The 72,089-nt window shown below is 37.4% G+C and overlaps 1 protein-coding gene across 1 annotated transcript; it reads right to left on the bottom strand.

The window, feature by feature from the left end:
• Positions 1 to 20,987: 20,987 nt before the first annotated feature.
• LOC117082149 (pro-neuregulin-3, membrane-bound isoform-like) lies at positions 20,988 to 57,806 on the bottom strand. The gene is made up of 5 exons (XM_033208728.1): positions 57,067 to 57,806; positions 49,545 to 49,671; positions 34,111 to 34,238; positions 28,879 to 29,049; positions 20,988 to 22,892 (listed from the first exon to the last, which is right to left on the bottom strand). Exons 1-5 carry the CDS (start codon positions 57,096 to 57,098, stop codon positions 22,385 to 22,387), a joined length of 966 nt encoding a protein of 321 aa, XP_033064619.1. The 5' UTR covers positions 57,099 to 57,806; the 3' UTR covers positions 20,988 to 22,384.
• Between the last annotated feature and the right edge of the window lie 14,283 nt (positions 57,807 to 72,089).

Below are 72,089 nucleotides of genomic sequence, written 5' to 3'. Positions count from 1 at the left end.
TGACCTTAATCTTTATAAATATACAGTTATTATATGACATTTACAAATAGTTCAATTTTAAGAATAAAGTAGTGTATTTTGACTTTTTCCTGACCTGAGGAAAATTTTTTTAAAGTAGCACATCTTCATTTCTTAGGGTATTTTTTTATTTTAAAATTTTTTTTGTCTAAGGTTGGAATTATTTACATGTAACTCTATACTCACCATGTGTTATGAATTATCAAATCCATTTTTACATTACAACTTCCTGACTTTTTGTTTTTTAACTTCTTTGTTTAAAAGTTTCATTGAATATCATATGACCAACAGTACCAATCTGCCTGGGACTGAGCAGCTTCTTGGAACATGAGACTTTATTTCTAAAACTGAGGCAGTCATGAGCAAATCAGGAATCTTGATTGCCGGGACAGTGTTGTGATGGTTAATATTGAATGCCAGCTTGATTGGATTGAAGGATGCAAAGTATTGCAGGAGACAATCGATGCTATCTGTGTAATTCTCATACTGTTATTGCTCTTTTCATTTCCCCTTTAGTTTATCAAAAGGCTCCTAATTTTTCTTCCTTCTCTGGCCACTCGTGGGTGTGCAAAGAATCTGGATAACCCATATTCTTAACATCAACTCTTCTGTAGTCGAGCCCTTCTGTCCTAATTATCAGAGGAAATCCAAACCCTGGATACATTTTCCAATCTATCTTCTCCCTTTCTACTGCCCAGAGATTCAGATTGATAACCACTCCATGTCCAAGGTTTCTAAACTCAGCTTGGTCACAAGAAAGACTTTAAATCCATTTATTTGATTAGTTTCCCCCATCATTTCTATCAATTTCTATGTGATATGATTACCACATTCCTTCAGGCTTCTACCAAGCTAGTTTTCTTTCTTTCTTTTCTTCTTTTTTCTTTTTCTTTTCTTTTCTTTTCTTTTCCTCTCTCTCTCTCTCTCTCTCTCTCTTTCTTTCTTTCTTTCTCTCTCTCTCTCTCTTTCTAGATGGACTCTCGCTCTTGTTGCCCAGGCTGGAGTGCAATGCTCAGCTCACTACAACCTCCACCTGCCAGGTTCAGCGATTCTCCTGCCTCAGCCTCCCGAGTAGCTGGGATTACAGATGGCTGCCACTACACCAGGCTAATTTTTGTATTTTTAGTAGAGACAGGGTTTCACCATGTTGGCCAGGCTGCTCTCAAACTCCTGACCTCAGGTGATCCTCCCACCTTGGCCTCCCAAAGTGTTGGGATTACAGGCATGAGCCACTGTGCCCAGTCTAGTTATCTTATTTTCAACAAACCAACGCATTTAGATTCCCTGCAAGCATAATTTTAGCACCACATCATATTCATATATCTGCAGTCACATCTACTCTCTTCTTTTCATCAGCCATGTGGAATGATGTGCCCATTGTCCCACTGCAGGCTACGATTCCACTCTTCCCAGTGAGCCTGGTTTTTCTCACTTTTTCTAGAACTTTACTGTAACGGCCTTCATCTTTATTTTCTTTATCTTCAATCTTCTCTCATCTCATAGGCTCCTGTCAGCCTTTATAATCTTATTCAACTAGTAAAAATGTTTAGATAATTCTTTTTTTTTTTTTTTTTTGAGACGGAGTCTCGCTCTGTCGCCCAGGCTGGAGTGCAGTGGCCGGATCTCAGCTCACTGCAAGCTCCGCCTCCCGGGTTTACGCCATTCTCCTGCCTCAGCCTCCCGAGTAGCTGGGACCATAGGCGCCCGCCACCTCGCCCGGCTAGTTTTTTTTTTGTATTTTTTTAGTAGAGACGGGGTTTCACCGTTTTAGCCAGGATGGTCTCGATCTCCTGACCTCGTGATCCGCCCGTCTCGGCCTCCCAAAGTGGATAATTCTTATAAAACCACAGGAACTAAATTAGTTAGGATACTTTTGACTTCCACAGTATAATACCCAAATAAAAAAGGTTCAACCAATAAGAACTGTTTCTTTTTAATTTCACAGATTAAGAAGCATGAAGATAGGATTCTCACCCTAACGATGGAGAAGAGATTTCTAAGGCATCTAATTTCTGATATAATTTTAAAGCCTCCATAACAGCCCTGACCTAGACAATGTTTAGTGGTGGTGTGGATGCATCGTTCCCATTTCTGGTTTTTTGGGGTTTTTTTGAGACGGAGTCTCACACTGTTGTCTGTGCTGGAGTGCAGTGGCGTGATTTCGGCTCACTGCAACCTCTGCCTCCCAGGTTCAAGTGTTTCTCCTGCCTCAGCCTCCTGAGTAGCTGGGATTGCATATGCCCGCTACCATGCCTAGCTAATTTTTTGTTATTTAATAGAGCTGGGGTTTCACTACCTTTGCCAGTCTGGTCTCTAACGCCTGACCTGGTGATCCACCCGCCTTGGCCTCCCAAAGTGCTGGAATTACAGGCATGAGCCACTGCGCCCCGCCCCCTATTTCTAACACCTACATGCAATTCCTTACGGGTACACGAATGCAAATGGAGAGCTCCCTAAGATAGTGATTTCTGATAGTGTGTCTGTTCCACTGAGCCAGTGGATGCTCTGAAGTTAGCTGAGATAATCTCAGAGCCAAAAGACCAATGTTGGGAACTTGTCTATATGATCAGAGACGAATTAACAAAATTAAGAGCATCTCAACAGACACAAACAGTAATAGAGAGTAATCATTTTGAGCAAATAATTGTCATTGTCCACATCCCGATGTTTTCATCAATGAAAATAGTAGCTCAAAATGGACTGAGATTAAGTTTTCACACACCATTGGAATACTGGCTCCGACTAAAAATTAAGATCAACATTTGCTAAGGCAGAAATATTCATACGGGAAACTTTTGAGAATATTTCAGTTTTGTATTGAAATTCATATCCACTATTTCTTAAAATGGAAATCCCACTCTTCTCTTTAAACATTTAAATACTTTCTTGTTGCTTTGGAACATAGTTCCGATCCCAGATACGGGCAGTGCAGGTGGTGTCACTAAGAGTTCAGCATTTATTCTCTGAGTTCAGATTGTGGCCCATTATTAACATATCTGTATCCTAACCTCTCTAAAAAAGATGTTACTTACCTATTCTAAATTCAGTGTTCTCATAAAGTCAGAATGAAAAGAATCTCAGAGCATTATGAGGTTAAATGAGATAATCCAACTGAAGTGTGGCAGATAGACATAATTTGGGGGGTCCACTAAACACTTCAGCTCTCCCAAGAATATAATTGGATTGCCCTTCATCATCCTCTTGTTATTAGGTGTGGCCCTATGGCTGACATGGGCCAATAAGATGGAAGTCATATGTGTTAACTTCTTGTCAAAAGCTTTAGGAACTAGAGTGTAATTTGCCATGCCTTCTTTTCTTTTTCCACAATGAATGGCAATGTCCCAAATGGTGTCTGCCCAGTCTTCAGGGGTCTCAGAGGCAGGCCAGTATGGAACAGAACACTCAATTAATCAAAAACACACATTAAGCCTGAGTGAGAACCATACCAGGATTGTTGTAAACCACTAAAATTTTGGACACTTTGTTACTATTGTGCAACCTAGCCCACGTAACTAGTGCAAAATAGTTGAAAACATTAGCTACTGTTGTCTTAGTACTCATCCTCATCTTCATCGGCCTCCTCCTCCTTCTCTTTCTCATTAAGCCCTTTTTCTGCCGTCCTTCTCTAACCTCATTCTACTTTTTAGTCTGTTGCCTCCTCTCCCTGTTTTAGTCATAGCAGTCGTCATCCATTTTCTTAACCAGTGCTGCTTTTACATTTAAGATTCTAATGCTGGATTTTAAACTTTTATTTTATTTTTAACTCTCTGGTTGGAAACCCCTTTTACCCTCTTTAGCTAACACCAACAGGATATTGACTTTGTCTTAATGGTCTTTAAGCATTTCCTGACACTTGGGAATTATTGGTCCAAAGTCATTTATTTACAATCAAGTTGATTTTTCTCAACAAACCTTTACTTGCAGGCATCTTTTTCTGTAAAGTGACATCTTCATCTACCATTACTAAAGTCAGTAACCTAGGAGTTATCCATTTTTCTTTTCTTTCCCTTACCTCATATCAGTCTAAAATCATGTCTTATAAAGTCTGTCTCCAAAATGTAACTTTAATTTGTCAACTTCCCCCATGTGTTTCCTTTCTAATATAAATCAAGCAGCCATCATCTCTCCTCTAACCATGAAATAATCTCTTTATTGGGCTACACCTTTGCAATTCTTGTCTTTCTCGACCTTATTCTTCGTATGCAGCCAGAGTAATAGTCTGAATGAATAAATAAGTAAATAAAGGTGATCACTGTGTTTCTCCCCTTAGGCTCTCCAGTGTCTTTCCCATGCCCTTGAACTAAAATCCAAAACCCTTACCATCAAAGTAGAGCCGGACTATGATCTAACTTCTGCCTGTTCTTCAGGGTCACTAGTCTTTTTGTTTAGGCCCCCACTGGCCTTCTTTCCCATCTCTGAACTACTAAGGTCCTTTCCTAACTAGAAAATTCCAGGTATGAAGTTTCTACTAGCTGGAATGCTGTCCCCCATCTTCTTCACATGCATGAAGCATGAGTGGTCTTGATTATGTCCTCCTGCAAGAGGTCCTTCTTAACTCTTAAAACGTGGATGCCGTATCATCCTCTCTATATCACTGTGGCCTATCCATGTTATTCATGATGCTTATCAACACACACATGCACTCACAAACACACCCACGCTTGTTTTTGTTGTTGTTGTCGTTCATTTTGTGGTCTTAGAAACACTGTAAGCAGTGCAGGTTGGGACCATTTCTATTTTATTAACCAATATGTTACCAAGTTGTTGAATGAATAAGGGTTGGTCACAATTTCAAAGATCATCATAGAATTTTTGCAAAGCATGAATCGTTTGGAACAGTAAGGGAGGAGTTCTTAAATTCTGCTCCCCAATATTACCTTGTTTAGCCATATCACAACGCATCAGCTATTGTACATGTATCATCATCACTTCCTGACTGAGAAGTCACTCGTGTAGTCCAGCTCCACAGACTATAGAACTGAAAGCACAAATTGAACTATAAGGATCAAATTTTAATCTAAAAATTGATGTGTAGCATCTGAAACAGTAAAAATATGCAATATGATTCAAGAAATTATCTAAAATTCAAAATTTGAAAACAGCATTTTTAAGTGAATATATACTGGGATAGATACGGATGGTGCAAGGATCCTATTGAATATGTTACAATGATTGTGGAGAAAGAAAAAGTTATTGTTGAGTCCACCTAATGTCCTAAGGGACTAACAGCCAGATTTTTAGAAGGGACCTTAAAAATAATTTGAGATAAAGCATGAGAAACTCCATTGCAAACGTAAAAGGCTAAAGAAGTTACTTTTTCTTTAACTGTGTGTAATTGCTTGTGTGCAACCCAGTCCAATGAACCATCATTTCTCACCTGTGTTACTCCATCAGCTCCTCCTTCCTTCACTCTTATCACCCTGAAGCCATTTTCTGCACAGAAGCTAGAGTCACTTTTTAGAAGAAAATCTGACTAGATCCCCTCTTTCTTTAAAAACTCTCCAATGACACTTCATTGCACTTAAAATCAAAGTTCCATGCTATGTCTAAGGCCCATATGACCCAACTTGTGCCAGCCAGCCATACATTGCCATCTCTCTCAACTCATCCTAATTAACTCTACCACATGGCACTCTAGCCTATTGCCCCCATTCCAACATGGCAACCTTCCTCCTACATCAGTGACTCACATGTGCCATTCTTTCTGCCTGGGTTGTCCTTGCCCAAGTTTTTGACTGGGTGACTCCTTCAATTATTCAGTCCCATTTTGACATGTATGGAATCTCCACAGAGATCTAAAATGTCTCCCCAAACTTCCATTCCTACCCAAATACTTACTCTTAGCCTAGGTTTTTTTTTTAATCACAAGCTGAAATTTTTATTCGTTTGTTCATCCATTGTCTGCCTTCTCCACAGTATTCTAGCCCCTTGAATGTAAGGACTTTGTCTGTTTTGTTTGCTACTGTGTCTGCAGTTTCTAGACCTTGATCCCACGTGCAGTAAGCACTCAATAAATATTAATACTTATGGAAGGGAGGATGGGAGAAAACACATGGACTTGTTACATAGGGGGACATATGTGTGAAGAATTATTTCACCCATTCTATCTACCCAATCACTCTGGACAGGAAACAGCTGGCCATTATGGGTTTTAAGAGAGAGGCCAGCAAGCTCACAAAGGGAGGCCAGAGCCCTTTCTCACCACACTGGAAACACCATGTTTGGTCAGTAGCATAGTATTATTTCTCTCTTGTTACATGGGCTCTGATACTTGACATCTGGCCCCCTGATTCTCTGTCCTCTCCATCCTCAGACTTCACGTTGTCAAAGAGCATGAATATACATTTCAGTTGGGCTTCAAGGAGTAGTAATAATTAATCTCATTTTATTAAGGGCAAATATAATTCTATGAACCAGATCAGTACCCCATATGACATTTTTTGACATTTTAAGACATTTTTTGAAACTCCTCAAGTCCATTCTTGACTTCAGCTTAACAGAGGCCAAAAGTTTTCGTGGATGGTTTGAGTCTGGGAACTATCTGCAAAGTCTTAAGTAATAGACAAAAGATGCGTCAGGTTTCAGAGTTGGAAAACAGCTGAGAAGAAAATTGTCATTTGCCTCTGGGTGTAAGCAAAATGACAGGGAAATTGTTACAGCAACTTAGTGCTGTTGAGACAATATTTCTAATCTCTGGAAAATGGAAGGCCTTGTGGGGAGAATGCTAGAACATTGTCCTGCCTCTTGTCACCTTCTCCACAATAAACAGCTGCAATGCAGAGGAGTGGAAAAGAAGCCTCGGTTAATCAAACCAAAGAGGCTTGCCAAAGACTAAAAGGCACATCCCTTAGAAAATAAAAGTAAGAAAACACCATAATCCAATGTACTAATTAGGATTGTAAAGATAGGAAACAAAGTGGTTATTTGTCAAGGAGTATTGAAATGGTTTCCCTAAATTGAACTGTTAAAAATTATATATAACATACATTCTGAATATAAAAGTAAAATATGACCATTATAAAAATACAGCATGTTGAAAACTGTATAAAATTCTCAACATCTTACCATACAGAAATAATCAGTTTATATTTGCATGTTTTCTTCCAATACCTTGAGAACATTTTCTAATGCATGAGATTTAATAATTTCATACTATTACATCCTACTGTTGTATCATAATTTAGTTAGGCATTTATCTATAGCTGCATTTGTAAGTATTTGTCATTTGCTTTTATTAGGTTTGCTTTGCCCACAAGTGTAAATACATCTAAAGAACAGATGAGAAGGAATATGATATGTAATACTTACATTATAAAATTATAATTCAGTTTTATTCTACATCCTTAATTTGGTGTAATACTGGGAACAACATCTAAGAATATTTCAACTTTATAGGGGGTTAATATGTTTTCATCATTATTTAAAATATGATTTATTTAAATATTTTATTTTTTCTATGAAAAATAAGCTATAGTAAATATATTTATACAGAAATCATTATGTAACTTTTATATATAACTTCTGTTATGAAATATTTCAAATAAAAGATAAAATCCATAGATACACACTGCAATTTGTTCTCTCATGTCACGTGGTCTCTGATACTTGATGACTGGCCCTGTGACCCTCTGTCCTCTGTGTGTATGTATCAGATCACTTTTCTGTTTCTGCCATGAACCCATATTTCTGTTAATATATAGTCTGGGCACTGAGGCATCAAACTTTATCATTCTGTTCATTGCTATATCCTCAGCTTCTAGAACAGTACTCAGCAATACTAGGTATGCAATTGTTTGTTAAAATAATAAATTAATTAATTGATATTTGAGTGTTTATTGTTTTCTTAATTTTAAGAGCTCTTTAGGATAGTAAACTTTTGTTGTGTTGTAAATATTATTCTAATTTCATCATATTCTTTTGATTTTTGCAGATATTATTTTTAAATTGCATTCCCATAAAACCAATTCATTTTTGGTTTTTCTATTAGCTTCATTCCTATAAATTCCTTGCCCAATTTCTTGCACTTTTCTGGAGTTGTTGAGGAGCCTCTACCTGGAGAATCTGTTAGTGTATCTCACCTAATATAGCTGACACCCCTGCAGCAGGTACCTCCTCCAGCATCCTATATTTCATTTAGGTCTTTTGTACTTTTATTTGTTCTTGTATGATTTCATTTCACTCTTTAGACCATTGTATTTTATGATAATATATGGTATGTGGTAGGGGTGTATATTTCCTGTTTTAAGGTCATCAATACTCTAATAACATTTTTGAATAAAGTGAACTTAATTTGATTTAGAATACCCTTAATTTCTATTTTTTTTTAATTCATCTGTATGTTTCTGGGTTGTTGCTTACATTTCACTTCTTGCAACACCACAATAAGTGTAATTGTTGTAACATAAGATTATCTTTGATTATATACTAAATTGTCCCTCATTCTCTCCATATAGTTTAATTTTTCAAAATGATTTTGAGTATTTTCATCTATATGTTCTCCAAAACACTCTCAGTGTGTCTTGTCTTCAAGGGTGTTTTATTTATGAATGAAATTGAAGACTCTTGGCAAGTTTATCATATGAAGTTTTTCCATTAAGAGAAAATTATATTATCATTTATTTAAATCTTCACTAATGTTTTCTTTTTTCAGTAGTTTAACTAGTTTTATTTCAAAGGGATGTATATTTATGTTAAAATTGCAAATTGGATTTTATTTGTCCTATATTTTCTAGTCATTTACCCTCTTTGGTTTATAGACTTATAACTGAAATCATAATATCATTCTGTTGACTTTTGAATTTTCGTTTGGATCATTGTGACTCCACCTTTGCCACATTTATATCTATTTTCTTTTCTTATTCCTTTCTTATTGCCAGATCTTGCTCGTCTATGTTAACTTAGTTAACAGTAGTAATAGTAGAAAAGTGGCCTTGTTCTTTATTCTAATGGAAATGAATGCAATGTCTAACTGCTACGACTAATGTTGACCGTTGAGTTTGTGCTGTTAGATATGCACCCCCTTCAAGTAACTAAATGATTTTTTCAGAAATAGAAGTTGAATCATATCCGATTTTTGCTATCACTGGAGATAAATCATATTACAAAAAGCACTAATACCAAGATGTCTTCAAATAATTAAAATAAATCTTATGCTGTCACAGTGATTTCCTCTTTATTACATGACTGTAATCCATTTGCAAGTATTTTATTTAGGTTGTATGCATATATATTTATAAATAACATTGGACAATAGCAATTTTCCAAAAGAAGATTCTGTCAAACATTAATATAATGAAATACCAAATGTTCTTAGGAAGACAAAAAGAGTTTGTGATCCAAGTGTTTATGGGAAATGATCTGGAAGTCTAAAAGGGGAGACTATTTGACTTCCCTCAACCTTGTTTCTCTTCTTTCACACTTGCTGGCCATGGTAGCTGCCCCTACAGTTAGACCCACGTGAGGAATTAAGAATAAAATGGAGACTAGGCACAGTGGCTCACGCCTGTAATCCCAGCACTTTAGGAGGCCAAGGTGGGTGGACCACTTGAGGTCAGGAATTCAAGACCAGCCTGATCAACAGGGTAAAACTCCGTCTCTACTAAAAATACAAAAATTAGCCAGGTGTGGTGGCGTGTGCCTGTAGTCCCAGTCACTCAGGAGGCTGAGACAGGAGAATTGCTTGAACCCGGGATGTGGAGGTTGCAGTAAGCCGAGAATGCACCACTGCATTTCAGCCTGGCGATGGATCGAGACTTTGTCTCAAAATGAATAATAAATAAATAAATAAATAAATACTAAAATGGTCAGGCATAGATTCCATGCTTTTAATAAGGCAGTTGAACAAATACTTGAGCTTTTTCTTGTGGAGCACTTTTTTGGAGTTGGTGAGGAGGCTCTACCTGGAGAAAGCTATGAGTGCCTCTCATCTGACATAGCTAACACCCATGCAGCAGGTAGCTCCTTCAGCATCCTGGTAGTCACGTTGCTCCTCCGGGTAGTCTTTCTTGCCTCAGGTACTCATGGAGGTAGGGGGTTATACATCCTTACCCGAGACAAACACATAGGTCCCCACTCCTTATGTCTTGGTCTCTTCAATCTACTAAGTTTCAGTTTCAGGCAAGCTCAGCCATAATGTTTGGTCTTTCATTTTCCCCAGGATCTCTTCAAGAGAACAGATACCGTGGGACCTACCAAAGGTCCTCTGAATGCCACAGCACTTGGCGTGATGAGAGACAAAAACATTTTTTCTTCAACTGAAAAGCAGAACAACATCGGGCTGGGCAGGGTGGCTCATGCCTGTAACCCAGCACTTTGGGAAGCCCAGGTGGGCAGATCACTTGAGGTCAAGAGTTTGAGACCAGCCGGGTCAACATGGTGAAACTCTGTCTCTATGAAAAATACAACAATTAACTGGGTGTGGTGGCATGCACCTGTAGTTTCAGCTACTTGGGAGGCTGAGACAGGGGAATCGCTGGAACCAGGAAGGCCGAGGTTGCAGTGAGCTGAGATCGCGCCACTGCCCGCTCCAGCCTAGGCAATACGAGACTCCATCTCAAAAAAAAGAAAAACAAAAAGAAAAAACAGGACAACACTGAGTTTTGAGAATTCTCTCAAAAGTAACTAGCTCCCCTTTCAAAGCTGACATTTTTATAGTGTGTAAATGCTAACGCTGGCAGAAATAGTTTTAACAACATTCAGCATCTCTCTCTGAGGATACTTAAAGCTTGCTCTAGGAAGTGGAAGCGCAAAGTGCCGACTATTTTTCCCAACCTTTGGGCCTAAGTCAAAATTTGGAGAGAAAGAATATAATTTGTTAAGTCCTATGTATGTATGTGTATATTTAAGTGTGTGTATATATATTAATTATATATTATATTGTGTTATAATTATGTTATATATAATGCATATATAAAACATATATTATTAATCATATATTATATACTTAACATATTGATATACAGTCCCTGATATACATTGCTTCAGTGTAGCATTTCACGACTTTATAATGGTGTGAAAGCAATATGAACTCAGTAGAAATCATACTTTTAGTACCCATATGGCTATCCTGTTTTTCACTTTCCATACAGTATGTAATAAATTACATGAGACACTCAACACTTCATTATAAAATAGGACTTGTGCTGCACGATTTTGCCCTACCATGGGCTAATGTAAGTGTTCTGAGCACATTTAAGGTAGGCAAGGCTAGATGGTATTCAGCCTCTGAGGGGAGAGTTGTCCTTTTTGATAGCACTATTGATGGTATCTTCTAGAAGTACCAAAGTCTATCTCCCCAGCCCTTTCCTGCCTAAATGTTGAATTCTGAGGTTTCTTCATCCTTGCTTTCCTTACTCCATTCCCTCAGAACCATGGTGCCTTAGAGCCCAGAATAATTCAGCCCCGTATTCCCATATTCGATTTTCCGTCCAATTGTTTAAGACTCTGAGAATTCCACTGAGTATCACTTCGGCTGGTTTTAAACATTTTTTGTCTTCCTTTTTATTTTCCAAATTTCCTTTAACTGAAACTTTTATTTCCCCTTTGACATTTGTTATTTAGTAGAGTTGAATTATTTTTGTTTGTTGTTTTAACATTTTTAAGTTATTTTTTATTATTTAAAAATTTTGAGACAAATATTGTAAATCAACAATAGGGAAGAAGAGTCGAAAATTAGACAGCTTCCTGATTCTTAACTTCCATTCTACTGGGGCATGGTATTCTATTGAAAATTTTCCTTTTTACTAATTCTGTCAAATTTCATTTCTGCTTTGTTTCTTTTTTAAAAATGTATTAACTTTATTCCTTATATAATATGTTCTCTTTTTTACTGTCAGCCACTGACCTTAGCCTTTTGTCTCATTTTTGAGTACGTACTTTCTTATATTTTAGTGGAAGAGGAGATAATTTCTAAGGTGCAACACTAGAGCAAATCTCATTTTGAAAGGAGTCATGACCTCTTTATATTGAAAGTGATACGTTTGGCCTTGTTTATGCCTACGAATGGCTTCACAGTTTCCCGCTGAGATATTTTATGATCTCCCTGCCTTGCCTGTGCAGATATTTCTCCAGGGCTTGTGTCTCAAAATGGTGGTTGTGGAAGAGGTCAAATGAATTTTCTTTATTTCTTCTATTGACCATATTCTTGCACACAAATTCCTTTTTTTCTGATCATAGGTTTGAGGGATGACTAGTATAAATTTATAACAGTATTTCAGTGACTTGGCACCTTGAAGTGAATGAGCAGGGAAGTGGAACCACCCATGGTATTGGTTCTGAGAGGGCTGAAGCAGGAGACCTGAGCACTGCCATTTTATATTTATTCTTCCCATGATGGGAGCAATGGGTATAGTGACTGCCATGGATATGGCTCTTCTGGCTTTCTTTCTGGCACTGCTGCCTGTCACATTTGGGACAAGAAATAGCAATGTTGCTAAATTTCTGATCGCTCTGTTCTGTATGTCAGAACTTCCAGTAAGTCACATAATTGGGTGCATCCGGTTCCATCTATTATTTATGTGGTCTGCCCTCATTCTAGCCAATCTATGGAATTGTTGAACTAGGGTCAGAATCATCCTTGCTTAACCCTGAGGATTCTAACCTGTCTTGAACATTTAAAGGATCACTATCAGAAATTTACAAGAAAAAAATAATAATGATGAGAAAATATAAAGGAAGGCTACAGGGATTCTGGGTGTAAATGCAGTCCCTTACAATTTTTTTATCTGTATAAGCTTAGGCATGTTTTTTAAAGCCTCTGTACTTCAGTTTTCTTATCTTTAAATGGGGATAAAGTGAATGCATACTTTATAGAGTTATGATGACTAAGTTAATGTATGTAAAACATCTAGTGCCATGCGTATTCACAGTTCTTTCAAATGCTTTTCCTGTATAATAATGTCACTTCTTCCTTATTCCAAGATAGATGGCATTTAAAAAACCTTCTTCTTCCCCTCTTCTTCCCCTCTCCTCTTCCTTCTTCTTACAGTCTGAATTAGGAGGTATAAATTTAGTCAGCGGTGCAGTGGCTTCTCTAGGGATTTTTTAAAAATACAGCTGTCTGTCTATCTTAGCAAAATATTACAAAATTGGTGACCTAAATCCATCAAGGAAGATGCTTAAAAACAAAATTAATACTGTGGGAGAACCAAATATCTTTGTCTATCTATGTTTATGTCCAGAAAAGATTAATGTATATGTGTGTAAATAGATTATTAAATACTGACATAAGTCAAAGGTAGTAAATGTTTAAAATCAGTTTAATAATATATTATAGGATCAATGTTAAGAAAACACTTTGAAATATGAATGTGCTTATGCATATAATGTATGCATATAATGACTTGCATAGCCATTAAGTGTATGTATAAAGATACTTTACCAGTGAAGAAAATTATCATGGACTATATGTAAAGTTAATAAAGTGGGATAAAATATTTTAAATACTAGATGACTGCAATTTTATAAGAGACACACAGTAAGTATATATTCAATAAAAAATATTGGAAGGGAATGTGCTCAGATATTAATGGTGATTATAGTTTGGTCATTCTAAAACGTTTCTTATATATTTTATATGTAAACATGTAATATTTTTAATTAAAAATAAAATTAAGCTTTATTAAGGTAATGCATTTCTGACTATTCCAAATCAATTACATTTTAACCACAACACATTATATTGTTAAGCAAAGTAAATACAAAATAAACAAAAGGCTCAACGAATGTTAAAACGGTATATATTAGCCACTTCCAGAACACAATTGAGTAGTATCTAAAACGATTTTCAAAAATGGTCATACTTTTTGACCCAGCTGTACCACTTCTTGCAAAGTATGACTAGGAAATTACTTAAAGAAAATGCTCTTAACCATTGAGATTCACCTATTTTTTAAAAGCTTGTTGTAATTTTTTGTTATAGACCTTTCCACTTCACAAAAAAGAAGAAAATGCATTCATTAACCTATACACAAGAATTACAATTTCAGGTCTTTACAGATCTTATGAAATGTGTTTATAGATCTGCAGTTTCTTTCCAGAAAAAAAAGTAATGTGTGTTGTAATATTAATTGTGGGGTTAGTTATGGTAGTAAATAAATTGGGTGAATTTGTATCAAATAATAATAGAATGTCTACATAAGTCATAATATAAAAGCAAACTGGAATTTATGCAGTCTTCAATAAAATGTTTATAAAGACAATGTATTGCCATAGGACAATATGACATATAATTTTTTAATTTATAATACAACACAGTAGGAAAGTAATTTTGTAAAAGCATGCCCATATGTGGAAAATGAGAAAAAATATACAAAGATACAAGTTACTATGATTTTAGCATGATGAATTAATGGTTGACTTTTTTCACACTCTCAGTGACAATTTTTAAATAAGATTTTAAAAGTATGAAAAGAAAATCATTGATTCACTTTATATATTATGGAAATGTTTATACAATCACATTCCTGTCTGTTTTTGCCTGGAGAAAGGGCTCACAGTAGTGCTTATTCATTTCATTTTTTTTTTTAAGCTGAAATCTGCTAGATAAGCTTTTTTTTTTTTTTTTTTTTTGACAAAAGGATGCCCCATTTCTCAAACTTTGTTGCGTGCTTTTCAGCTATTAGGTCATTTGGACCCAAGAAAAATTGCAACTCTTTGTGTCTGTGCTACACATTTTAATTTTCAAAATATATTTACATCTGCCCTTATATTTGATTCAGATCTTCTCCTATGTTTAGCTTAAAAGATGGGAGCCTTCAGTGAAAGTTGTCAGTGAGAAAATAAGGACAGGATTAAAGTTAATGATTTCTTTTTACAGATTTGTAATATTTTCCAACTTAAACTCAGATTTTCATAAATATTGTGTTAAATTTGAAGGTATGAAAAACTGGACACTTAGTATATTTAAATGTTAGAGCTCAACAGGCATACTTAATGCCCAGTAGATAATTCTTTAAAAAATAAAATATCAGTATAGAAAAAAGAGTGTAGTTACATGGAGGAGATATTTTTAAAAACCGACTTTATTGTGCAGAACATTTGCCTCACATTTCCTTACAATATTTTTAGCCTTAGACTATATTTAATTTTTAATAATTTTAATTTGAAGCCCTTACACACATTGTTATTGGTTTATTTTTTATTCATTGTTTAAATAATTATTATGTGGTTTTTGTTTATTTATTTATTTATTTTTACGCAAATGGATGATTTTGTCTTTCTCTTATAAAATGGAAAATATTGCTGTAAGAAACAATTCTAAGAAGATTACAAAGTCTGTTAACAACATAAGGAAAATTAAAGGGCCCTAGGTTTATGTCTGTATATGAGAAGATAGTGGCTAAAGTCACGAACCTTATTATCATCTACATTTGAAATGTTCCTAATTTATCCCTCTACTAACACAACTCAAATGAACAAAGCTATCTTTCTCTACAAAATCACATTAGCTTCTTGTTTTAGCCCAAAGTTCCCTGTTTAATAAAGAGGAAATGACATAAGAGGTGAATGCAGTAAGAATACAACCTAAGCTGAGCATCCAGCTTTGGCAAAGACTACTGAGAAGATAAGATTGGGAAACGGTGGCCAAGGAGTCCCTCCACAGATAAAATCTTACTTGACAAAGTCAAGATGCAAATTGATGATTACATTCACATCTAACTTTTAATAAGCAGTATGAGATATCTCCCTAAAAAACAAAATGCAGCCATAGTAAAAGTAAACTCTACAAAGTTGTTGAGGGCCATACATTCAATATATTTTCCATAGCCTTCATATCCTCTCAGTGCAGGAGATACCATTTTGAAATGGTTCTTTGAAGAAAATAGAGCTACATGTACACTGTTTTAAACAAATTTGTTATCAGAGGCATGAGATACTGTTTCCCAGAAATTGTTTTTAAAATGACAATTGAAAATATTCTGGTTACCATTTTTCATGTATTCTGTGTGTGATTTACATTCTTTATTTAAAACCTGGCCAAATGGATTAATAAAGTCTGTTAATGATTAAGAACTAGGGAACTCATTTTGATTTAGAGGGTACAATTGTATGATTAGAAAAAAAGTAGGGCCGGGCGCGGTGGCTCAAGCCTGTAATCCCAGCACTTTGGGAGGTCGAGACGGGCGGATCATGAGGTCAGGAGATCGAGACCATCCTGGCTAACACCGTGAAACCCCGTCTCTACTAAAAAATACAAAAAAACTAGCCGGGCGAGGTGGCGGGCGCCTGTAGTCCCAGCTACCCGGCTGAGGCAGGAGAATGGCGTAAACCCGGGAGGCGGAGCTTGCAGTGAGCCGAGATGGCGCCACTGCACTCCAGCCTGGGAGACAGAGCGAGACTCCGTCTCAAAAAAAAAAAAAAAAAAAAAACAGAGAGAGAGAGAGAGACACGGCATTTCTCTCTAGCTATATTTAAAATACACACAGTGGCCACCGGCAAGTGTGTAGTAATGTTTAAGGTGAGTTGTCATGTTCTATTTGTATCAGTTTCAATAAATGTGTTATCTATTCTCCAGACTTTTATTGATAAAGAGAAGAATCAAAAGCAGGCTGTGAAGAATAAACTTTAAACAGTAACCACTATACTTTCTCGCTCCATGCATAGACTTTCCATGAAAAATATCTGAATCCAAGGTCATCTATGTCATCGAGTTTCAACACACCATGTGTGCTGTGTGCCCTGTGTGTGTGTGATTTGCAGAGCCCTTAAATTTAAATTTATTTCAGAAAGGAAAGCATCCGTGTGGTATATAACAAAGTTGTATGAAGGGTTCATCAGACCTCTAAATACATCAAAAACAAGTAAAAACTGCATATTTTTCTAAATCAACTTGGTAAACTACTACATTGACTTCTTATAATTTTAAAAAAATTAACTTAAATTTACTGTCTTTGAGTCAAGTATTTTAACATTTCATATTGTTTTATTGAAGACTAAGGAATTCAGACTTTGGGTTCTTGACCAAGACACATTATATATAGAATAATTAGTGCTAGTTGGGATGCTGTTGAAAGAGCATATAAATATTAATTTACCAAAAACAGCAATTACAATCAAAATTAAATATGCAAGTAAACCCTGCATTGTTTTTGTCTATCCTGCTCCCAAGGATTATTTTAAACCATGATGTGAAAATATTTCCAGATAATTTATTCACTATTGGTAGGAGAGTTTATATTAAGTTTGATATGCAAATAATTGAGAATATTAATAAGTATCTTGTATTTGTGAATTGTTTCCACTGCCTCTGTAAGAGAAGGACATCTTCAAGGTCTTGTGCCTTCTCTAGAGAGCCCCTTGTTCTGTTTTTGATAATTCATCACATTTTCTTAAAAAAAAAAAAAAAACTGGGGCAAATTTTGGCCTTTGTTTTCAAGCTTTAGAATTGGGTATTTTCTTGTCCATCCCTTTTTTTTTATTACCTGTCTGAGGTAAATTTACATTAACAACAACCACAAAAACAATCCTGTGTATTTTTCCATGGAAATTCAATGTGATATTATAAATGTAAATATTATCCATTGATAGATATACAGGTTCTAACTATTTTTGAGCCTTACTGGGACAGACTTACAGCCATTAATTTTTTAAAGAGTTGTGTTCAAGTGCAAGGATGACAGGTGACCAGATAAAGTCTGGGTTAGAAGGATTGGATAACAAGCCATCAATTTGGAAGGGAAATCAGAGATAAATGGTCATCCACGTTATTTGACAGATGAGGTCATGAAACTAATCTTATGTGTAGATAAGGTATAAGTTTTCACAAAGACAACTTTCAATAGAAAATATTTTCTAATTCATTTCGAACAATAAGAGATTGTTTGCTATCACACAATTAATTCTTTCATAGTCAACAGTATACGTGCAATCAATACAGGTATTCATGACAAAAAATTATGAAAGTACTAGAAACCTGTTCTCTATTTTATCAGGATTACATCTGGTTACCCCTGCTATTATCTTCACTGGAGTATGCAGCATTACCCCTCAGCATCCCCTTTCCTCCAACACACACACTGTCCTTATTGAAGTTTAGTGGGTACCAGAAGTAAAGGCACCTATTTAGGCACCTCTGGGAGAAGTTATGCTTAAATTTATAAAAAAATATATTTGAGAACATTATACACTACAAGGACAACAATCATTTACACTCATTTTTCATGTTCATTTCTAAGAGATAATCTAGCAGAGATGTTATTCTAGGATCTTGTGAATTTTCTAACCCAAGATTATTTCTGCTTGCCTAAGAAAGAGAAGGAACTGAAAAATGCCTGTATGATCAAAATGTTGCCAAGTTGGCTTGTCTTTAAATGCTTTGATTTCATTGGCATTCCATGAGGCAATCACTTTGATGTTTGTCAAATTAAACAAAATAAAACTACTAAGGTATTCGACTCACGGATTGAATATACATTTATATGTGTATGTGTGTGCGCGCATGTATGTGTGGTTACAGTAGGAAACAGATTACAAGAGAATGTTGTGGTTCTAAAGGAGTGAATTTTGTCTTTTACCCTCACTATTTCTTTAAAAGGGAAAGAAATAATAAACTAGGATGAGATAAAGCTTATTTAAAGGCTTCATTTCCCAGGGCATATTGGGATGCATTTAAAACTGAGAACAGCCTGGAAACCTTGTGCTGGTTTTGCCTAGATGAGGATTGAATTTCTGAAGATAAGAGTACAAACACAGTATAGACATGCTATCCATTGAAAACACCAAATCTATACATTTGAATAATAATAAAAAAGTATTCTTTACATATAAAATGTCTCCCAGGTACCAAAAGATCAAATAAAAATCCCACCCCTCTTACTGCGTTCCTAGGTTGGTTACATACTTATTTGAGAGATGTTTCATAGCACTTGTTTCAGTGCAGTATTTTTCTGGTTTGTGGGGCTGGAATCAAAGGGATCACTATTCCCTGTGCCCCAACACACACACTTAGGAAGTCAGTGCTCCCTATAGCACCATACTGCATGATAGATGTGCATGACTGCGGCATCCATCAGACATATTCTGGTAGAGATCTGGTTACTGATAGCCTTAGCCATGGGCAGCCGAGGCCCCACTCAAATTATAGCTGTCATTCAATCCAGAAGCCAATGGGCATTCTCTTGAAGTCTGCTTGCCTCTTCTGTTCTCTTTTTTGGTAGGTCTGATTTGTTACTATGATCAATACAGGTTAACTTGTGAAGTCCTATACAACACTCTTCCTCCTACCTTGCTATTACCTTGCTATTGCTACTTACAAATGTTAATCATTGGAGGTGTGATAAATTTACAAATATTTAGGTTTTAACCCATAGCAAGGCAGATATTGGGCTAGAGTGTAAAACACAGAGCATTTAATATACATACGAAATTTAGGAAAAAAAATTTTGATGCTAATTTTCCAAAGTCATTTCTACTATTTCTCATCATTATAAGATTACTCACATATTTTGAATTGCATCCCACAGTAGTCACAGGCAAATGAGAATAACATATGCTTTACAAAACAAAAGGGATATCAGAAAATGAGTCAAAGTAAAACAATAACAGGTACCATCCATTCTCCAGCAAATAATAAATATGTAGTGTATTTAATTACAAATTTCCAAATATATATTCACATAATAAAGACAAGGAAAATGAAGCAAAATCAAATGTATTTTGTTGAAATAAGCGCACGAGCTTGAAGGATCAAGTACTGATGGCTCCAGGTGTTTTCCATGTTAGATTCACTTTGAAAGTACTGATGCCATCAGCACTGGTCAGCTGGCGCCCAAGGATGTAAATTTTGAGCTTGGATACTTTTCACAGGAAAGCCTCATATTCCTAAAGGAGACAAATGACCACTAAAAAGTAACCATTAATACAGATTATTTATGGAGGATTTTATCTTGACTACTAATTAAGGGAGTAATTGTATCTCTGAACTTTGTATCAGACATCCAGTAGATTTGCCAGATTATTAATGCTTTTTTAGAATATATGGGGGTGGGGTTATAGTCACATAACACAGTTTTTCATATTTTTAAAAAAGGGGTTGGACCAAGACATAAGTTTCATTGACAATCTTACTGTTTTCAGTGTAAACAATATGTTAGAATAACTGCAGTGAGTCGCACAGCATATAACTTCTTAATGGTAAATTCAGAACCAATCTTCCAGATAAGCAAGTACAACATTTTAGTTAGAAACAAAAGCAAAACAAACAAAACAAGAACAAGGTTGACTTCAACAAAGTTGTGAGGCCTTCCAGTTGTTTGATAATTGTGATAAATTTCAACACGATGACATATTGGATGCCCAACTTATCGGGTTTTTATAGACCTGTTAGTTTTTAAGACCATTTTCTAAAATGTTCCCATAGATATATTTTTAAATGAGAACTTAGATGATCTAGACATTACGAATTTACTTAGATGATCTAGACATTACGAATTTATAATAATCTTTTGAAATTCTACCAATATTACCTCCATATTCAAAACAATGGAACTATAACAGAACAAATAATACATATCACACAACCTTTTGTTAAATGTAAAGTGCATTTTTACCAAAGTGTTTCAACATCTGAGACTTTGAATTTCTATTAAGTGGTTCTGATAAATACATGACAATATGTCTACTAATAACGGATGTTCCGAAAGAGCAATTTGCAACGTATTTTCAACAGAAACAACTTAACCTGAAATAAGAACTGTATATATTTACTGCTTGACTCAGAAATAGTTATATTCCTTTTCCATGGAATGTGTCTTCCACCAAGAGATTTTAACCAAGGTTTTCCCAAACTGCAGTAAAAGAAATCTTTTATGCTTTCAAATACGGTGCCTTTTTATTTAAAACAGTGTAAACATAACAACTCAACACCACCAATAATTGAAAAAAGACTGGGTATGTGAACACTAATTTCCTCATATGTCCCATGAAAGTGAGGGTAAATAAACAGACAAATCTTCAGGAGAGATTTCAGTTCACCTTAGCAGTGGTAAAAATATTGCTTTATTCCAAATGAACATACAACACAATTTACTGTTCTTTTGGGGGGCTTCTTGTGAACTGAATAGTCTGGGTTTTATTATTTCAACAATTTATTCTTCCCATACTAACCACAGAAGCCAAAGCCTTGGTCCATATGTAGTAGACTTGCTATAAAATAAATAGCAATGAGGATGATGAGAAAGCAAATGATAACTGTCAATTTGTTAATTGTCTTGTGTTAATAATTTAAGTAGGCATGATTCAAAATAAACATACACCCTCAATTAACTCACCTTATGATACTGATATCATTAATGAGCCAATAGTTGATCCTCTCAAAAGTATTCACATCAGAAAATGGTCTAGACAGTGTCAAGAGTTTTATACGACCCCACCATGCAAGTGACCTTGATTTAAGAACTAACTGAACTTTATACTTAATGGAAAAATTTAAAGTGAACAGATCTAAGAGGGAAATACTTTTTCTGAATATTAGATTCCCTGATGTTTCAGAACAAATTTTAGCAAGCGTAATACGCGCACACATGCACACACATACGCACAATGAACACATGTGCTTACAGCACATGTGTCCGCGTGAGCAAGTCCACATACACACACGCTCGCACACACATGTGCACACAGGCACACAAAAACTGAGAAACGCTCCTCCAGAGCCTCTAAACAATCTCAAGGAAAAACATTTCTATTAGCATGATTTTAGTGACACGACATAGTGACTTGTTTGTCTCTTTTTCTGTAATAATTTCATACCTCCAGCTGAGATCTGTGCATTCAAATCTCAGAGGAAGGTGGCACACAAGAGTAGTTAAGATTGCCTCCGGTTTCTCCTTCTATCTCCTGTCCTCCTTTCCATTGCAGAGTCTTTTGTGGCATTCTCCAAAAATCAAATAGAAAACACTACATTTCTCGACATGACATAATCTGTGATGAGGCTATTGGGTGAATAGAAATTTCAGGCTTGGGACTGGCAAGCCAAATGGCAAGGGCCACCTGCTCACTGGCGCATCCACCTGTAGGATGCAGCTCTCCTCTTTTGCAACCAGTGTGTTTTAATGAGACACTGGCACTTGTGGGGCCAAGGGTCTGAATTGCCCACATCTTCTAAGAGCCTAAGAGGACAGTGTTGGGACTAACTCAAATTGGATTCAGAATTCTACCCCAAAGCTTTAATGGTAAGCTTTATCCCTCCTGAAACATTTCTTTCCCTTAAAAAAATATTTGTTAAAAAACACTATGATATGAGGGCGATAGACTATTTGGTTTCTTCTAAGTAGATGCTCTTAAATTAATGCATATAAATAATTTGTATTTGATTTCCTCTCTTTCCTGTTGAGCAAAGCATAGAATGCACAGATTCCTACATCTCCAGTCACTTGGTCAATGCAGAGTCTCTTTGTATTTCATTTCTTAAGACAAATTGTGCCTCTCGTTCTGATTTGGCCGTGGGACTCAGGGGGAGAAAGGCTGTGTTTTCGCTTGCACTGTCCTCGGTTTCTACGCTGGCCAGTTCGTAGTCTTCTGACCGTCTGGCATCAGTCAGAATTCGGATCTGCTCCTGGACAGTTTCTAGCAATATTTTCACTTCTTGTTGTTCTGCTATAAGACAATCGCTGACTGGAATACTCACATTGACAACGTCAGCTGAATAGGAGTTTTTGCACCATTTGATGCTTTTGACTTCAGAAATCCCTGGCATTTGCAGGCAGGTTTCCTCTAAACCCACTGAAGGGATGATGGGCACAGAACTGGCCCTTGTGGATGAATAGCCCACCAGGTCCTTTTGCTCCAAGCTATTAAAATAGGGGTTTGTCTCTCTTGAAGGCAGTTGCATATTTATTGATGTATTTCGTTGAGTTTTTAAACCATTGGATGAATACCTGAAAAAGAAACACAGTGTTACTCCTTCTGCCTTCTGCTGGGCTTTGTTAGAGCAATACTCAATCCACAAAGCACTTTTCACATGCACCATCTCACTGAATTCTCACAGCAACCCCATGAGACGGATAATAGATTCCCAGTTAAACAGAGAAGTAAACTGAAGCTCAGATAGGTGAAGTGACTTGCCCAAGGTCACACAGAAAATAAGTGACAGACTGAGACTCAAACCCAGATCTTCTTACTTTAAGTCCAGGGGTCTTTCAACACACCACAGCTGTATAGGCAGGTGGGATATAGTCTTCCTGACCTCTATCCTAGAATACAAAGTAAATGGGGATTGAGCAGGTAAGTGTGGCCTTTCCATTGTGACAAACAGGACACCCATAATGGCATTAGTCCACTCCATCAACTCGTCCACCCTCTCAGCCCTGGGTTAGTCCAGTAGACTTGTTGTGGCCACCCTAGTTGAAGCCAATCAAGAAGCCCAATATTAAGCATCCAGGTACTACAATCACAAGTTTTTCTGCTTCACACTGATTTTAGGGGATCCAAATCCAATTTCCACTGGCACTGTGCTCTATAGGAACCACCTCACTGCCAGATTGCCGAGCCAGCGGATGGGAATGGGAGGATAACGATTCCTCTACCTGCCTGGGGCTGAATATGAAGTGGGTTCCATAGGGCTTCTACGCATCTAGCATCTTTCCTTACAACCAAGTAACCAAGAAACCAAGTAAGGTAGTTCTTTGGTCCATGGCAAGGACTTGTCAAGAATGCCAATATGCCATTGCAAGTCATTTGAATATAGCAGAATCTTCTAACTTCCCTTCTTGCCTGTTCAGGGCTAGTAAATCTTTCTCCTCTGTACTGTTCAGTGACAGAAAATGGGACAGGTATATAGCAGATTTATAGAAATGGGGTTTTGGAACTTGAACAGTAGTGTTTTATTCTATTTCTTAGTTATTTGTCCCTAATTTAAATGTTAAACATTCAAATTTTGACACAATTTAAACATATCAACCTTCCATACAATAAATCTCATTTCCTTGACTTCCATTATTATGTAAATGAAAATCATGTTTATACATGTAGATAATAATTGCAATGCAGTGTGTTGCATACTAAATACAAATCTTTATTGTGAGGACATGATTGGGAGCAAATTAGAGGTCTTTCCACCAGACAGTGAACACAGACAGGGAAGAGATTTAGGCCTCTGTAGTCCCATCCTCTCTTACTGTGCCTAATACAGAGTTGGTAATCAATACACTTTAACTGAGTGAATACATGAATACATAAACAAGTCTTCAAGGTAAACTCCCCCTTTATATCCTACTTAATGTCTGTTTTCAAACTTAATAACAACAGCTAATATCTGTACAGTGCTTGTAAAAATCACTTTCACCTCCAATTAACTTGTTTTATTTTTTAAAAACCTTGTAGTTTATTTATTATTACATTTAATGGATGAGTAAAATAGACTAAGATGATTTTCCCAAAGTTATATCTTCAGTAAGAGTCACACAGAGAATTTAAACCCAAGTTGTCTTATTCTAATTATTATTGTCAATGTTAGAGGTTGTTAATGAATGAATATATCCTAAGGTGAACCAGAATACCTTTTTGGGGATATGTAATCTTTATTCATACAAACTGCACAGTTAAATATTTGGAAATTCTTGGGGAATATTACTCCATTCTCATTAGTGTTATATAACTAAAAATACGAGCCTAAAACTTCAAATCAATAAATCACTTTCAACAAGAAGTAAGGAAACAAATTTCAGGCTTTTGTTTTGCTCTCAGCACCATCCTGTTAGCATGATTTGTACGTATGAAAATATAGAAAGTCTGCCTGTCAGGTTCACCAGTGAAACAGGGACAAGAAGTGTAGCCAGGATAGCATTTCACATAAATATCATCAGGGTATACCAGTAGGTAGAATCTGGTAAGTTGATACGCGATGGTGATAGGTAAAAATTCTTACAGTTGGATCTAAACAGTTGGATAAAGGTGCAAATATCTTAGAGAATGCTTTTAAATTGTAAATTCAACAAGTCAACTAGGTGGCATGACTAAGACACAATCAAAGGCAATTCACGCCAAACTTTGAGCATTCTTCTCATTTGCCAGAGGTCCGACTAAAGGATTTAGATGAGAAAGAGGAATTGCAGTGGACTATTATGTGTCATTTCCCAAGTCAGGCTTTGAACACATGCCTGGCAACAACCGAAATTTAAAATGTTACCATGACATGAAGATGAGCTGTAAACAACGAGAACTTTCCTAACTGTGATTTTGTTTTGAATTAGACATGATTTCAAGTTCCAAAATTACTATATGCTCTGGAATCTCAGGTAAATGGCAGCCTCACTTTAATTTTGCCATCAATTAAAACAATCAGGTAGTAACACTAACTTGATTGCTCAGAGGGAAGGGGAATTTTTCTGAGGACTAATTGAAATAATGTCTCTGCCCTGTTCTACTAGAGACACAGTGGCAAGCCTCACGCCCCCCCAGAGATGCTATGAGTGTCCCAGCACTGGTATTCCAGCAGAAGTTTAAGTGAGAGCTAAATTTCTAGATGTAATTTCTGAGTCAGAGGATTCAAAGTTCTGTATCCCTTGAGGGCCAATGATGCTTCCACAAGTTCTGTCCATGAGCTTGTCATTTCGTTTTGGGCCAGTCTTCCTCTCATCCTCAACAAAGAAAATACAAATGCATCTTGTCTGTAACTATGTGAGTCGAAGCATTCTTTTAAAGAAGAAAGATTCCAAGTATTAGTCACTTGATTTGGTTCCCAGTCATTCATGAGTCATGCTAAGGAATTTGTGTTTCTCTACGAGACTCCAAACCCTCTCAGTTCCTAGGGCACATGGCAATGAATGAACAGACTATTTTGAAGGAATCCACACTTTCCTCTGAAGTCATAAAATTAGATACTCCGTTTACAAGTCATCAGCCATAAATGTGGTTTTCTTCACATTCCTTGTTGATTTAGTGGTTTATTTAGTCAGAAAAGCCAGTATTCAATCGCAGCTCTTTTACATGGGACTGTGTATGTCACGTTGGGCTAGCCATTTAAACTCTGATATCCTTAGTGTGCTTATCCATAATATTTCTAAAGAATAACTGAAGAGAAGTGTATAAAGTTGCTAGCTAGGTGTGGTAGGTATTCAGTATATTTTGAATTTTATCTACTTCTAAGATGTGAATCTAACATTTGTGATTCCATCTCTTTTTGTCTGGCATATGAATATATTAGCTTGATTTTCCTGACATGATACAGTTTAAACTCTCTGAGCCATTACCATGGCTGTCATTGACCAGGGCTCCAGTCATGACAAAGTTTCCTCAAGAATCTCCTCTTCACCTCACTCCTTCCCCAGGCCACAATAAGATAGACGTTACGTTCAAGCTGGGCGGAAGTTCTTGCCAAGGAAAGAAGCCACATATGTTGGAAGCCTAACTGTCACAGACAGCGCCCACTTGCTTGGTAAACAAGCAGCAGATAGCTGATGGCTCTTGCAAATTCATTTCCCCCTCTTCCAGGCTGGGGCCAAATTTAAAGAGGGCCTTTAGCTGTGAAATTCTATTGCCAATCCCATTTGCAGTTCAGAGAGACAGTCAGCCCCCTGGGAGTGGAAAATAGCTATTTATAAGAACTGAGAATGAGATTGCTCCCTGAGATTCATTGTGCTGGGCATACAGTGACTTACGCTTAGAGTCACCATTTATCAGCATCTGGTAGATATCACACATGGGAAAATACCTGTGGCCAAGCAGCTGGAGAGAATATTCCAACCCAATAGTGACTGAACCAAAACAAAACTACCACCACGCAGAAAATAAGTGTGAGTCTCCTAGGAGGTTAAAAAAGCAAAGCATAGCCTCAGCATGTAATGTGATCTCTGAGCCCCTGATGACATGTGCATGGTTCGAGCTTGAGCCTGGCATAGGCTCCAAGCACCCTTACTCCTCGAACATATGGAATGATGGTCATAACAGTGCCCAAAAGAAAAAAAAAAAAAAAAAAGCAGCATGGGCTGGGTTTTTTGTCCACTCACAAAATCTCTGAAGTTGGTTTTCCCTCATTTGTTCTTGTAACATTCATCCCAGGGATTTTATGTATATGTATATAGTCATACTCACTAGCAAGAGGCATCATTAGTCATTTATATAGAAAAGGCACTATGAAACATGATCAATTATAATTATGGGTTAAATGCAAGCCTGCTTTTCCACAGATAAGACCAAGAGAAATGCAAACTGCTTCTTGACTAGCATTATACATTTTGAACCCCTTGGCTGTTATGTTTACTTTGCAACTGTCACCCTAAATCTGTACCAAATGCCTTTTACAGTCCATTTGGAATTGCTTCAAAATTATAAACCTAGCCACCAGCCATTTATTTCCTGTCTTCTAGCTTTCCTAAAGAAATCTGTTGCTGAACTTTGTTAGACAGGACACTGCTCCATATATCCCATTCCCATATGAAAAGAGAAACGTGAGATTCTGTGCTAGACCTACCCCCTGTTTTGGTCTTTAGCCTGATAGAGACAGTCTGGAAAAATCATCCAGGTCAAAGCAGCATAGAAACCTGGCCTGGCTCATTCAGAGAGATAAAAACAGAGCCATGAGAACCTGGCTTGAGTGAGGGAACCGATTTCTGAAATTTCTAGAGTAAACTCTGATTGCATTGCTCTTGAAATTATTGAAAAAATTATAACAATTACTGTAATGATGAATACCAGTACCATTTCTCTGCTTACTATGTGTCTACTACAAACTCTTTACACACATGATTGTTTTAAATCTGCCCAACAATCTTCAGGGCGTTGATATTATTTTGCTCAATTATTTATATTTTTCTTTTCTTTTTTGAGATACGGTCTCTCTGTCACCTAGGTTGGAGTCCAGTAGCACCATCTGCACTCACGATAGCCTCCATCTCTGAGGCTCAAGGGATGCTCCCACCTCAGCCTCCCAAGCAGCTGGGACCACAGGCACACACTACCATGCCCAGCTAATTTTTTGTATTTTTGGTAAAGACGGTGTTTGCCATGTTGCCCAGGCTGGTCTCAAACTCCTGAGCTCAAGTGATCTGCATACCTCAGCCTCCCAAAGTGCTGGGACTATGGGTATAAGCCACAGTGTCTGGTCTATTTTTCTCAAATTATAGATAAGAGCATCTAAGACCACATCATAACATATTCTCAAAGTCACACTAGTAGTGAGGAGCAGAGATGGGATTTGAAGTCCAGTCAGTTTAAGTGAGGATCGCATGTTTAGTTGGGCAGTTTATGCCAACTATGTGAATAATGGCTAACATTCATCCTGTACTCAGCTCACCATGCTTTGATGGTGGTGATGCCTCTATGGATCTGTGTCCACCAGAGGAAGGGATATCTTTTGCACTGTAAAGAGTAGCAGCGATGGTGTCCAAAGCCCATCCTTCTACCCCTGTACCATGAATAACTTGCAGATATGAGTTTTAGTAAGTTGTGCTTTGACTTTACACTCTCAAGATTGACCCAGATTCTACACTCAAGCTCAGGGGAAGCAGATACTGTATATATGCCATGAGTTATTGTTTAGTGTATTGTTCACAATACTTATCAGAGAATTAAGTCCTTTTTCTAATCTGCAGATGAAGGAACACTGTAATCCTCCTTTGATTTTTTAAATCAAAGAGAAATTTCCAGTTGTATTAGCAAATGATCTAATAACATATTGCCTAGATATCTACACTTACTTTCTTCCTAGTTGTATTTCTTTCTAATCTAATGTTTCTCTGATACCCATTTCCATCACACCTATACTTTAAAGTTGGTTCACTTTTTGGAGAACAAAGATGGCAGTAAGCATATATAGCTAGTTAATGAATAAACGAATGAATAAAACCCTAAGGAACATAAAACTTAATTTAAAGCTATGGCATTAAAGACACCTTCCCTAAATTCCACTGCTGTTTTGAGACCTACCCTTGGCAAGGTATCGTATCCTGGTCTGGGATCCTTGATTCTTCGAGTTGCTGATATGCTGGTCCCACAATTCCGCCTAGCCTACTTCGGGGTGACGGGGGTGTCCTTCTGAAGGCATTCCTATGGAGCATGCCACTCCTTTGCCCTGGGCTGCAGCAAGAGGATAAACTCCTGCTGAGGTGGAATGAAAACAGACAAACAAACAAACAGAAGACATCATAGCAATAACCTCACAGGTGGCTGCTCAACCTTTGCAAACACTGAATCTGCACCCCAAGTCCTCAAAGTTCTAGGCCAGGGGCCACCCATGAATATAGTATATGTGGTAGAATGGGATCAGGAATTGCCCAATCCATTTTACCTTTGGAGACACTGAGAAAAAGGGAAGTTCCTGGATTTCTGGCTTTCTAGGTTAGAGCATGACTGATGAAAATCATTGCCACTTTCCAGCCAGGGTAAGAGGCGAACTTAAGGAATTCTCAAGCTCCTCATTCCCATCCATCCTGATTATCCAAGGCATCGTAGGTGTCTCTCTGATAGAAATAAAAATAGCCTTCTTATGAGACACTGACAAAAACTAAACACAGTAAGCCCAGAAGGGATTTGCGGGGGAAAAAATTCACTTATTAGCGATAGAATTCACAAATTTTAATTGGCATTTTCTCGTTAACATATGTTTAAATTCCCTGTTCACTACCTCAGATTTTAATCAATCTTGACAAACTAAATTATTTTTCTTCTGAGTTTGCTTTTAATAAACATCTGACTATATATTTTATTTGACTCATACATTCAAATGCCTAAATAACTGTATGTTTATAGATGCCATCAATGAGCAAATCACGTAAGTGGCTTACACCACAGGCCTTAACAAAGTGAGAATTCTTACATAGATTATGTACAGAAAAGAACTAGACTCTATAAAAATTCATTGCTGATGAGACTTATTACCTGTTCCTTATCCATTCCTATCTCCACCCCACTGAATTAACCCTACTGTAGACTGGTGAGCAGAACTTTGTTCATGTGTAGACATTCCACGAGATGCTAGTTTATGGGGTCACACTGGTTCTGCGGTGCTCAAATAATAAAGGAACTGAGAATTTTGTGCTGCATTCTCATTTAACTCTGTAAATATCAATACAACCATAGAAAGAAATATGAAAACATTCTCAAAATTTCAATAAATTTATGAAGGCTCTAAAGAAACCAGTCTCTCAAAGACATTTTACCCATATCACTATGTTATTTGGTGTTTTGTCACTTTTCTTCCATCAATATTACTGTTAATTCTACTTAGTCAATACAAAACAGGACTTTGCAAATATTATTTAAGATCAGAGTTTGAAAATCTGATATTTGAGTGTTAATAGCCACTTTCTTGGTTGTGGCAAGGTGACTGATCAATCTTTATATTCCTCAAGCCAACATTAACTTCCTAAATTTGTGCAAGCAGAAGATCATCCCTTATTACACCTTTATTATTATTATTATTTTTTTTGAGACAGAGTCACCCAGGCTGAAGTACAGTGGCACAATCTCGGCTCACTGCAACCTCCACCTCTTGGGTTCCCATGATTCTCCTGCCCCAGCCTCCCAAGTAGCTGGGACTACAGGTGCCCCCCACCATGGCAGGCTCATTTTTGTATTTTTAGTAAAGACGAGGTTTCACCATGTTGGCCAGGCTGGTCTCAAACTCCTGACCTCAGGTCATCCACCTCTTAGGCCTCCCAAAGTGCTGGGATTATAGGCGTTAGCCACTGTCCCTAGCCCCTATACCTTCATTCTTTATCATGATACATCTGGTATGGTGTGTCCCTAAATGCCTAACAGGGGATGTCTAGTTAGTGCACTAAGCCCACAAGTTGGAGAAGCTCTCTAGCAGCTAATTTGTTTCCTTGCCTTCCTACTTTCATCTACCATCCAATGGCAACGATGGGGTCTGCAGGGCATGAAGGCTTAGATGCTAGAGTTAGCTGCAACTGAGTATAAGTCTTGGGTCTGCAGGTAACTAGTTGCTAGAAGCATGATGCTGATGGAGGTACTTGTACCAGTCAGAGTCCCGGAGAGACACAGATGGCAGTTTAACTTGGTTCATTGTTAGAGATTTTGCTATATACAAAAGTGTGATCAGTGTTTGAGGGGGAAAAAGGCAATAAAGGAGGCTGCTGTGCCTCAGGACTACTATGAGAAGCTATTATTATACCTCTGACTTAAGGAACAAGGAGAGGGAGCAGTTCTCAGAATGGAGAGAGAAAGTGAGTTGTAAGGAGGGGGCCGCATTGCAGGCTCCATGGCCCCAGAAAAGGGACGTACTGAAGGCAACCAAGCAGGGAGGAAGGTGACACAAGGGCCATGACCTCACTCTCCTCCCTGCCATCTATCTCATGCCTGTGCCTCACACTGAACCCACAGAAACCAGAGGACAAGGGAGCCTGCAGCCGTCTTGGTGTACAGGGCAAGGCAGAAAACAGAAAAGGTAGAAACTTGTTGCCAGTGTGAGAAGGGAGTGGCAAAAGGAAGATATCAGCATTCTACTTAAGAATTTTCCTAGGTTCGCTATGGGATGTGGAGGTTTAAAGACAGGAAGTATGCAAAGCATGGAGCATGGAGCCTGGCACACAGTAGGTGCTCCACACGATGAGTTCCTCTAGCTCCATTGCCACACCTGGCAATTCATAGGGTCTTCTCTGTCACTGAAAACCCTGGAATTATTTCAATGCAAAAAAACCTACATACGTGCTTTTTATAAGTGACATGGCGAGGCACAGTGGCTCACACCTGTAATCCCAGCACTTTGGGAGGCTGAGGCTGGTGGATCACCTGAGGTCAGGACTTCAAGACCAGCCTGGCCAACATAGTGAAACCCCATCTCTACTAAAAATACAAAAATTAGCTAGGTGTGGTAGCACGTGCCTGTATTCCCAGCTACCTGGGAGGCTGAGGCAAGAGAATCCCTTGAACTCAGGAGCCGGAGGTTGCAGTGAGCCGAGATCACACCACTGCACTCCAGCCTGGGCGACAGAGCGAGACTCTATCTCCAAAAAAATAAAATAATAAAAAAAGATAAATGACTTACATTGCCAAAATATACTGCAATAAATATGACATGCCGTAATAGATTTATTTTCTAAACAGATGGGATTTTTTTGAACTAAACATTAGAAATAATGGCTTTGAATTAATAGCTTTGTTTCGTACATGAGTTATCCAAAAGAGTCATATTTGCAGTGCACAAAAGAAATTAATTATTCATAGCTCACTAAACTGTCACAACAGCAAAGTCTATCAGTATGAACTAGTGACCTGTCTTAAAAGAGTTTTATGCCTATTGATCAGCTATTCCGGCCTTCTAACTCAGTGGCATTCAGGAAGTTATGGAGCAGTTTCCAGGTATAAATCAGTGCCTGGGTTATCAATCATGAAAACGTTTAAGTCTATTGCATGTTTTACAAAACAAAAGCTATGATATATTAAACTATAATTTACAAAGTTCTAAAAGCATTTTGTGAGTCAACCCTTGTCCGTCTGTCAGGACACAATGTATGCTAACAGATACTGCAATGTCGTTGATCCAAACAAAAAGGAAGGTCTCTTAAAGATATCCTTATTTAATGTGTGAGTGACTTCTAGACACCATAGCAGAAGCCAAGTTTAGGAGGAAGCATAAAAAAAAAGTACATGAGAACTGGGCATAGGAATATTGCAGCTCAAACATATGAAAAGTTGATGTTTTAAAACATATATATCAATTTTAAAACATTTATGACAGAATATAGTTAATATATAATACTAGAAAGATATTATACTGAATTACTTGACTAGGTGAAATACTACTTTAACATGTGTTATAATCAGGAGGAGAAAATACCATTTGGGGGACAATGTCAGTCTTCTGAAAGACTGGTAATATTGGACTTATTTCCCTAATTAAGACAACTTCCATTAGGTCCAGTGAAATGAAATGCTCTTTTCACAGGAAAATACTCTGTAAATGCAACATTGATATAAATCAAAACTTGCAGTAAGAATAGCTAAAGCAATTATCCAAGAGCCAAACATATTTCAATCCTGAATTGAACATAGATTCATACCATATTTTTTAAAATGGCAAACTCTCAGTGTTTTAATCTCTACTCATGTAGAATGAGAATAAAAATTGCCATCAAGTGCTGAGGATTAGTGTCAAGAGTGACTAAAAATCTCAAAGTAAATGTGGCCAGAAACAATAAAATCCATTTCATATAACTCATTAAAAGGTGAAGAAGAAAGTAGTTTTCTTCTATCATGTATGTTTCCGGCTTGGTGTTGTGCAAACTATTGCCTAGTATGTGATAACAAAGGGGCAACAACATTCAACTTTCATTGCTGGGAACAACTGTTATTTACTTTTTCATTGTTAAAATGTTTAATTTTTCATAATTTTTTCAAATTGTAAAATACTGTATATCTCACTAAGAAAAGGAAGCTTCGATCTTTGGATAACTTCCATAAAGACTGAGGATGTATATCTGAACACAATCTAGCATTTGTCCCAAACTTCATCATTTGGTTTAGAACAAATACCTTTAATATTTGGAGTTTCAGAATGCTGATGTATAAAACAGAAAAGTGGAGACTAGAAGATGCTGAAGGACAAAGTTAACTTTAGAATGCTATGAAATGTGTCAAATAACTACGTTTTCGGTGTTTTCTCCAAAGCAGCCAATTTCTGGGGAGCTTGTAAGAAACTGCCACCCCATTTATAACAGAAGATTTTATAGACCCAAGAAGAAGATTCACCAGGCTTCTTCCCCGTGGAAAATTTTATTTTGTAAGAACTGTGTTGGAAAACCTGAAGTCTGTCACATTAGGCTGCATAGGATTACTCATTAACTGTATCATCTAGAAAAGGCAGGCCAGGTAACGTATTTTTAATTTTTAACGTATTTTATTTTTAAGAATAGTTTTTCAGAATGCAATTTTTTTTTTTTTTTTTTTACTGGTCTGTAGCTTTGATGGGTGTTATTTATAGTTCCACAAAGTTTCTTACAGGGGCAATGTTGTCTGCTGTGGAAACCGGTATCTTTGGTTTACCTGATGTGAGGTGTTTGAGCATCTGCTCCACAGAGAACTACAGGAGAAGCAAGAACAGTTGTCTCTCCTAAGTCATGCTGCCAGTCCTTGGCATGTGCCACCCAGCATACACACAGTGTGAATGTGCCCACTCCCACCATGATGAGCTACTTGTACCTGTGGTGTTTGACAGACTGGCTTCCTCTCTCAGGAGAAGGGACTTCAGGGAATGACTGGGGGCCGACAAAACTTGACTCCATCATTTTCTCCAATGCAGTCACAGGATGCCTTTCCACCTTTGAATACTGTGGGAAATCACACGTACAGAGTTGAGATGAAGGATAAGTTATGGAAAGAGGGCCTAGAACACCAGAGCTAGGAATTGAGAAGTTACTGGAATGCCAATTCCTCCTGGTCACCTGATTAGAGGAGCAGGAGATGAGACATAATTTGTGTCCTATTTCCAACACATTGAGTATTCACCTCCCCTGCCCCAACCATCTCTGTGCCTAGACAGGATCCATTGAAGAGGGTTCTTCATGTCAGAATCCCAAGCCTACTCTCTCATTTTTATTAATGTACACCCGTGGCACACTGTGACTGACAGCCGAAAGGCACTTACACGTATGGTTTAGTTGATGTACATCTTACCAAAAAAATTGAATTTGTAGCTGGGTTACTACAATAAGGATTCAATAAACACTTATTAAATTTCATAACATTCTGAGAATGATGAAAGACATTGGTTCAGAATATCTGGCCGCCACGCTCCACTGTTTTTCTCTTTCAGCTTGTTACCAGGTAATTACCATGTTTAACAAGAGAAATTTGGAGCATTTCACTCCTTATAGTTCGGAACTCTTGGTTTCTCCTTTGGCTATAATAACTCGTAAGGTGTAGAAGCCTAAAGAAGGCTTACATAGATGACAACTTCAGAAAAATTTTACCCCAAAAGAAATATCACACGGCATCTCAAGAGTCAATAAGTTGTCAACTTTAATACTCCCTGCACACTGGGCGCGGGAACAGGTAGCAAAGTGTAGAAGATTTCTCTTCTAGAAACTCCAGGTGAAGACTTTCTTTAGAAATAGAAGTTTAAGGACGCTCATCAAAATAAAAGAGAGTAGTTTGGAGTCTGGATATTCAGTACCCAATGTGTCAAGTTACAGATTTTAAGTGTTATCCTGGGTAACTATAAAACTCTAACTCAGTATACCCTTTTTTTTTCATTTCAAAAGCAAAGAAGCCACTATTAGAAGCATTGATGAAAAAAATCAAGTTAATCAACCTTTTTGAATCTCACATCTATATGGTGGGATAATAAAATGTCTCTTACAGGGTTGTTGAAAAAATTCACAAACAATACTTAATGCACTTGATCCAGGTAAAAAGAAGGTAGATACAATAATGAAGACGATACTCTAAGATGTTTTCTAGCCTTTTAGAAATATTATCTCAGAACTATAAGAAACTAAAGATAAATTCCACCCTAAGTCCCATTTCTAATCAGTTGGTAGTGGCTGCTTGTAGTCTTATATTTACATATATTCTAAAGATGACTTATGAAGTAAGAAATGGAGAAAGAAAGAGTTCTAACCAGAAGAAAAGTGAATCCAGGAGGAAGGAGTGGGAGATATTTTATTGTAATTTCTTTCTTAAAATGTCAGCTTTAAAATTAATGCTTGAGAGTAAATTCCAAAGACTTTCAACATGGCTGGAAGATATTGACAAGAAAAAGAATATAAAAAGACAGAAGAATGAACATTTGAAAAACAAAAATATCCAGGCTGGGATTGTAGATAATAAAGACAATGTAATATATGCATGCTGATTAATTTTAGACACTGACAAACAAAATATATGTATTTAAGTATTAGAAATTAGCACTAGAATATAAGAATTATATAGAAGACATGAAAAAATTCAAATAATATTAATTCAGCAAAAATTAATAAGGGGGGCTGTAACAAGAGAGCATGGTAAATCGGAAATAAATGGACAGGAATAAGTGTGAAACTATCAGTGAGGATAAAAACTGTGGATGGTTAGATTTAACTATTAAAAGATAGATTCACACACTGATTTTAAACATCTAGTCTTCTATGTTCTGAAATAACTAATTTAAAAACAACAGAGAAAAAACTCGACAGAATGGGTAAGGATATACCCTGCAAAGTATAGGGGGAAAAGCTTTTAACAGTAATAATTTCAAATAAAACATAATTATGTATAAAATGCATTTTAAGAGGAACAAAGATGGATATTTCATATTAATAGAATGAGCAATCTAGCAAGCAATAAATATTCATAAATTTTTATCTACCTAACAACATAGCTTCAATATGAAAGGCTTTGTCAGGCCAGGCACGGTGGCTCATGCCTGTAATCCCAGCATTTTGGGAAGCTGAGGTGAGCAGATCATCTGAGGTCAGGAGTTTGAGACCAACCTGGCCAACATGGTGAAACCCTGTCTCTACCAAAAATACAAAAATTAGCTGACCATGGTGGCATGCGCCTGTAATCCCAGCAACTCAGGAGGCTGAGGCAGGAGAATAGCTTGAACCTGGGAGATGGAAGTTGCAGTGAGCTGAGATCGTGCCACTGTACTCCAGCCTGGGTAACAGAGTGAAAGTCTGTATCAAAACAACAACAACAACAACAAAAAATAAAAACAAGAAAGGCTTTCTCAACTAGTCACAAAAATTATAAACCATCAACACTGTCATAACTTAATTACATACGAATTGTGGCAAGGAATGTAACTATGGATAACAGTAAAGTGTAATTTTAGTTTAATTTATATTTTTAGATTTTGATAAAGAGAAGTGATACAGTTTGGATATTTGTCCCCTTCAAATCTCATGTTGAAATTTGATCCCCAGTGTTGGAGATGAGGCCTGGCGGGAGGTGTTTGGGGTGTTTGGGTCATGGGGGTTGATTCCTCATGAATGGTTTGTGTCCTCCCTGTAGCAATGAGTGAATTCTCATTCTATAAATTCATGGAAGAACTAGTTATTTGAAAGAGCATGGCACCCTTCCCCCTTTCTCTTTTTTCTCTCTCACCATGTGGCACCTGCTGCCCTTTCTCTTCCGCCATGAGCAGAAGCCTCCTGAAATTCTCACCAGAAGCAGATGCTGGCACCATGCTTCTTGTACAGCCTGCAGAACCGTGAGCCAAATAAACCTCTTTATAAATTACCCAGCCTCCGGTATTGCTTTATAGCAATGTAAACAGATTAACACAAGAAGATATGAATGAACTGTTTGGTTAATGGAAATACATTTAAAAACCTTTATAAAATTATATGGGAGATGTATTCATAACCTTATGGGAGAAAGACAATTGTTACCAGGACAAAACACCTAGAGACCATAAAGAAAAAAATATGTAAAATTTGACTTACTACTAATTTAAATATCTTAAGTAACAAAAGTGATTATTAGTAAATCAAAATATAAGTAACATTAGAATATAAGAATATTCATAAGTTAAAGATGATTCTTAACATATAAAGACAGAAATCAACTGGAAAGAAATTAAAGGCAACAGATGAACAAGAATTTCACAGAAAAATGAACACAGGCAACATACATATGGCAAAGAGTGCAACTGCACTCAATACAAAGAGGTGGTAATCAGAATATAGAAAATTAAGTTAAGTGCAGTGGTGCACAGCTGTAGTCCCAGCTACTTGGGAAGTGGAGGTAGGAGGGTCATTTGAGCCCAGGAGTTAGAGACTGTAGTGTGCTATGTGATTAGCTATTGCACTCCAGGCTGGGCAACATAACAAGACTCTGCCTTTAAAATAAATAGAGAAATTTAAATTTCAAGAACATCTGATAAAGGAAAAGGCCCTGAAAAAGTAGCTGTGGTGCTAACTTGAAGAGCAAATTGACAATATGTTTCAAAATTTTAAATATACTTACTCCTTGATCCAAAATACTACTTTTAGAAATTCTATCATGCAAATTTCCACAATTGCAAAAGTTAAAAATAATAATTTCCAGGGTATATAAGCAGTACAATTTTCCATAACGAAACGGAAATAAACACAAAAGTAAAAAAAATTAAAAACAATAGAAATGTCCACAAATGAATATTACACAGCCATTGAAAAGAATAAAAGGAAGGTGCAAAAAAGTACGCATACAAATCCATTTGTGTAAATAAGGAAAATGCAATTAATAGATATAAATAGATTGCATATATATTTATGTTTATATATACAATCAGCCTGGTGTTTACATATATACATATACAGATTTTTTATGTACATATACATATATTTTTCTGCGTGCATTTGCACGTGTGTTTCTCATGCAACTACTTAGGAGGCAGATTTTTAAAATTAAAATAAATTATTAATTGTCTAATTAGGTGCTGTGCTTGGTAAAAAGTATATCCATGAGTATAAGCTATGGAGACTAGGGAGCATATCAAGGTTTTGCAGCTTTAAGTTCAAAAGCTCCAATTAAATGTTTTCTTTTCAACAACTTCCAAAATAAGCCACATAGTGGCAGTAATGACCATGTCTTGAACCAGAATCTGAATTTTTCACAGTGGACCTATAAAGCCCGGTCAGTCTTTTTTGCAAACTGGAGTGAAATGAAAGAGAACGAAGAGAAGATACAGAGATAATTTGGAAAAGGTGATTGTTTTCAACAACCTTAAATAACAAAGATCCAATGCACAATGGAAATATCTCTATTTGTGCTTCATTATTGATTAATTGTGTATTGCAAAGTATCCATGGAAAAAGTCAGATGAATAGACATGTTTACTAAAGTGCAATGATATCCTGAATATCTGTGTGACTTCTAAGTTCTACAAAAGACATATGAGGGTTTGTTATCCGTTTTTATCTAATTAATTGGTTTACAAGAAAAACTTGGGTGCCTAGAAGTCCCAGCTACAAAAACAAGTGAGATGCTCTGGGCAAATCCATGACAAACTGAAGAAAGTAAGTATGTTCAGCAACTGCAGAGAGCTGTGGTACAGTTTGGCTGTGTCCCCACCCAAATCACATCTTGAATTGTAGCTCCCATAACTCCCACCTGTTGTGGGAGGGACCTGGTGGGAGATAATTGAATCACAGGGGCAGCTTCCTCCATACTGTTCTCATGGTAGTGAATAAGTCTCATGAGATCTGATGGTTTTATAAGGGAAACCCGTTTCACTTGGTTCTCTCTTCTCTCTTGTCTGCTGCCATGTAAGAGGTGCCTTTTACCTTCCACCATGATTATGAGGCCTCCCCAGCCATATGAAACTGTGAGTCCTTTAAACTTCTTTTTCTTCATAAATCACGCAGTCTCGGTTATGTCTTTATCAGCAGTGTGAAAACAGACTAATACAGGCTGCCAGGGGACAATATCAGCCAACTATTTCTGGAGCATGCAGACCTTCTAGAGAAATTGCCAAATCCTTAAAAAATCAGTAATTCCCTCCGTCTCTCCCTCCCTCCCCCCCTTCTTCCCTTCCTCCCTTCCTTCCTTGTCAAAAAACCTAATTCATCTTTTGTGCCATTAGTTCATAGTCTCTGCTTGGGATCTGAGAGATAGAGGGCCTTGTCCAAAATTCTGGATAACACTCATAAATAGAATGAACCTCTTAACCTGTTCTGTTTATTGATAGTGTTCATGATAGATATTTCCTAAATCTGTTATTTCAAATGTTTGAATTATTGTGATATTAAACAGTTGTTTTTATTTGTATTGTTTTGGCCTATTAATATAAATGTTTCCAAAATTTGTTATTTTAGAACTTTTTTTTTTCTCTGACAGCATTTTGTTTTAGTGACTACATTGTACCTGAAATTCAAGTTTAAATTGCTGGTATTCCTATCCAGAGGTTGCTTGAAACTTATGGAAGCATGATAAAAAGTCTAATAATTTGACCAACTTCCAAATGATATTCCATACATTTTGGCTGAAAATGAATTCAGGTAGCTTCTGATTTCAGTTTTGACAAGCTAAGAGTTTGGAAGTCACTATTCCTATCCTAGCAATAGAAAAATAAATGAACAAACTGAAAATCTCTTCTTGCATTCATTGGATAATTGAGGTTGCAGGGCACACTACCACCTTAAATCTGGAGAAACAGATGAATACAGAGAATAATGGCTAAGACCAGCTTTTCTGCAACTGAGTCTGCTGGAACCATAAATTGTTAGGAAGGTTTAAGAAGTAATTTGGACAGGTGGCTGGAATCTGTATGGGCACTAGAATGAGAGTTGGAGTCTGTAGTCTTAGGTAGAATGTCCATATTTCCATGAGTTTGGCCTCCAGGAACTACACCAGGTTCTCACAGCAAAGAACCTCAACAGCAACAAAAATCATCTACTGTCTCTGCCAGTGGAAGGGGAAAAGTAACCATTTTGAAATGCACACAGAGCATTCTCAATAACAACTGCCTACTCTTGTAGTAAAAAGATTTTACCAGAGTCTTATCTCACTAGAAAGAAGGGCATTTCCCCAATTCCAGCTCTCTGTAGCCTTTCCGTCTCACATAAAAGAGGAAAAAAAGTGAAGAAACACTTGTGAAGGTCACAAGTGTTTAGCAGACAAAGGCAAAAGTACTGCCCAAATGCACCGCCTAGCCGTTAAAGTTGAACAGTGCAAAGGTATGATGTAACCATTGTGAGAATGCTGTATGTGTATTCTGTAAGTGAAAAAAGAAGTAAATGAATAATGGACAGTGGGAAGGAGACTTTTCGCTGTTGGAGTGGAAATTTATAAATAAGCAAGGGGAGAAGCGTAGAATTATTGATGTAGTTATGGATTAGACTTGGGGGTAGACATCAATGTAGACACATGTTCAGCAGAATATATGTTCAGCAGAATATAGACACAGATACTTACACAGAAAAATTTACAGATATATGTTAGTCTATATACAGCCTTTAATATATAAATATATGTTTATATATAAGATATAGAAATATATATTTTAGGCCGGGCGCGGTGGCTCAAGCCTGTAATCCCAGCACTTTGGGAGGCCGAGACGGGTGGATCACGAGGTCAGGAGATCGAGACCATCCTGGCTAACACCGTGAAACCCCGTCTCTACTAAAAAATACAAAAAACTAGCCGGGCGAGGTGGCGGGCACCTGTAGTCCCAGCTACTCGGGAGGCTGAGGCAGGAGAATGGTGTAAACCCAGGAGGCGGAGCTTGCAGTGAGCTGAGATCCGGCCACTGCACTCCAGCCTGGGCGGCAGAGCGAGACTCCGTCTCAAAAAAAAAAAAAAAAAAAACAAAAACAAAAAAGAATATATATTTTAATATATTTTTATATTAAATAATATATAATGTTAAATTATATTATTTAAATAAATCTTAAGTAGACATATTTAATATTTATTTAATATATTAAATATATATTATATAATATATATTTAACATATATTAAATATATATTATATAATATATATTTAACATATATTAAATAATATATTAATATATATTATTTATATTATATAATATATTATATAATAATATAATAATAATATATAAATAAATATATAATAAGATTATATATTTATATATAAAATCTTTGATCTGTCTGTTGAGAAGGCCAAGCAAAGACATCCCAGTAGCAACGGTAACATACACACCTAGCTTCCAAATCCTGGTCTCCAGCAACATTCTGCAAAGAAAGAAACTAGCTATTTCCATGGAGAAATGGCTGATTCTAGAACCCAGGCAGAAAATGTACAATATAAGGAAGGAGTGTCTTGTAGTGCTCAACAACAACAACAAAAAACCTGAAAACCTACAGTGAATTGATGGATAATGTCAAAATGACATGAGCCAGCTGAAAGACCTATCAATGGCCAAAGCCAGAAAAAAATTGATGACAATGTAACACAGTATTTAACTACTTGGATTATGAATCAAACTATAAAATAGTATCCATGAGTTTATTTATACTGATTTAAATATATGATGGAATAAATAAGTAAATGGGAGAGAATAGAAAAACCCTTTGTGATAGAATCCCAAATAACTTATGTAGATACTTGACCATGAGGAAAGAAGACCGTAACTCCCCACTCCTTAAGTGTGGGCTATGCATAGTCACTTCCTTCTAAAGGAAGGAGAGAGAAGAAAAGGGTAATCATATTCTATGCAAAAGGAGAGAGAAGAAAAGGGTAACCTTACAGTGGAGAAGCTTGGCAAATATTACCTCAGACAGCGGATAAGGTAAACATCAATAATAATACATCATATTGTAGTGTGTATCTTTGATATGACATAATAAAAATGGCACTTTTTAAATTTCTACAGAAAACCAGTAACCCCCAAATAATCATAAGAAAATAATCAAATTCCAATAGAGGGGCATCCTACAAAATTCTTTACCAGTACTAATCAAAACTGTCAAGGTCATCATAAAAAGAAAAAATCAACAAACTGTCACAGGTAAGGGGAACCTAAGGAGACATAGCCATTAGATGTAATGTGGGATTGGAACAGAGGCAGCAATCGGGTAAACACTCAAAAAATCAGAATAAACTAGAGAAATTGTGAGAATGTTAACATATGGGATGTTACGGATAATAATGCATTCTTATTAGTTTATTAATTTCAAAATTGTGCCCTACTAATGTACAAGGTTAATAATAGGGACAACTGAATACAGAGTATAGAGACTTGCTGTTGTATCCTCTAAACTTTCCTGTAAATTGAAAGCTTTCCTAAAATATCAGATCTACTTAAGAAAATAAAAAAAAGAAAATAAGATAAATGATTTAAAAAGTACACATCAAAATAAACAAAAAGAATTTAGAGACTAAAGGCAGAATTCAGTCTTCCTTTAATTGCCTGAGTAGCTCAGCTGTAGGCCCTCAAAGTGCATACTCCACTCAGCAAAACAGTTCACCTATACCAACCCTCCTGGAAAGTTAGCTTGACTGACTACAATCATAGCTTTTGGACATTTTATGCTCTGTGCTAATATATATACACACACACACTCACACACACACACACACACACACACACACACAATATATATATATATTATATATTATATATTTATATAATATACATTATATATTATATATTTTTTATGTTATATATAATGTATTATATGTAATATATATAATATGAACCTTATTGGTTCAACCCAAATGTATGCAGTTCTATCTCTGAGACAAGATAAGGTCTGGACAAATTTATACTCAAGATTGTATCTTCAGTGAAATTCAAGTGCTCGGGTTAGTTGCCTGTCTGGACCTCCCTATTAGCATCCTCTACAATGTTACAAAGCATAAACATGTGTGTGTATATATATGCATATATATGTATACATACATATATATGCATATATATGTGTGTGAGTATATATATATATGTATTTTGAGACAGAGTCTCACTGTGTTGTCCAGGCTGGAGTGCAATGTCTTGATCTCGGCTCACTGCAACCTCAGCCTCCTGGATTCAAGCAATTCTGGTGGCTCAGCCTCCTGAGTAGCTGGGATTACAGGCGCCCACAACCATGCCTGGCTAATTTTTGGATTTTTAGTAGAGTCAAGGTTTCACCATGTTAGGCAGGCTGGTCTCAAACTCTTGACCTCGAGTGATCCATCTGCCTTGGCCTTCCAAAGTGCTGGGATCATAGGTGTGAGCCACAGTGCCCAGCCCCAAAATATTTACTTTGGTTCCATCCAAATGTATGCAGTTCTATCTCTGAGACAAGCTGAGGTCTGGACAAATTTATTCTTAAGATTGTATCTTCAGTGAAATTTAAGTGCTCAGGTTAACTGCCTGTCTGGACCTCCCTGTTAGCATCCTCTACAATGTTACAAAGACTGGCAGTTGATTCTATGTTATTTCCTTGACACAGATCCTGACTTTATTGTGTGCACATGGTTAAGAGCTCATTTGGTGTAATATACAAAAGATCGTTTTAGCGGTGAATAAGGAGATGCCCCAGTTCATTCACTGGTGCTCTCAGCATGAGCCCAGGTGGTTTTTTTTTGTTTTTTAAAAAAAACAAACTCCTTTATAGGCCCTGGTTAATATTGTTATTTCCTGGGGAAACATTCGTTCAACTGGCTCCCCTGAAAGTGCTGGCTAGTGCAAATGCTCCCAGGTGCTGTAGGCATCTCCTCTTGCCTGCCCACCTGCTTTGCTCCTAGCACATTGTAGGGGGTGCACCAAAATCAATAGGCCGGTCAAATGAAGCAGGCGCATGTTGGCAGTAGAATAACAGCATTGTTTCCAGGTCTGCCACATGCACACAGCAGGAGTCAGAAGGTTAAATGAAAGTAGGGTCAGTTTTGGACAGCAATGTTGACAGAGCTGATAATCACTTGGTCTGGAATCCTAGGCAATAAAGGCAGGAGGAGGATATTTTTAGGCAGTTTTAAATGTCTTTCTCTCTGCATTGCTTGGCTCAAATATGTCTGTGACAAAATTTTCTTTAGTGCCACTCTGACTTATGAGCCGGAGTACAGGGAAATTGATAGTTACAATATGTTTTCGAGAGTGATTTCATTGAGATTTCTAATGCGGGTAATTAAAAACAACTTGACCGCTGTTGAGAATGTTTGCATGGACACTACAGCAGCAAGAACTTTAACAATCGCAATCTCCACACATTTCCTTTAAAGCAAAATAATATGACAAGAGACCCTCTCCAGACACTAGGCCCAGCACAATAGCCCTTCCCACCTCCTCCCCAGCAAGTTACCACTTCACCAGGGGGATTCTTCATGTGCTACTGCACCTTTTTAGAGAGCTCTGAGCTATTCTTGTTGATATTAATTCCCCAACCTGCCTACTAGAAGCTCTGATAGCACTGTTCTCTATTTCCTGTAGGCCTTGGCATAGATGAGAGTCCACATTTGTGAGATTATTTGATTTATATCGATCACTCGCAGTAATCAGTAAACTTCTGGAAAGAAGTGGCTTTCTCATGTTTGGTCCTCATCACACGCCTGTTCCTTAATAGGTATTGTCTGGTACTTAGTAGGCTATTTAGTCTACATTTAAATAGACAAATGAATGCATGAATCTATATTCAATCAATAAGTTATAGTTTGATATTTAAAACAAGAAATCAGAAGTAATTTTTAAAGTTATTTAAAATTAACTTTAATTAATGTTACAACAAAATTACCTCTTCTGACCTACTCCCTGCAAACAATTCCACGATTTTCAATTCACTCTCAAAACTCTTTAAGAAAAATAGCTCAGAGCAGTGTGAGCTATATGAGGTATGCAAAATTTATCAGGCCCAGAGAGACAGAGTGTGGGATTGTAGTCACTTACTCCCATCAAACCCAGGGGTGATTGTTTAAAGACATTTTGTTCCTAACTGCCTCATCACTTGTTTCCATGTTTTTGGAATTTGTGATGAAAAGAACCATGGATAGCCAATCAATAGCTTATGCTATTTTAATGCAAATTCTTGATAAACAATTTGGGAACTACCTCTTCATTTCCTATAAAAACCCACTTGTAACAGCTTCTGATGGGAGCATGTATTTAAGGTACCTTACGTCTATGCTCTCAGGTTGCAGCCCTCAAAACTGGCCAAAATAAATGCTCTACTTATATTAAGTTTGCCTCAGTTTTTGTTTTCTTTGTTTGTTTTCCTTTAGGCCAACAACTCAATTCACATGTGACCTCTTTTAGGTAGATTTGAGATTCCCCTAGTCGAATTCAGAAGCCGTTTTCCATTATCTGATGGTATTTTGATTTAATGTATCTATATAATAAAGATATTATATGCTTGCACATTTTTCTCTCCACTAACCTTTGAGCATCTTGAGGTGAGGAATCACTTCCGTTTGTATTCTAAGCTATCCCTGCAGTACCCAACACAGAGAAGTGTGGGCTTTACCAGAGTTCAATAACATTACTGGATAAATAAGGGCCTTTTACCAATTTTTAAGGCTCTGTTAGGCACTAAACTCTCTCTCTTTTTTTTTTTTTTTTTTTTTTAAGACTGTTAGGCACTAAACTCTTTTTTTTTTTTTTTTTCCCGGAGACTGAGTCTCACTCTGTTACCCAGGCTGGAGTGCAGTGGCATGGTCTCGGCTCACTGCAACCTCTGCCTCCTGGGTTCAAGCAATTCTCCCACCTCAACCTCCCGAGTAGCTGGAATTACAGGCACCCATCACCACGCCTGGCTAATTTCTGTATTTTTAGTAGAGATGGGGTTTCACCATGTTGGTCAGGGTGGTCTTGAACTCCCGACCTCAGGTGATCCACACGCTTTGGCCTCCCAAAGTACTGGGATTACAGTCGTGAGTCACTGCGCCTGGCCTAGGCATTAAATTCTTATTATTCCTCTTTAGCATGCAAGTATTATCTTCCAGTTCTTTCTCATTTAATGTTACCTCCCCCATAAACCTATCTTTCTTAAAATGGTTACTGATTAAAAAAAAAAAAAGGTGTGAAGGGTGTATAATTTTCTTCTTTCATTTTTCAATTGTGAATGTTTTCTCTTGATTTCAAGAGAGAAGAACGGATTTTCTCTTTTGATGACTTTATTTTCTGATTCCTAAACTAGGCTGAGAAGTTTCACTCCTTTGCCTTGAAGGTTCTAGAGGTTATAATTCTATCCTTAGCTGTTTCTTCCTTGAGACACAGCAAAGGAGGTGAGTTCATCTTTACTCACAGATGCTTTATTTGCTTTTTTAAAAAAATGGTAGGGACTAGATGCTTCTCAGGGAGGGTGATCTACTCCAGTTCTGCAGCGTCGGAGTCAAGTGTTTCCAGAGTATCCTGTTGCTTCACTTGACAAGGTGTTTTGCATCTTGTTAGATGATTATAAAGTGAAACCCATTTCCATGAATGTTTAATGAACTTAAGGGAATGCCAGAGCCAGACAATTCATTTGTTAAACACTGCAATTTGCAAAGAATTTCAAGTAGTTAATATGAGTTTCAAGATAAAACAAAGACAGACTTGTCCGATATGGTAAGCAAGTAGAAAATTTTCTCTTTCAAGAATGAAATAAATATGCCTGAGTAACCTGTCACCCTCTGTGTAGTGGAAATAAACGCCTGCAGCGGGAAGCTTGGTGATGGAACTTGGTGTTCAGAATTTCCCAATGGTCCCATTTGAAACTTGAGCACAGACTGTGAACTTCGTTACCACTTTTGACATTTTGGGAAGGATAATCTTCTGTTGAGGGAGGTTATTGTGCATTGAAGGATGTTCATTAGCGCCAATGACCACTACCCACTAGATGCCTGTAGCATTCTTCTCCCAGCGTGTAATACCAAAGTGTTTTCAGACTTTGCCAAATGTCAAGGGATGGTGGGCAAATTGCCTTCTGTTGAGAACCCCTGAGTTATAAGGATGTTGGTTTGTCTTTCAGCTACTTACTGTCTGACAGACATAACTTTCTCAAGCTCCAAACCCCATTTCCATTTTCTGCACATTTGTGGGTATAAATTAGTTGTTGTTAGGACTAAATGAGACAACGCATTTATATTAATTTGTTTCTTTAACAAAAACTGATAGGGATTTTTATGGGTGTTGTGTTGAATTTAAACCACATTGGGTTATATAATCATTTAACAATATTAATTTTTCCAATCCATCAATATGGGTTGTATCTTTATTTATATATGTTTTCAGTCATTTTGATCAAAGTTTGTAGATTTCAAGGTACAAACTTCTCACCTTTTTACGTTTATACCTAAGCATTTCTTACTTTAAGTATTCTAGCAAATGGAAGTATTTTCTTAATTTTCTTTTAAAATTGTTTATTGCTAATGTATGGAAATTCAACTAATTTTTGGTGCTGATATTGTATTCTGCAAGTCCACTGAATGTGTTTATTAATTCCAGCAGTATTTCGGATGACTCTTCGGATTTTCTACACAGAAGATCATGTCATCTACAAACAAATATAATTTCACTTCTTTATTTCTCAAAAACAAAAACAAAAATGGCCGGGCGCAGTGGCTCATGCCTGTAATCCCAGCACTTTGGGAGGCCGATGCGGGCGGATCACAAGGTCAGGAGATCGAGACCATCCTGGCTAACTCGGTGAAACCCCGTCTCTACTAAAAATACAAAAAAAATTAGCCGGGCGTGGTAGCGGGCACCTGTAGTCCTAGCTACTCGGGAGGCTGAGGCAGGAGAATGGCGCAAACCCGGGAGGCGGAGCTTGCAGTGAGCCGAGATCGCGCCACTGCACTCCAGCCTGGGCAACTGAGCGAGACTCCGTCTCAAAAAAGAAAAAAAAAAAAAATGCCCAGCCACTTCTGTACAAATTGAAGTTCAGTTCAACTATTCCACTATTCCACTAATATATTGCTGATTAGAATCTATCTTCATCACTTTAACTGGTGTCTGGCTTTGTTTATCTTCGACATAACCAGTTGCTAAGGAATGAAACCCTCCATCACTGTGGTTGTTTTACAGTGGTGGGATTATACCCATTAGAAATCAAGAACGAAAGCATTCGCTGTGTTTCTGAAATGAACAATTCCTGCACATTGCCATGAATAAAAGTTTAACAAAACTTGGCTGGGAAGAGATTCTGATTTATGAATTCCGCGTTAAACCATTTGAGTACATCTGTTATGGACATCATAATAATGACTTTTTGGGTAATGATTTCTTAGAATCACCAGTGATGTATAAATTTTCAGTGATTTAAGCATTTGGAGGGGTGTGAATGTGTCCTGGATGATTGCCTATTATACTCAAATGCTAGGTTTATGCAATGGCCTTTGTTCTTTTGTTTTATGCCTCAGATTCTGAAAGTGCGATGCTGTGTGGAGTCAAAGAATTGCTACCCTAAGAATAATATATCTCTATGTATTACACAGTATTCTCTTATCTTTAATTTAGTGTTTCACAATATAGCTCAGTAATGATTAAAACTACCTTACAAAAAGTGTAAGAGGCAAATAGTTTGCATTTAACTTCAAGTTCTGATATCTCTGTAAGGCCTGGAATTAGAAGGATTGATTCTGAAACTCTACTTCTCATCTTTGATTCTTCTCACACCCTTAACTCAGAGTTTTCTAAACATAACATGCATTTTGGGGATTCCATGGCTTTATTCTTCCTGTATGTTCTGGTGTCTAGCTCTTAGCCCTTTGACTCTCTATAGAACTTTTCATGTCCTTCCAAACCGAGTCCGAGCCTGACTCTGTTGTGAGTCAGACCCTGAGTCTACCCAGTGCACCTCCCACTGGCTTCTGCTTGTCCAACCTCTGCTGCAACAACAACTATCTCAGAACTCACTTCTGCTGATTCTGGGGTTTTTTGTGTTTCTTCCTACACAGAACTTCCCTTATGGCAAGGGACATTGTATCCTTGGTGTCACATACAACTTCTGGCACAAACTAAGGATTCCACAAGTGTTCACGGAACAAACAACTGAAGCTCTTATTTTTACCAGAGATTAGTTTATATTACAGATTGTCATCAAGAGCTGAAATTTAACCTGTCTTTTATCTGATGCATACATACACGCATGTGTGCATACCTCCCAGCCCAGAATTGTAAGACGATTTAAGCAAAACCCTATAAAGCTCTGAAAAATATATACAAATCTGATCCCAAGCTCCCAGCACCTCTGGACTGGAAGCACTGAGGTAGGCTGCAGGAGGAGGTGTGTAGACATGTCACTTACATTTTGCAGCTGGACATGGCTCTTCACCAAGTTCTCTGACTTTGCCATTGTGCTGGATGCTTTGAGACTGTAGCTTTTACCATTCTGTGGCACTTTCAGCTGCTCTTGGATTTGTTTAGCTTGTTTCCTGCAGGCATAAATAAACATATGTACAAATATTTGCATGAATTTATTCAACTCCTACTTTCAGGGCTTCATTCACTCCCAATGTCTATATTTGTTATTTGCTAAAGTTAAATAAACTCAGCTCACAAAGGGAACCCTTCTCTCATTTCCAACCCCACCAAGAAATGCTTCCAGTTTAGCGATAGCCTGATATCATCCATATTCTCTAGGAATTCACATTCAATGGCACCCCAAAAGCAGACAAACATTTAGTGCATTGCCCTGGCCCCCATAGATGCAGGGAGTCTCTAACCCTGAGTTTTAGCTGCAAAGAACTGGAAATACTATGAGAAAGTGACTAGAGGAAAACAATTAAGACTTGGGCTTAGCAGGTACATATGACATATTTGTAGAGTTACATTTATATTTGCACAATTCAAATATGTTTGGCTTAATTGCACGACTTGACTATATACTATAATGTGTATATTTTCTTTCTTTTACAATTTAGAAATAGCTCATTTATTATTACCAAGAGCCCAAATATTAAAAATAGTTAATTCTTAAAGAGCTAGTAGTGATATAATAATGTGTCACACATGGTTTTAAGTGCTTTACATGTATCATTTCACATATTTTTCATGATAATTCTATGTGATGAGGCCATAATGCTATACCCATTCAGTAGATGAGAACTGAAGCACAGAGAAGTTAAAGCCATTTGTTTGAAGTCACATAGTCAGTGAGTGGCAGAGATTGGATCTCAGTCCAGCCAACCTGCCTCCATAGTTTACACTCTTCAACAACCACTCAGAACTGCCAAGCCATGTGTTCATGGTCCCACTGTTTCTGAGTGAAATGGCTGAAACTGCTCTAGGGTTCTCGACTTCAAGTAAAGTGCTCCTGTGGGCACATGCGGAATGCCTGTTGTCTGGGTCACTCAGTGCCTATACCAGAAGGATGGGACAAACCACTGCCTTAGCAGCAGCTCTGTCCCAGAAGCCTCACAGAAATCATCTATCAGCATAGACTTGGTACCCATTAAACACACCACACACACACACATACACACATGTGTACCTCTTTGCAGTGTTGACCTAAATAACAAACATGGAGACTCTGTAAAAGAAAACATTTATGTGGAAATAAGTGTTGCAATGGGAATACACACAATATAGGAAACTAGCTTTTATTACTAGGAAGACAGGAAACATGAGGTACACAAGTGATTTGAGATAATTATCTCTGGCTACAAGGATCAATAGAAAGGATGGTGCCAGTCCAAGGGTGGACAGGCAGTTGCTGGGCAAATGTCCTTGCAGAGGTATTTTCATGTGTGTCTAAGGCTGCAATTGTCTTCATGCAAAGCTGTGGTTTTTGCAGTCTTTTGTGATAATTCTTGTAATCAGGCATTTGCCCATTGGACCGCTCCCTTCATGGCCTTCTCTGGCTCTATTTTTTCAGGGTTATTAACACAAATGACTCCATTTTGATTCTGACAACTTTCCCAATAGAATCATGCCCTTGAATTTTGCCTGTCCTCCAAGGTCTCTGACAAATATACAGCCATCAGTGGAGTATATGGCCAGTCTTGGCAATGAACTTCTCCAGTCAGGTAGCACCCTATACAGCATAGTTTCTTGTATCATAGGGACTGGGATTTGAATCCCACTCTGCCACCCACTAGTTTTGCTACCCTAATAATTTTCTAAACTTGTTGAGCCTCCGTTTTGTCCTCTTTAAATTAAGCTCATAAAAGCTATCTTCCACGGACACTGTGGTGGCTACATGTGGAGGCACAAGCAAAGTGTTCATCTCTTTCCTGATATCATCAAGCAAGCTTAGTCTTGTGGACAGAAGCTGCAGAAGAATTAGAACACTGACCCAAAGATAAAAGATTACACTAGTTGTGTCTTCCCAAGCAATTCACCAGCACTTGCTGCAAGCTTTGAAGGCTTTGAGCTTCATTATCCATTTTGAATTTACAATATCAATGTGATGCAGCTCTGTTTTTTAAGATATTTCTTTTTATCTTTCCAATTATTTGGGATACTTTTATCTCTAGCACTCTTAGTTGCTTTAATCCTGTTGTAATAATCTATTTGCTTCCTAACAGCTAATCTATGGCTTATTGTTAAAAATAAATCTATCATATCAGCATTTTAAGGAGCATGTTACAGCCACAAGATTTTATCAGGGATTCATTCACACACAAAAAAAGGGGAAATCAGGAGGTTCTAGTCGGGTAAATCATCCTGAAAAAGTAAGAGTGCACGTCGCAGATCAAGGATTCCATTACTCTCATGGGATTAAATCAGAAACACTTAATGACTTTTTCAATAATCTAATTCAGAGCCCTGGAAGTATAAACTTGTCAAGGAATTTTCTTTATACAATATCCAACATCAGACTGTGTTTCCTAAATCCTTTTATAATTTGCCTACCTTTAGTCTTTTTTCACTCAAGTCCTGACTCAGTAATATTCCAAGATAAGTGGTCCTTCCATTCTGTGCCTGCCTCTGCCTAGCTACCATCCCTCCTGTCTCACAAGCACACACTTTTTTGCTCTTTCCTCCTTCCCCCAGCAAATGGGAACAGAGTAAACAATCAGCAGCTGATTGCAATACCATTAGCTCTCTCATGAGAGGCATTGCTCTGGGGAAGACAAGATGCATGCATTGTACACGGGAACACTACCAGCCCAAGAGTGTCAGTGTGGAAACTTTACAGTCCATTGAGTTTCAAGTTTCTTTGGTGCAATGCATTAGAAAGAAATAAGATGTAAGTTGCAGAATAGTAGACACCATGAATCCATTGTTAGGCATTATTTGTCTTGTTGCAGATTGGGCTCCTGGGAAGGCAGACCCTGGGATAAAGACAGCATAGAGGACTTTTTTTAGGGAGAGCTCTGGCTATCAACACCTGTGGAAGCAAAGGGAAGAAATGGAAGCAGAATTGGTCTGGGGAGAAGTTGGAATGTGATGCAGTCTCAGAGAAAACCTCAGCAAACCCTACAGGGAGCTCTGAAGCTGGCATGGTCTTGCCCCTGAAACTGGGGAAAAGGTCTAGGTCTTCAGAGCCTCATATTGATGCATCATTGGAGATAAACAATCCCAGAATGGAACATGAGATTGAAAAAGGTGACTCTTCATGGGTGTTTGCTGGCAAACCTGGGGACTAAATCCTCCATATCTGAAGAAGATCGTAGCACTGCATTAGAGTGTCTGCTGTTAAGAGGCTTTTCTCGGGATCTAAAATCTCTTATTTCAGGGGGTTGATGACCTATAGGCAGGGGCAGGTTGTAACCATGTCTACATTTTACTGATAACACCAGTTTCTTCTTCATTCCTCCTCTTTTTTCCCATTTGTGATATTACCTCTCTCAGATTCTGCCTCCTGAAACATCTCCACTCCTATTTCATTGTAGTTTTAGAGTTGAATCATGTTTTGTATTTCCAAGCTCTACTAAGAACTCTAATACTCATCCCCATCATTCTTAACTATGTAAGTTGAAAGTAAAGAGAAAACCTTGAATAATTTATAGTCGTTGAGTGAGCCACATTGGCCAGACCTGAAAGGCTCAATTAATAGTTCCATTAACTATGTATAGGAATATATAAGCTTATTGGGAGTGAAGAGAATTTCTTTCACTGTTTTTTAGAGTTACTAGGGGTTCAGTTAACTCCGTCAAAAAATCCTCTAAATTCAAGATGTTTCTTACTTATTCCTCATCATGGCACCTACCTTCCATCTTTCCTCAGATATACAATTTGCTGCAATATTCCTTCTGATGAAGTCATGCCATGCCAAAGGTGACAAGGGAATGGAAAAAGAATAATAAATGAAAGATCTAAGTGATTACCCGAAGTAGAAGATAAATGATCAAGAGAGCTTTGGGGTAAGTCTCAACTCCCTCTAGGCAGAAACTGTACAACCCAGTATATCAAATGGAGGTTCAGGTGAATTTATTTGAATATCAATGATAGAGAGGCCTTAGAATCCTGGAAGACTTGGGGCTTCTAAGCTAACGTAAAAAAAGTATATACATATAAACTACTTTCCTTTATGAGTGAAAGTAAGGGAAGGTCAAGGTAGAGTCTGGATATTCTGTTCTCCCCAAGGTTTTGGGAAAGGAATTAGAAATCCACGAATTCACACACATGCACACATACACATACACACACACATACACACACACACAACTTGTGCCAGGGTTTTATGAAAATTGATATTGCTTTTAGCAATATAAATGAGGTGCTTGGTAATGAGGTGGCATTTCTCTCAAGCAAAGAAAATTAAAGGGAGACCAAGCCTGAAAATGGTACTAGAAGAAGAAATGCACCCTAGGTCTCTAATGAGGAACATATAGCTCATCCAATTCCAGCTGGAAAATACTTCCATTTATATCACTTTATTATTTTTACATTTAATTATTAATTGATTCATTTTTTAAATAAAACTGTGTCCCAGGCTGGTAGACAGAAAGACAACAACGCCCCGCTTGGTTCTCCAGCTTCGGTGCAGTCCTCTGAGCCTACCCTAATGAATCTGATGTTGAACACTGTTTTCATTAAACACTTTGACCTCTCACTGAGCCCCAGGAGGAGATGCTGATCTCCAAGCCCACTTGCAGCCCAGAGTGAGACACTGATAGCCCCAAAGATGGAAGTCCCCTCGCAATCCAGCTGTTTGCTCTCATAATTACCATGACCTGTCTTTCATTTAAATGTGGTACAACTACACATTATACTGTAAAAATAAGTGATTAACTGATTCTTCATTGGAATTTGGTTATTGTTAAGTACGGAATTTCTCTTTTGTACAAAGTTCTAGCAGGGAGACCCTTCTAATTACTGCCCTGCTGAGTGTGATTACCACTCTCGTGCTCTAGGGGAGGCTGCTAACTTTATAGCTACCCAGCCTCCAAGTCCTGGTGTGGAAACCATGGGTGTTAACAACAGCAAGGTTCCATTGGGTAGTTACTTTTAGATACTTGGTTATGCGCTTTACATTGTGATTGCGTTTTTTTTTTTTTTGGATACCGAATCTTACTCTGTTGCCCAGGTTGGAGTGCAGTGGTGCAACTGTGGCTCACTGAAACCTTCACCTCCCAGGTTCAAGTCATTCTCGTGCCTCAGTCTCCTGAGTAGCTGGGATTACAGGTGCCCGCCACCATGCCTGGCTAATTTTTGTATTTTAGCAGACATGGAATGTCATCATGTTGGCCAGGCTGGTCTCAAACTCCTGACCTCAAGTGATCCTCCCACCTCATCCTCCCAAAGTGCTGGGATTACAGGCATGAGCCATTGCACCCAACCATGGTTGCATTTAATCCTTAACAAAATTCTAAAAAAGTAGATATTATATTTGTTCATATTTTAGCACAAAGGGAACCAACGCTAAGAGACACAATATAATTTGCCTAATCAAGTATAACAGTGACAGCTTGAAGATTTGAATCCAAGTATGGCTCACTAGTATACAACCCTGACTGTTATGCCAGATGGCAACCTTACAGAACATAAAGTGCTATGGGCTGTACAAAAGAGGGTAACTCCTAACCCACTCTGTGCAGCTCCACCATCTAGCAAAAGGACTATGTGAAACAATATGGTATAGAGGTTTAGAGCATGTGATTTAACCTAGAACTGCTAAGATTAAAGAACCTATCTGTAATTTTCTTCTTTATGACTTTGAAAAATAAATATTTTAAAATAGATTCTGGCATTATTTGAAAAATGCAGTAATAATGCACAACTCTGATTGCTGTGGTGTTTGGAAGCTAATACATAAAAAGCCCAGTGTGCCTGGAAAGAGTACATGCTCAGAAATTGATAGTTACAACTGTCACAGCCAAGAGTTCCCTAGGAGAATTAACAGCTAATATCATATGCTAAGGATGGGGCCCTGGCATTAACAAAAGGACCTTAGGTAAAATACTAAGGAAATCTGAAAATACAGACTTTAGTTAGCAATACAATATCAATACTGTTGCATTAATTCTGACAAACGTACCATGCAAATGTAAGGCATTAATAATAGAGGAACTTTGGTTTAAGTATATGGAAATTCTCTGTACTCTTTTGGCAACAGTTCTAAATATCTAAAAACATTCTGAAATAGTTTATGAGAAAAGTAATGGTTACTAATTCTGAATTGATGCTTGAGTTTATGTTATTTTAAAAAATCATAATCGGTTGTCTTTGAGAATCAATACAGAAAACATGCAGACAGGTATCACAAACTATACCTGGAAATTAATCCCATATTAGAAGAGCAAATGGGTAAAAACTTATAGGTCTACTCAGAAAAACAATTACACATTGGCTTGAATTTCAGACAAGCGGTAGGAATAAAATCTGCCAAATTCTTAAGGCTCAAGAAACCATGGGGCTAATGTTTTTATCTGCATTTCTTAAGTGCAGATTATATAATTTTAATAAATAAACTACCTCTACCAGAGTTTGTTTGTAAATACACACACACACACACACACACACACACACACATGCACACAGAGATATGTTTATATCTACTTTCTTTTTTTTTTTCTTTTGAGATGGAGTCTCCCTCTGTCCCCTAGGCTGGAGTGCAGTGGCGTGATCTGGGCTCACTGCAAATTCCGCCTCCTAGGTTCAGGCAATTTTCCCGTCTCAGCCTCCCGAGAAGCTAGGAGTACAGTCGCACGCCACCATGGCCGACTAATTTTTGCATTTTTCATAGAGATGCGGTTTCACCATATTGGTCAGGCTGGTCTCGAACTCCTGACCTCAGGTGATGCACCTGCCTCGGTCTCTCAATGTGCTGGGATTACAGGCTGAGCCACCACACCTGGCCTATATCTATTTCTAGTCAAACATAAACACCTTCATCTGAAGAAGGTCTAGTTTCTCAGCAACGTAACTTTAGGGCATATTCAACATACACATACCAATTGGCAAACTGAAGTATATTTTTTAGTATTTATGTTCCATATTTGCCTAAAATCTGTATGAAAAATTGAATTGTTTTTTCATAAATAGATAGATAATGGTGGATAATGTGTAGGTTCATAGCAGTGGCCTCTCTCTTCAGAAGAGTTAGCCCTTAGTGACAGGCAGACACTAAGCCTTTAATACTGGCAAGTGGTTAATCAGTGCAAAGAACATAGAATGTTCGTGATCACTGAGAGGAATGATCATTATGTGCATCAAAGATAAACTGCGCACACATGTGTGCACACACACATCACATACGCGCATGCACATGCCTGTACACACTCACCACAATTTACAAAAAGGTCTTAAGTCACTTGCAGATTGTTGCTAGGCCCATTTCCACAGGTTCCCTCTGTGTGGCGCACAGACCGAGAGCTTAAAGTAACAGAAAGTGCTTTCTCGAAAAGTAAACTTTAAATACTTGAGAGAAATGGTCTTACTTGCTTTTGAAGTAGAATGCTGCACAGAACATGCCCACGATGACAATTCCAAAGATGATACATGAAATTGACAGCACCTGCCTTTGATAAACTTCTTCACTCTCTGTGAATTTGAAAAACAAAATTAGAATGGATGCTAGCAGGGTACATCAGCAACAATCTTCATCCATGTACTTCTGAGCTGGTAGGAATCTGTCAAAGCGAACTTTTTTGTTTCTGTCATAAACAGGGGATAAAACGAGGAAATTATTATGATTCAATTTATTTGCAAAGTTCTATAGGATAACTGGGTGCTATTTTTTTTTACCTGCATGGCTACATCAGAACTCATACTCACATACTACGATTACAAATTTATTATCCACAGACATTCTATGACTTTAGGATTTACTGGGGACATAAGTTTGTGAAATGGTGGTAGGGCTCAAATTAATCAGCTAGAGAAACAAACTCAGGTGCCTCTGAGCTTTCCTGTGCCACTGATGCCTTCCAATTTACCTTCCGTGGTGCAGATGCCCCTGTGTTTTCTGATTCTGATTTAGTCCTTGACTGTCAGCCTCCCATTCATCCTACTATCACTGATTGACATCACTCATGAAGAAAAAATAATAGGCATGTAAGTATTTTATTCACCCAGTCTCTGTCCTTCTCAATACCATGATTTGGCACAGAACTCAGTCTCTATTACCAAGGTCATACCTTGTAGCTTATCACAAAAAAAGACAATAATTCAAAAACAAACATTTCACTCTGTAGCCACTACCATTTATACGCCTAGGTCCTTTCCTAACGTATATCTACCTAAACAATTCTTCCATCTCATCAAGACTTTGTATCCATAGAACCCAGTAGGTTCTCTGTTAATTATCCTCCTCTTGTCTTCCTCTTTCTGTTGATACAGGACAGTGACCATGGTCCATGATTACAGTCATTTACTCTCTTGCAAATGCTCTTATTTACTTTATCCCTTTCATCTTCCCTTCTACCTATTTGGCAAAATAAATATAGACAAATCCAAGAAACTGCCTTCTCCATACTTCTACTATGGGCAGCTCAGAATTGGGGAAGAAAACTGTACCACTGGGCAAATGGACACCAATAAAGAACAGCATCACAGAGCTTAAGTAGTCATCTAATGGTCACTAACAATCTCATCAGTCTGCCTTCCTGTTTTCCTAATTATCATCCATATCATCTCCACACTCTTCACACACCTGGCACACCTTCCTTCTCTCACTCTCAGACCTTCTATACAGGTCATAAGAAAGAAAAAGCCAATTTAGAGGACATTTCCCACTTTTTAACACATATATATTCTCCAAATATACAAAATTAATTGCATCCATATACATTCTCTCTCTCTGTCATTAACATAGAACAATAGTTCTCAAATTGTAATGCATTGGAGTCACCTTGGAGCCTATTAAAAACAGACTGCACCTACTTCTTTCCCCAGAGTTACTGATTTAGTAAATCTGGAGTGAGTACAGAATATTGTCATTTTTTAAAAGTTCCCAGGTGATTCTGATGCTACTGGTCAGAGAAACATACTTTGAGAACTTTTGAGCAGACTAAGAGTTCTCAGAACATGAATCATCTACATAAAAAAAAAAATCACCTGGGGAGATATGTTTTTCTTTGTTAATACCAATTATGGTTTCCTTCTTTCTAAATCAGGATGTTTTTTTTTCTTTTTGATGTAGAGTCTCGCTCTGTCATCCAGGCTGGAGTGCAGTGGTGTGATCCCAGCTTACTGCAACCTCTTCTTCCTGGGTTCAAGTGATCCTCCTGCTTCAGTCTCCCAAGTAGCTAGGACTATAGGCATGTGCCGCCATGCTTGGCTAATTTTTGTATTTTTAGTAGAGATGGAGTTACACTCTGTTGGCCAGACTGGTCTCGAAGTCCTGACCTCAGTTGATCCACCTGCCTTGGCCTCCCAAAGTGCTGGGATTACAGTTGTGAGCCACCATGCCCAGCCAGGATCTCTATTTAAGTAAAATTTTCAGGTGTTTCTCATGCATACTAAAATTAGAACATTATTCAGTTATAGCAAGCACTATTTTTTAAAGAAAATAATAATTCCTTTGGTGTTCATTTTTTTCCTATCAGAGGCTTCTCATCACTGAAAATTACAGAAAAACAATAGATTCAAATTCATTTTATGATGCCAGTATTATCATGATTCCGAAAAAGACAAAGACCTAACAAAAAATTACAGATAAATTGCCCTCATTGCCACAGATGCAAAAAATCTTAATAAATTTTAGGAAATAAAATATAACCATATATAAAAATATAGTGCATCATAAGTAAGGTTTATACACAAAAATGCAAGGTTGGTTTAATATTTTAAAATTAATCAATATGATTCACCATTTTTACATCTAAGCAGATAATCTAACAACTAGATTAGAGGCAAAAATGTAGCAAAACTTAATATTCATTCTTGATTAAAACTCTCAAAACCTAGAAATAGAAGGCACTTCCTCAACCTAATAAAGAGTAGCTATAAAAAAACTATATCTAACTGTGAAAGACTGAATGTTTTTTCCCTAAGATCAGGAATAAAGCAAGAATATCCACTCTCATACCTTCTGGTCAACACTGTGCCAGAGGTTTACTTAATGTAACAAGAAAAAATAGGAATAAAAATCATTCGGCTGGGGGAAGTAGAAGAAAAGTCGTCTTTGTTTGCAAACAATATGACAATTTATACAGAAGAACTGATGGAATCTACAAAAGAGCTAGTATAACTATCAAGTAAGCTTAGGAAAATTTCAGGATACAAGGTTATAGGAGAGAGATACAAAAATAAATGTACATCATTTTATGGCAACAAAGAAAAATTGAAACAAAAATGTCATTTACAATAGCATCAAAGCATATAAAATACATAGAGATCAATTTAACAAAAGGCACACAAGTCTTGTACATTGAAAAGCTTAAAAGAAGATCTAAATAAATAGATATAACATGTTTATGGATTAGAAGGTTTGACATTATTAAGATGTCAATTCTCCCCAAGATGATAGACAGATTGATTGCAATGCTACTAAAATCTCAGGAAGCATTTTTGTTGTTGTTGTTCTTGTCATAGAAATTGACAAGCCAATTCTAAATGTTTTATGGAAATACAAAAGATCTACAGTAGCCAAAACAATGTTCCTGTAGCCAAGAGAACAAAGTTGTGGAATCACATGACTTTATTCTAAGATTTCTTATAAAACTTATAGTAATCAAAGCAGTATAGTATTGGCCTAATTACAGACAAATAAATAATTGCAACAGATAAAACAGTTCAGAAATATAATATTCGAAACTTATGTGGCCAACTGGTTTTGACAAAGACGCCAACATAATTCATCAGTGAAAGAATATTTTCAAAAAATGACATTGCATCAATAGTATATATAGCCATGCCCACAAAAATGAACCTGGATCCCAATCTCATACTCTATACATATATACACTCAAAAAGGATGATAGACATAAATGTAAATTTTAAACTACAAAATTAGAAGAAAACATAAGAAAAAATCTTAGTGCCATGGATTTGGCAAAAATTTCTTAACTAAAATATGAAAGCTACAAACTAAAAAATATTTCAAAATCAAAATGGACATTATCAATCAACATTAATATTTGCTCTTCAAAGACACCATTATGAAAATCAAAAGGCAAGATACAGTCTGAAAAATTGCAAAATATATATTCAGTAATGGACTTGTATCTTTAATTTGTAAGAATGACTTCTCAATAATAAGATAAGCAAACCAATTTAAATATGAGCAAAACGAGGTTGAACAGACACTTCCCCAAAGATATCTGGATGACAAATAAGTACCTAAAAAGATACCTAACATTGTTCATTATTATGAAATTGCAATTTAAATTATAATGAGATATATGGCATCCCCACTAGAATAGGTGAAGTTAAAGATTCACCATACCAAATGTGAAAAGGATGTGAGCAACTAGAACTCTCATGTACTTCTGACGGAAAGGTAAAATTATATAGCCATTTCCAATAATAGCTTCATAGAAAGTTAAAAATATACCTACCTTATGATCTAGCCATTCCATTACCCACAACTATTGGGAGTTCAATTTCATTGGGTACCCAAATGTTCATAGAAACTTTATTTTTAATAGCCCCCAAACTGGAAATAACCCAAGGATCCATCAACAGGTAAATGAATAATCAAATTACTATATTTCTATACAATGAAATAGTACTCAGCAGTAAAAAGAAATGAACTATTGATATAAACTACAATATGGGAGAATATCAGAATAAATATGCTGAGTGCAATAAATCAGACAACAAACAGGGTACATGTTGTATAATTCCACTTATTCAAAATTCTAGACAATGGAAACTATAATAACACAAAACATGTATGTAGATACCTGGGGTCAGGAGTAGGGATTGATAGAGGAGATTACAAATTAATGTGGGGAAATGTTTGGGTGTTATAGACATGTTACTTGTCTCAATTACAGTGGTTGTTTCACTGGTAAATACTTATGTCAGAAATGTATCTAGTGATACATTATAAACAGGTGGTTTATCTTATGTCAACTACAGCTGCAAAAATATTAATCCTAGGGTACAAAAGAATATACAAAGAATATGCAGAATATAAAATAATACATACATAGCTTTTTATCTGTTAGTTTCCTTTTATGATTATACTCCCATAAACCATTCTCCACGTAGCAGGCTATATAAACCTTTTAATACACAAATTAAATCATATATACCCATGTATATGAATGAATATGTGTGTGTCTTCTATTTTTAGTGTGTTATTGGGTTCCTATTTGACTTATAATACCTAAAACTCTTAGTATGGTCTGAAAGACTTGCCTGATAGACACTGCTCACCCATATCAACCACTCTCCTTTTTTCTGTTATGTCTACCATTTCAGTCCTTAGAGTTCTGAAACATGCTGTTTGCTTTATTCTTCTGCTGGCTTTTTTTGTTTGTTTGTTTGTTTTTGAGACAGAGTTCTGCTCTGTTACCAGGCTGGAGTGCAGTGGTATGGTCTCAGCTCACTGCAACATCCCTGCCTTGGGTTCAAGTGATTTTCCTGCCTCAGCCTCCCGAGTAGCTGGGACTACAGGTGCACACCACCATGCGCAGCTAATTTTTGTATTTTTAGTAGAGACGGGGGTCTCACCATCTTGGCCAGGCTGGTCTTGATCTCCTGACCTTGTGATTTGCCTGCCTTGGTCTCCCAAAGTGCTGGGATTACAGGTGTGAGCCAATGCTCCAGGCCTTCTGCTTGTCTTTTAAATGCCCACTCTTTTTTTAATCTCAAATAAAATGTCACTAGTTCAAAAAGGTTTGCACTATCAAAAAGCCTTGCACTCTAAGCTCCACTGGTTCAGGGGACCATATTCTTCATTAATTTATTCATTTGGCTCATCACTCTCTCCTCAGCACCTAGTGCAGCACTTCTCACATCACTGACACCTCAGACTTGTTACTTGAATTAACAAATGCATATTTCTGTCTTTACACAATTGTTCATGTTACATCAATTCTCACCCCAGAGTGTTCTTAAGGCTTAGAATCTGTCCGTGTTCATATCAAGTCCTCCTAAGCTTAAACACATCCTCTTTCCCTGAGTTGACCATCTGCTCCTGACCCCACCCACTGCTAAACTCTACACCCAGCTTCTCCATTTGGAGCTGCTATGGTTTGAATATGTTCCTCAAAGTTCCTGTGTTGGAAATTTAATAGTCATTGTAACAGTACCAAGAAGTGGGGCCTTTATGAGGTCATTAGGCAATGAGGACTCCACTCAGGAAGGGATTAATGCTGTTATCATGAGAGTAGACTAGTTATCACAGGAGTGGGTTAGTTATCACAAGAGTGGGCTCCTGATAAGAGGATGAATTCAGCTCAATTTCCTCTCTCTGTCTCCTGAGCTCACTTGCCTTCCCCCTTCTGCCATAAAACTGCCCTCACCAGATGCTGGTGCTATGCTTTTGGACTTCCCAGCCTCTAGAAACATGAACCAAATAAATTTCTTTTTAAAAATAAATTACCCATTTTGTGGTATTCTGTTAGAGGCTAAAACAGGGGCTTTTTCATCCAACCTTGGCCTCTTCACTGTGATTCCGCATTCACAAAGTCCTTTTCACAGCACAGAGTGCCATAAGGAAAATGGTGAAAGCACTTGTCCCCTGACCTCAGAGCATGAGCAGCATGATCAACTGATATGTAGGTATTCTGATTGTTTATCTCTGTGTTGGATTTGTGTGCTGTTCCAACCAACATACTCTATGCTGACACTGGTATGATGCCTGATTTTATATACTAGACTAGCTTCACTTGGTGCTGATGGCAATTCAAAGACAGAAAAGCAAGCTAAGGGGTGGTCCATGTACACAAAATTCTTCATACTGTGACTTTCTGGGGTGCTCCCAAAATGCTGCAGAAGCTTCCAGGGCCAGCTGAAATTAGTCCATGGGGACTTGGTTGTTTCTCTACCAGTAAAGGTACTTGCAGTACTTTATCATTAATAAGCAAATGGAACCCTGATGAAACAAATTTGGATCAAAACCTACATGTACAGAGTCCACATTATAGGACCTATTTTCCTTTATTTCTTCTATTTTCTGAGACCATGCACTATATCCTCTCTTAAGATATGATTGCATGTTTTCTAGTACTTTTTCCTGTGGAATTATGTTGGGAACCAATGTTTTCAAACATTTTATCTCTTCTTAGGGTTTATTTTTGTTTTTAATGCATTTATTTGGGCTGGCATAATAGAAAACAGAAAGTAAACCTAAAAAATATCACATTATCTACATTTCTTAGTAGGTCGAGAGGGGAAATCATGTGCCCCAGCAGGCTTGGGCTGACATTTTAAAGGTGGAAAGATTCAAATGAAAGGGATAAAAAATGTATTGTTAAGACCTGTTTAAGCATATCGTCATCTTAAAAAATGTCACCCTTTCCACCCCCACATTTGCAACTTCATTAAATTTTCCAATTGAACTTGGAAACAAATAAATAGTTGTGCCAACTCTAAAGAATTCCATTTTACTTAATTTTCAGTTCATGACTGAAATGGAATAAGCATGACTTGCATATAATAATCTATCTACCCTGCTTCTGCAAATAAAATGAATTATGAAAATTATGAAGACTAATATCCAATGAAACAAACAAAAATATAAGACTGTACCTACAAAAATGAATGATTTCCACATAACATGTATACAGTATGTTTTTTATTTTGTTTTGTTTTTTACTTGAAGCTAGTCGAATGTAGCCTGGGGACATGCAAAAATAAAAAAACAATTCTGAGTTTAAATCAAGAGTGAAATTAAAACTCAAAGACTACAAGTGAATTTATAGACCCAGGTGTAGCTACAATGATGGTATATTATCAGTGCATTTGGTCCATAGGGTATTATGCAAGAACCAGCATAAATCAAGGGGCTGAGAGTCTGGTAATTTTGGATTTGACTTTAATTTTGGTCACTTTTAAAATGAGTGACTGCAAGTATGTTACTTTACCTTTATAAACTTCAATTTTCTCAGCTAAGTAAAGGCAATGATATCACTTATGTTTATAACAAGAATGATATCAAATAACTTTTCTTAAGCATATAGCACATTGTAAGTAATTCAATAAATTATAGTTTTTTGTCATTCTATATTTTAAAATCTGTTCCCTCTATGTGATGGCTAATTTTAGGTGTCAACTTGACTGGAATATGGAATACCTAGAGACCGAATAAAGCATTATTTTGGGGTATGTATGTATGGGTGTTTTCAAAGGATATTTAGCATGTGCATATAAGTGGACTACATGGGAAAAATCTGATTTTATTATGGGCAGGCACCATCCCATCTTCTGGGATCCTGAAGAGAACAAACTGAGAGAAAATGCAAATATGTTTTTCTCTTTGTTGAACCTGAGATATACTCCTCCTTTCCTGTCCTTGGACAAAAACTCCAGGTTCCCTGGCCTTTGGACCCTATAACTTAAATCAGTGACCCTAGGTTCTCAAGCCTTTGGTCTCAGACAGAATCACATCATTGGCTTCCCTGGTTCTGAAGCCTTTGAACTTGAATTGAGCCATGCTACTAGGGTGGCCTGGCAGATACCTCCCCTTCCCTTGAGCCCACTCCACTCAGGGAGCAGTGTGGTTAGTGGCTGTGCATGACTACCTTTTACCATCAGCTGCAACTGTTCTTCTTCTCTTACTCATTGTCCTTACCAATAAAATAGAAACATATTGCATAGCTGCATATTTAGGGATTAAACAGATAAGCACGAACAAAGTGCCTAGAAAAATACATGGCGTATAATTGATGCACAAAATGCCAGTTTCTTTCCTTTTTCCTTTTTCTCCTGAAGCAGCATTTAGGTCAAAAAGAACCTTTAAAATACTCTACTCCCGTATGCAGAACTAGCCTTAGCCACAGGCAGTCAGTGACTTGCTAACTCTGGAGAAGTCTGTGTCCAGAAACTGGCATTTAGATAATTTATTTTTATGTCTTTTTTTTAAACTCATTTTTTAACTTGTAACTGTATTTTTCAACTTGTGGTTTTGAATTTCCTGCCTAGAAATTTTGAAGGATGTAATACAAGCAGACCTTTTGGGGGAATGGGCTCTGTCTTTCATACTCCTCCTCACAGATAAACAAATAGGAAGTGTGTAGTATTTCTTCCATTTTCTTGGTAAAGACAATGGATAAGAGAGGATAAGAGCAGTTACAGCTGGTGGTGAAACAGACGCAGGCAACAACCATGCATGCAGCTCCCGGAGTGAGGTGAGTCCAGGGCAAGGGCAAGGTTCAGGCCAGGCTGCCTGCCAAAAAGATTCTCTCCACTGTTCTAATGCTGGGTTCTGAAATTTCACCATAAATGTTACCTTCTCTAGTTTCATACTCTCCATCACTTCTCCCTTCAAGAAAATAAATTGTGCTGTTTGTCCTTGGAGACATAGAATCCTTGGAATACTTATTGGTTAGCATGATGTCTGCTTAACTGGGCAGCCACAGTTCAGACCCAGAGGTGTAACACAGCCTTATGGAAATTCTTTTGGAAACTGCAACAGTATAAAATTCTCAAAGTCTCTCCATAGAAACTTGTTAAGCTGTACTACGTAGAAAAAAGAATGCTAGTGAAAGAAAATCACAGCCATAGTCCCTGTCACACTATTTCCCCTGAGAAACCTCTGTATTGAGGACAGAAGTGTGGGTGACCACAACAGAGCATGATCCCCTACATGTATGAGGGAACAGGAAATGTTCTAAATGGCACCTCCATATCCCCTCCAGGTATAAGGACCTAGGATTCTAGTGCTTCTTGAGAACATTTCCTTTGTACCACCATTTTTAGGGTTTCCTAAAAGACACTGAGCTCAACTATGATGTCCATAAATGTGCTGATCTTCAAGTAGTGTGAAGTTTAAGCACACACACACACACAGACACAAACCTGTAGGTCATATATATGAGCAAAAATTTTACCTGGAAAACCGCGTACTCAAAATACGCAAATCAGATCCTATGTGTTGCCATTAGGTATCAAAATGAAGCATGACTACTCTTACAGTCATTCTAAAAATCAACCAAATGGTACCTCAGAGGCTCCTTTCTATCCAATTGTTCATCATCTGAGGCCCTGAAGTTAAGAGTCTACATAAAGCAGAAAAAGTCATCATAATACAACAATATTCAATAACGAACCCACTATTTATGAAATGAGTCTTCACTCCAGCATTCCTCCCTGCCTAATACTAGTATTTACTTCTGTCCATCAAATAAACCTCATCATCTGTGTAGGTCAGTCTCTCCCTGAATGGTTGCACTCTGACTTTTTTGTCCTCATTTTAACTGGATTAAGTTTAAGTGGATTTAATCCAGTATTAATTATTGTTAGATAAAGCAGGTCTCCTGAATTTTATTTTTAAAAATCAACAGATGCTTGGGATAGATTAAAATATTGGGAGCTTATAAGCAATTGCAAATGAACCTTGATCAGGAAAGAGAATGAAAAGGAGAAGAGTATTTAGAATGTTTGGAAATCAGGATATGCCTTTTTAACTTGCAGGTAAAAATGAACACAGAGTTCAATGGCCTTATAAATGCCTTAAATAAGTATTTCATTTAGTTAAAAGAGAGCCTGAAGGCAAATAAAAGGAATCCTTACCATAAGACCAATGAGATCAAACATACACTGGCAGGGTGGGGTAGTGAGAGAGGGTAGCACCCTGGTAGGGTGGGGCATATAATACGAATATCAGGAAGACAGAACCAGCTCCCTGAGCCTTGCTACAAGCAAACCTGAGAAAGCTGCTTGGGGATGGGGGTGCTTCCAGTCCCGCCATCCATGTGCAGAGAAGCTGAGATGACCAGGAAGTACTAAAATGCTCCATGTCTTTTACGCTGTGTTATTCAGGCTAGAAGCACCTTCCCCTTTTCTACTTGAACCTCCCACTGTTATGGATTGGATTTTGTCTTCCAAAAGATGTTGAAGCAATGACCCCAGTAATTATATGCATATGACCTTATTTGAATATAAAGTCTGCTATGGTCTGAATATTGGTGTGCCCCCAAAATGCATATGTTAGTACCTAATGCCCTGTGGAATCATATTAAGAGGTGGGGCTTTTCGGAAGTGGGTGAGTCATGAGAGATCCACACTCATGAATAGGATTAGTGCTATTATAAAATAAATTCAAGGAAGCTCCCTGCCCCTTCTACCATGTGAGGGTAAAACAAACAAGAAAGCATCATCTATGGAGCAGAGACTGAGCTTTCACCAAACACCCAATTTACTGGCATCTTGACCTTGGTCTTCCCAGCCTCCAGAATTGACAAATAAATGCCTGTTGTTTATAAGCTATGCAGTGTAGGGTACTTTGCTATACAGCCCATATGGACTAAGAAAGGGTCTTTGAAGAGGATCAAGTTGAGACAAGGTCATGAAAATGGATTCTAATCCAATATTACCGTGCCCTTAGTAAAAGGAGAAATTTGGACACAGAGACAGACTCATACACACGTAGGGAGAACATCGTGTAAAGATGTTCTCAGAAATGAGGGCAATGATTCTACGAGCTTAGGAATGTCAAAGAGTGACAGGCAATTACCAGAAGCTAGGAAAGAGGCAAGAAAGAGTTATCCCTTCACAGCCCTCAGAAGGAACTGACTCTGCTAATACCTCGATCAGAACTGGAAAACAAAAGAATCGTGTGAGCCACCAGTTTGCAGTGCTTTGTTACAGCAGCCCTAGCAAGTTCATCTGCCCACTGATCCCTAAAAACTCAGAATAAATACTATGAAGTCTGAAAATTCTTCCCAGGCTTCCCTTCTGCATCTCTTTTACACCTTTTTCATAACTTCATGGTCTTGTACCAAAAATGCACATATCCATTTCTCAAAAGTCCCTCAAGGACAAGAATATGATCTTTATTTCTGGGTTTTTGTATGTGGCTAATGCTGGCTGTGCACTAGGGGTTACTACAAAAAAGCTTTTGGTAAACTCATTAGCTTCTGAGCTGGATGTCTAAGGACATTTACCAATGGTCTTCTGCTTGGTGGGGCAATAAAAAGGCAGCAATTTCTTGAGGTGGGGGAGCGGGTTGAAAGTTACATTTACTCCAGGGATTCATTTTCTTGGTCTTTGCAGTCAACGATGGAAGAGTACACTTAAAAATATTTGAAAGGCGGGGCGCGGTGGCTCATGCCTGTAATCCCAGCACTTTGAGAGACCTAGGCGGGCGAATCACGAGGTCAGGAGATCAACACCATGCTCGCTAACACAGTGAAACCTCATCTACTAAAAATACAAAAAAGTAGCCGGGTGTGGTGGTGGGCTCCTGTAGTCCCAGCTACTCGGGAGGCTGAGGCAGGAGAATGGTGTGAACCTGGGAGGCGCAGCTTGCACTGAGCGGAGATTGCACCACTGCACCCCAGCCTGGGCAACAGAGGGAGGCTCCATCTCAAAAAAAAAAAAAAAAAAAAGGAAAAACTAAAATAATTACTTTATAATAATGTTGATACTCTATCTTATTTCTAGGCAAAATGCTTTTAGATGTGCATTATCCGTTAAAGTTGATATCTAAAGGGAAATAACAGTTCAAATTCATAAACACCTGTATTCTCAGCCTGTCATTTTCCTTTCTTCCCCTGCACCCTCACCAAATATAAACCTTTCCTGTAATAACTGCTTATCTCCTTCCCTCCTTTCACAAACAGTGCAGCTCTGGCTGACTATAGATAAGTGAATGTTATAAGACATATTTTGAAAAGAAAATGAAAAGCCCTGGGTCTTCTCATTAATATGTCTAACATGCACTGGCTTTCCAAGTGCTGTTTCTTCCACAAATAAATTATAAGTAAAAAGCAACCTGCATCAAATTATATCTACTGGTGAGTTCTCAATGCTAAGGCAAGCCCAGTCTGTGGTGTGTGAGTTCACTTTTAAAAGATCTGATAACTCCATTTTTCCTGAACCTATGATAACTGTCCCCCACCCCTTACCCTCAATTCTAGGTTTTATCGCTTAGGATTCACTGTTCATTGGCAAAGTCACATTCTAGGAGCAAGACATGTGACTTGGAACAATAAAATTTCATTTTCATGACAACAGGGAGAATCTGACCTAGTGGTTTAAGGGAATCTTCTAGCTGTGACCTATTTAAGATGGAGTAGGCATTCTAACCCACTAAAGACCTTTTAACCTTGCCTCACAGAACATTCAGGATCAAGGTAACACACAACCTTCTCCATATTGGTGTAATGGGGCTTCACTTCTCTCAGACAGATGAGTTATAAGCTAAAGGAATCTAACTCCTTTACCATAGTAAGGTATTAGCAGTGATCCTGGAAAACCTACGAACATCATCAGCAAAGTCAGCTCTTTGCATAGGTGTGCAGGCTGGGAGCCCTGTGGCGATTTGACTTCCCAGGCTTAAGCTGTAACTATCCCATCAGGAGCTGTCTTGAGTCAGGTGGATATCAGACAGCATAGAGCAGGCATCTGGACTCTAGGTAGGAGTTCTCTCCCTTGGCTACACATTAGAAACACCTCTGGAGCTTCTTGAACACACCAACAACTGAACTCCAGCCCAGAGCAGATCTGAATTTCCAGCACTAGGAGGCTGGATCTGTGTACGTTCAAATCTACCTAAGGCAGCTGAAGTTGAAAACCTCTGGTCTAGTAGAGCATCCAGTCTGGACCAGCATGATCCAACAGAAGCATAATGCAAGCCACATGTATAATTTAAGCTTCCAAAGCTTCCTAGTAGGCACGGTAGAAGCAACCCAATCAATAAATCAACGGAGAAATTCACTTTAATTATAAATGTTATTTGACCCAACATATATCAAATATTATCACTTCAATACAGAATAGCTATAAAATATTAATGAAATCTTTTATATTGTTTTGGTGCTAAGTCTTTGACATCCAGTGGGGCTTTTTATATGAGACTTACGGTATATGAGACTTACAGCTCATTTCAGGCTAGCCATGTTTCAAGCGTTCAACTGTGTTAATTTTACCCTAAAACTGCCTCCTTACAGATTCTAAGTTTGGTCTAATGGTTTCTCTGTACATAGTGAATTTTAACCTAACAACATGCCCACATAGACTACAACCTACTTCTGTACCAATCACCGAGTTTCAGCTAATCACAGTCAGTTAACTGTGTTCAATGAATGCCGAGGGCTATAACCAGCTGTTTCTGTACCTCATTTGTGTTTTCTGTAGGCCACTTTCCCTTTTCCCATAAATTCTCTGTTTCCATAAATTCTCTCCCACCTTCCAGCATCAGTGCCAGAGTCACTCTGAATGTAATTTGGTTCAGAGGGCTACCTGCTTCACAAATTGCTCAATTAAAGTCTATTAAATTTAACTTGTCTCCAGTTTTTCTTTTAATGACTGTCACATGTTTGTGGCTACCATGTTGAACAGTGCAGATTGACAGTCAGAAAGCACAGATCTGTTCCCAGGGTCTCGCTCTATTTACCTGACTTTCAGCAATTTTATTTAACCTATCTATGACTCAGTTTTTGATGTGAAATGTGGTGATGATCATAATACCTGCCTTACTGGGTCATTGGAAGATTAAATGAGATGCTTTGTACTATGCATTTACTGAGCACAGTGTCTGGCTCACTTCCAGTGCTAATAAAATATAATTGGTTTCTACTATATTATTACCATTATTTTAATATATCATAGTACCCATTGTGAAAACTGAATTTGAGAGGTAACATGTAAACTGTTTGAAAACAATTTCCAAGTCCTCAAGTACATAAGAAAAATTAAGAATTAAAACAGTGTTGTAGTCAAACTCATTAGTTTCAGGTATAGAGTCATACTGATGCTCCATGAATTATAATAATGATAGTCATAGCAATAATAAATATGTAATCTCTTTTATAAATATTTGTGCTGATAATATTCAACTTAATTCATTTTAATTTAATTTTTGAAGGATTTATTTTAAGGATCTATGTAAACAATGGATGGAAATACAATACATGGCTCACCTCTCTTCTTGGAGATTTTGTTATTCCCGCCCCTCCACTGCCTGCTTTGTCCTCTATGTTTAACAGTTGTCTTCCTCTACTTGCTCATAGTGCCTTTTTAACTTTTTTTCAAATATATTTACTTATTTTTAAATTGACATATGAATTTACAATGTGTGTATTGTGTACAATGTTTTGAAGTATATATACATTGTGGAATGGTTAAATTGAGCTAATCAACAAATGCATTACCTCACATGGTTATCATTTTTGTGGGGAGAAGACTGAATATACACTCTATGGGCATTTTTCAACAATACAAAATATCATCACTGACTATAGCCACCCTGCTGCACAATAGGTCTCTTGAACTTATTCCTTCTGTCCAACTGCAAATATGTATTATTTGACCAACATCTCCCCCACCTATCTTCCCCCTAAACCCTCTGGCCTCTGCTAACCATCATTCTATTCTCTATTTCCATGAGATCAGCTTTTTTTAG

Source organism: Trachypithecus francoisi, unplaced genomic scaffold (assembly GCF_009764315.1).
Source record: "Trachypithecus francoisi isolate TF-2019V2 unplaced genomic scaffold, Tfra_2.0 Lachesis_group9, whole genome shotgun sequence".
Classification (NCBI taxonomy): Eukaryota; Metazoa; Chordata; class Mammalia; order Primates; family Cercopithecidae; genus Trachypithecus; species Trachypithecus francoisi.
This window is presented reverse-complemented; position numbering and strand designations above follow the sequence as displayed.

Bases quoted from the DNA above. Each gene is read 5' to 3' on its own strand.
- LOC117082149 (XM_033208728.1), bottom strand. From the start codon at position 57,098: ATGTTCTGTGCAGCATTCTACTTCAAAAGCAA. The intron at 34,239-49,544 runs GTAAGTGACATG...GATTTCCCACAG, and splicing joins GCCATGTCCAGCTGCAAAAT to TATTCAAAGGTGGAAAGGCA. The intron at 29,050-34,110 runs GTACAAGTAGCT...CCACCTCAGCAG, and splicing joins CAGTCTGTCAAACACCACAG to GAGTTTATCCTCTTGCTGCA.